Source organism: Erythrolamprus reginae, chromosome 6 (genome assembly GCF_031021105.1).
Source record: "Erythrolamprus reginae isolate rEryReg1 chromosome 6, rEryReg1.hap1, whole genome shotgun sequence".
Lineage (NCBI taxonomy): Eukaryota > Metazoa > Chordata > Lepidosauria > Squamata > Dipsadidae > Erythrolamprus > Erythrolamprus reginae.
This window is the reverse complement of record NC_091955.1, coordinates 45,417,012-45,479,949: the sequence shown is the minus strand read 5'-3', so window position 1 is coordinate 45,479,949 and position 62,938 is coordinate 45,417,012. Positions and strand designations below refer to the sequence as shown.

Genomic DNA, 62,938 nt, shown 5'->3' with positions numbered 1-62,938 from the left:
CTCAGCAGTCAGGATTCAGGCCCGGCTAAAGCACGGAAACTGCTTTGGTCACATTGATGGATGATCTCTCGCGGGCCCGGGACAGGGGTTTATCCTCTGTCCTGGTGCTTCTCGACCTCTCAGTGGCTTTCGATACCATCAACCATGGTATCCTTCTGCGCCGGCTGGAGGGTTTGGGAGTGGGAGGCACTGTTCTCCGGTGGTTCTCCTCCTACCTCTCCGGTCAATTGCAGTCGGTGTTAGTGAGGGGTCAGTGGTCGACCTCTAGGCTTCTCCCTTGTGAGATGCCTCAGGGGTCGGTCCTCTCCCCCCTGCTATTTAACATCTACATGAAACCACTGGGCGAGATCATCCAAGGGCATGGGGTGAGGTATCATCAGTACGCGGATGATACCCAGTTGTACATCTTCACTCCATGTCCAGTCAATGAAACAGTCGATGTGATGTGCCGGTGCCTGGAGGCTGTTGGGGTCTGGATGGGTGTCAACAGATTCAAACTCAACCCTGATAAGACGGAGTGGCTGTGGGTTTTGCTTCCCAGGGACAATTCCATCTGTCCATCCATCACCCTGGGGGGAAATCATTGACCCACTCAGAGAAGGTCCACAACTTGTGCGTCCTCCTCGAACCACAGCTCACATTAGAGAAACATCTTTCAGCTGTGGCGAGGGAGGCGTTTGCCCAGGTTCGCCTGGTGCATCAGTTGCGGCCCTATTTGGATTGGGAGTCACTGCTCACAGTCACTCATGCCCTCATCAATGTCATTTGGCAGGACCCAGGGGAAGAGCCTTCTCTGTGGCGGCTCTGACCCTCTGGAACCAGCTCCCTCCAGAGATCAGAATTACCCCCACCCTCCTTGCCTTTTGTAAGCTCCTTAAAACCCATCTCTGTCATCAGCATGAGTTGAGATATTCCTTTCTCCCCAGGCCTATACAATTTATGCATGGTATGTTTGTGTGTATGTTTGGTTTTTTTAATAAGGGTTTTTAGTCATTTTAAATATTAGATTTGTCATATGCTGTTTTATTATTGTTGTTAGCCGCCCCGAGTCTGTGGAGGCATACAAATCTAATAAACAAATAAAATGACTAGAAATAACTTAGATAAAATAATGAAGGCTAATATGAGAATCATAACAATAGTTCAAGAAAATTAAACAAATGAGTATTTTTTCCTGTGGGGCATTTGGTTATGACAAAACAGAAAAACATGAATGACAAATAAGATCAAAAATGGTGAAGAAGCAATATGGCTTAAAATTAAAAGATAAGAGAAAAAATAACTATCCTGGTAAATTAAGCTAATAGCAATCAATTTGGGGGGGGGGGGAATTAATTGGTAGAAATCCCAGAGGACAAAATTTTTCTTTTTTTTTCCTTTTAGAAGCAATACAAATAAAATATACCTGGAATAAAATGTCATATATATAAAGAATTTATGAATGGTTTATTAAAATGTATAATCATGTATTTAATGTATTATTGTTAATATCGGAAGGTATATGGACTTATGTATGGATTGATAAAGGAAAAATAAAAAAATATTTTGCAAAAAAAGAGAAACAAACAGAACTGTATTTAGGATGAAAGAAGGGAAATGACAGGAAGAAATGAGGAAAATAAATATGATAAAGATCTAGTTATGCATTCTCTCCTTTCTAGGGCAAGAGAGAAAATCAACCTATTATTTATTTATTATTTGATTTATTTATTGGATTCGTATGCCGCCCCTCTCCGTGGACTCGGGGTAGCTAACAACAGTGATAAAAACAGAATGTAAAAATCCAATGTAAAAAAATGTGAGAATATACAATTATGTTGATTTCTTCAGTAACCAGCCATGGAATATTCACATTTCTCAGTGGATACAGATTAAATTCTGCAGAATTTCTATTGAAATAAATCATAGGTACCTTTAGTAATATAAAGTCATGATTATGTTAGATATATGTATAGGCAGTGGGAGATCCTTCAAATATTTATACTACTATTCCCACGTTTCATCACTAGCTATACTGCCTTGCAGTGTTCCCTCTAATTTTTTTGGGGGGTGGGCGGAAAAGTATCGTGTCTGAGCGGCAGTCCCTTCGGGACTGGGCCGCACAGAAATAATAAACAAACAAACAAACAAACAAATAAAAAACCCACCCTGTTTTGCCTCAGAGAATTTCAAAATAAAATACTGTACTGTGTGTCTATAACAGTGAGCTCATAATAGGGCAACTCTATCAATATCAAAATGCCACTTAAATAGTTGAGCTAGTTTCAAACTAGATTTTGATTTTCTTTCTCTCTTCCTTACTCCCATTCTTTTTCTTTCTCTTTTCCTTCCTCTCTTTTTTCTATCTGTTTCTCTCTCTTCCTCTCTCTGTCCTTCCCTCTCACTCTTTCCCTCTCGACTTCTGGGCAGGTTTGGAAAACTCTGAGTTGATGATGATTTTTAAGTGAGCGATTGCTCACTGCTCAGCTTAGAGGGAACTATGCTGCCTTGTGCTTGTGGAGTTAAGATACTAGTTGGGGGCTACGAATTGGGTCAGTGGTAAAAGAGGTTGGAGATGTATAAATCTGACTTAGATTCTTTATAGAATAAATTCTGCTCTTTGTATCATGTTAACATTTTGTTAATGAGATCATTAAAACATTACACAAAACAATCTGTTACAGAACAGGTAGTTGTAATGCAAGCCCTTGCATGTCAATCCAAATTTATTGAACTACTGATGCTAAGTCATACAAAATTGCACCACTTTTAATTAAGGCTTTTAGTTTACATTTGGCCACCTCAAAGCAGTTGTAACATTAGGTTGTCAATTTAAATACTGTGGCTCCCTGTTGGATTTTACACGCAATCTTTACACCCGAACAATGCATACAAAGCAACAAGGCATTGTTAAATAAATCTGCAAAAAGGTAATTACTGCAACTTAGGCCTTGGGACCAATTACACATGATTAAAATTACTTCCCACATTCACATCCACAGTACTCGTCCATTTAACATCTCAACCAAAATGTTACACATGTAAAACAATTACTAACAGGCAAAAGTACTAAACCTGTATATTTGGTATTGCAAATACACTTATGCATGAGCAAGCAAGGGTATTCACAGTGAGAATCTACAGCTGCAGAAGCCCAAAAATGATTTACAAAAAATTGTTAAATCATTAAAAAATTGTTTTAAAATATACACTTCTTGTTGTAGACCCCCACTGTACACACAACTATAAACATTGTTCCCTATGTAAACAAGGAAAAGGAAACATACGATAAAAGGTTGAAAAATCTGGACATTTCCTTCCCAACAGATATTAAAGGCAATGTCTTTAGAGAGACATTATACTGAAAGGACTCATTTTAAAGACACTAGTTCACTGTCTCCACAGGTTTTTTTTATCCTAAAATTAAAAAACTATATAGCTGTTGTGTTAATCAAAGCGCTTTTGTACAATACAATGATGATCCTGTTTTCCTTTTTAAAAAAGTTACAATAAGCTACAAATACCAATGAAGCAAAGTTATCTGGAGTAGTCTATATAGGAGCTCTTTGGACTTTCTTTTATTATGCTAAAATAGTGGTGCTTTTATGATTTACATTATTGTACTCTCCAAAAGGAAGTATGGGGTTTGTTGCAGTATACAGTACAGGTTTCATACATGTACAACATTGGTAGATGAACAATGTCTCTCACTGGTAATACTGGATGTAGGCTCTGGTTTTACCAGTTGTATACACTTAGATTATGTATACGTAAAAATCTCTTGACACTGGAAAGTGATTAGAATGTGCAAACTGATGTAGCTGTCATCCATTTTATAAGGGTACCACCACAGGAAAGTCCATTTAAGATGTTGGTAGTTTTAATAAAGTTGGAATGCTGGCACTGTTGTAGTCGGCAACAGTTCTTCAGACCTGTGACAAAGTCAAACAGAGAATTAGTTGCTACATTTACCTAAATAGTTAAAGAGAACTCCTGTTCTTAAATTTTCAAAAGCATTAGTTTTATTTGTATAACATGGATTACACAAAATGAATGAACAGGAAGATAGTATGAGATAATGAGCCGAGGTGGTGCAGTGGATAGAGTGCAGTAGTGCAGGCCACTAAAGCTGATTGCTAGATCTACAGATCAACGGTTCAAATCTCATCACTGGCTCAAGGTTGACTCAGCCTTCCATCCTTCCGAGGTGGGTAAAATCAGGACCCGGATTGTGGGGGCAATATGCTGGCTCTGTTAAAAAGTGCTAACATATAAGTTGCCCTGAGTCTAAGGAGAAAGGCGGCATTAAAAATTGAATAAATAAACAAATAGTAATGAAGCTTATTTAATTAACAGAAGAGTAAAAGTGCACAGAACGTAAGCACTTCCAAGCTTAATAGGTCTGGATAAAGAACTGGAAATCAAATAAAAATATTGTTTTGGCTTGTGCTGTAACTTAAGAACAAACAACTGCTGGTTAAATTAGAAGATGTTACTATTTCAAGATAATGTAGCAAGCATGGTACAATAATATTTATTCAACTTTGAAAACTTCAGGAGATAATTATAAAACCCAGGAATTGTGAGCTGCTTTGAAATATTTAACTGCTCGGTAAAATACGATTTTAAATAAAATGCTGCTCTACTTCAATCAACAAAAATAATTTGTCAAATGAGGCACGAAGGGGGATTCTACTCCATATTACACTGCATCTTACATTATTAATATCTGTTCTAGAGTTTGTTGGGGTGTCAGAAAGACAGAGGAGAGAAAGTACAGTATTCTCCACTGCTTCTGGAAGGAGAGTCCAGGATGGGTTAACCCTCAATCTTATTGGTTGAGACTGAGTTATAAATTAACATGTTAATTAGGCACCGCCCCTTGCCTGCCCCCAAGGGTTCAGTTTTTAAAACTCAGTCATTGGAATGAGACCTATGAGTTTTTGCTTAGTTATTTAATGTGATAATTAAGTACATTAAAATGAATATTTTTACTAACATGTTTTCTTTCTCCTTTCTACTTTACTGTTTTTCAGATGCAGTTGCCAAGTAGGGGTCTCTGCCCTCAGTGGGCACCACCCCCATCGTTTGTCCCTGTGGAACCTCTTCCCTCAGAGGGTACCGTTTCGAAGGGGGACTCAGCCTCAGGTCCCTGACCTCAGCGGTCAGACCTGGCTGCAGCCGAAGGTGGGGGGGTCCGCCCCCCCCACTGGGAGGCTGTTTGGAGGAGCTGGAAGGTCGAAGCTTCCCTTCCAGGCTGCCTAAGAGCGGATCGCCGCATAACGCCGCTACCGCCATCGTTCGCCGCCAGCCGATCAGCTGTTCGGCGCTAGGAGCGGATCGCCGCCGGAACGGCCGCTGCGGCCGCCGCCATTCGAGGCAGAGCCAGGGCCAAGGAATAAGGCCCCTTGTTGCAAGAGGCGCGCGCGCGCGCGCGCGCGCTGAGGACCATATGTTCGGCGGCCTCATTAACCAGCCTCCCATATGATCGGCGGCTCCCCGGGCTACAGGGGATCGATCGGCCGCCGCGGCTGCAGGCTTTTCGGCTCGGGGACCTCAGGTTCTCTGATAGCCGCCGGGGGATGAAGGGCAACGGCGATTGCCGCCCTCACTACTCGCGCCCGCCATTTTGGATTACATCTCGGGCCGCGTAACGGTTACTGCCGCCATTTTTTTGGAGAAAATTGGCGGGAACCCCCCCCCTGCCTCCTCACTCTCCTCATAGTCCTCCTATCAGGTTGGAGGAATGGCATGAGTGGGTGGAGTCTTCGTGGGCAAAGACCGTTCGCCATTTTGTGGAAGGAGAAAAAGCCTCGGTCGGTAGTTTTTACTTCACCGCAGAGCTGTGTTTGGTCAATTGCCTTGTTTCCTGCAAAGGATTATTCTGTGAGTACCATGGAGCCAACTGTCCCCGGGCCAGAGAAGGTGGCATGCCCAGATGTAGTGGCTAAGGCCAAGGATAAGGCCAAATCTAAGCCCAAATCGCAGGGGACTTCCTCCTCAGCTCTCAGAGAAGCCGAAAGGAGGATTCAGGCACTCGAGCAGAGGTTGGAGACTGTTTTCCAGGCCCCTTCCCTGTCTACAGGACCTATCCCAGGCCATCTACCATCAGGAGCCTTAACACCACGCTCCATGCCTCAAGGGGATTTGTTGCCAGGCAGAGATTGGTCCCCAGATCGCCAGCTTACTCACCAGGCCCCAATGCCGGTAAACAGGCCAGGGTCTGCCAGCAATACAAGGCCTTCATGGGGTTTTTCGCCTCAAGCAACTGTAGGCCCAACTGCTTCATTCACCCCCACAGCTGCTGGACTCAGGAATCAGAGTGACACCTGGCAGAATTTATCTCCTGCCCTGCAGGAGATGATTACCAATGTATACTCACAAGGAGTAGCATCGGGGGTGCAACAATGCAGCCAACAGCCCCATCAACCAGGCCGGAATTTGTGGTCTGCACCGCCCCTTTCAGGTTTGGAGTTCTCAGAGGGAACATTACAGGAGGACAGCGACAAGGATTATGACTTGTCAGATGATGAGACAACTCCTGAGCCACCTTCAGTGGCTGGACTCTTTAAGCCTGCCTTGTTCAGGACTTTATTACACAAGGCAAAACTAGCGGTGGATCTCCCCGGTCCTGCAAAAGCCGCTGAAACACCAAGGTCAACTATCCTACTGACAGAACCCAAACCTGAAACAGACCATATCCCGGCACCAGATATATTTATACAAAACGCCAAAAGACCATGGCAGCAGCCAGCGGCAGCTCAAGGCCCTTCAGCGTTGGAACGCAAATTCTATACCTGTGATGAAGAGCTGGAGAATCTACTCCAATTTCCACCAATTGACCACCCAGTGGTAAACCTGGTGTCTAATGCCATGGTTCCTGCTGAGTCCGGGGATAATTTGAAACCCGAGGACAGGAAAGCGGAGATCCTGCTCCGGAAATCGCATGCCATGTCTGGATGGGGCTTTCGAGCAGCGGCCGCTGCTTCCTTCTTCAATAGGGCTTCCATAGCATGGATTGAAGAAATGATGTCAAAACTGGGACCGGAAGATGGTAGGCTGCGGCAGGACTTGAGTAAACTGCTAGCCGCAGCGGAGTTTTCGGCTGACGCTACTCTCCACGCCGCCAAATTTTCAGCGAGAGGGATGGCCACAACGCTTTCATCCAGACGCCTGTTGTGGCTAAGGAACTGGCAGGCTGACACCAAATCCAAGTGGCGCCTGGCCTCCTCCCCTTTCCGCGGCGCTGACCTCTTCGGGGAGGTGCTGGATAAAGTCCTTATTGAAGATAAGGATAAGAGGAAGGTTCTCCCCAGGTCCAACAGGCGGCAGGACAGGCGGTCTACACCGTACAACAGACGCCAGTCCTTTCGTTGGGACAACTCCTCTGGATCAGGCCACAACCAGCGGCCATACTCGCAGGGCCGATTCAACCAGCCCTCCTCCTTTCGAAATGACCGGTCAGGGTTCCAAGACAGAACCAGAGGATATCAGCAGGCTAGACGCCCATTTAGAGGCACTAGCCAGAGGGGCTTCAAACGCCCCAAATGACTTCCAAGACGGCCAACCATTAGGAGGGAAGCTCCGCCTTTACAGCTCATTCTGGCGAGCCACCTCCTCGGACAAATGGGCTATAGCCACGGTGTCGCGAGGCCTCAGATTAGAGTTCCTTCAGCCCCCGCCCAACCGTTTCATCCAGTGCCCAACACCTCGAGACCCTGCCAAGAGTCAGGAGTTGTTTCAAGAGATAACGCACCTTTTGCGTATACAGGCCATAGAGCCGGTACCGCAGAACGACTGGAGAACCGGTTTCTACTCAATGATCTTTACTGTGCCAAAATCATCGGGAGGTTGCCGTTTGATCCTGAATTTGAAGCAACTAAACCTGTACATTCTGTACAGGAAATTCAGGATGCACTCGTTGCAGACCATCCTGACGGCAATACGCCTCCAGGACTTTTTAACATCACTGGACCTGAAGGAGGCGTACCTGCATGTACCGATTTATCCTCCTCATCGACGGTTCCTACGTTTTTGTGTCGAGGGCGTACACTACCAATACAAGGCCATGCCATTCGGCCTTTCTTCAGCGCCCCGCACATTCACCAAGCTACTGGACGTCCTCACGGCGAGCCTGCGCGCACAATCGGTGCGTCTAATGGCCTATTTGGACGACATCGTGATCTTGTCCAAATCACGTGCCCAGGCTCAACAAGATCTCGCCCTGACGATGAGGACCTTGACGGAGCACGGCTTTACCATCAATGTGCCCAAGAGTCAGCTGATTCCATCTACCACGCTCCTACATCTGGGCTCCATCATCGACACGACTTCGTGCATGGTGTACCTCTCCCCGGAGAGAAGGAAGAACATAAGGGCTCTCATCTCATCCGTCCGGAGAGACAAACGGTCATCTCTGGCCTTTTTGTCCAAGGTGCTGGGGACCTTGGTCTCTTGCATCGGGATAATTCCGTGGGCCAGACACCACATTCGGAGCCTTCAATGGTTTCTACTGCCAGCCCAGAAGGTTCGGACCAGCCATTCCACCATGCGGGTTCGTCTTCCAAAGGAGGTAAAGGACTCTCTAGCGTGGTGGGTCTCCCCAGCCTTGTGCCGTGGACTATCGTTCAGCACGCACGACCTAGTCACTCTAACTACAGACGCCAGTCTCTCGGGTTGGGGAGCGCATATTGGCCAACAGTGCGCGCAAGGCCTCTGGTCCAGGGAGGACCTCAACCCGGTAAACATAAACTTTCTGGAGCTCAGGGCAGTTTTCCTGGCTCTACAGCACTTTGTTCCTTTTCTTCAAAACAAACATGTTCTGGTCCTGACGGACAACATCGCGACCAAGGCCTACCTCAACCATCAGGGGGGTACGAGGTCGCGACGTCTCATGCAGGAAGCCTCGGCCCTTTTCACCTGGGCCGAGAGGAATCTGGCATCATTATCAGCGGAGCACATCGCGGGGGTCGACAATACTCAGGCCGATTGGCTGAGCAGGACCACTCTCGACCCGACAGAATGGAAACTGGATTCGCGATTGTTCCAAAGAATCACGGAGATTTTCGGTACGCCTCTGGTGGACATGTTCGCGACACACACCAATGCGCAGCTCCCCAGATTTTACACCCGTTTCCCTTCGCCCAGGGCGGAGGGAGTAGATGCTCTCACCTCCCGCTGGCCACAGGGTCTCCTCTACGCCTACCCGCCGACGAAGATTCTACCAAAGGTGGTGGACAAGATTTTGCGGGAGAGGGCAGAGGTGATTCTGGTCGCTCCGTACTGGCCACGCAGACCGTGGTTTTCGGATCTAGTGTCTCTTTCAACATCCCCACCGTGGAGGATCCCGGACAGAGAGATATCCCTCAGCCAGGGATCGGTCAATCATCCGGAACCCCAGTGGTTTCAACTGACCGTCTGGAGATTGAGCGGAACAGGTTGAGGGGACATCATTTACCTGATGACATCATCTCAACGATACAGGCGGCTCGACGACCATCCACCTCGAGAATATACCAGGCCACCTGGTCAGCCTTCTGTAAGTTCTGCCAGGAGAACAGTACTGACACGGAGGCGGCTTCGGTGTTGCAGGTATTGGGGTTCCTCCAGGCGGGTCTGGATCGGGGATTAGCCCCCAATACCCTCCGGAGACAAGTTGCAGCCTTGTCCACAATTATTAGAACAGGGGAGCAGAGATCCTTATCTTTCCATCCTTGGGTCAAGGACTTCCTTAAGGGCGCTGCGAACACTCATCCTCCCACAATCCATCGTTTTCCATCGTGGGACCTGTCGTTAGTGTTAAATGCATTGACTGGTCCACCGTTCGAGCCATTGAGGTCCATACCACTTAGGTTCTTAACGATTAAGACAGCCTTCCTGGTGGCTGTGACCTCGGCTAGGAGGGTTTCAGACATCTCTGCGCTCTCTGTACGTTCTGATCTTTGTATATTTTATCCTGACAGGCTAGTCCTACGGTTAGATCCAGCGTTCCTGCCCAAGATTAACTCTTTATTCCACAGGAAGCAGGAGATAGTGTTGCCTGATTTTTGTGCTGGTGGGAATCATCCGTTAGAACTCAGGTGGCACAAACTGGATGTCAGGAGAGCCGTAAAAATTTATATTCGACGGACAGAGCCATTTAGGCGGTCCGAAAGGATGTTTATTTCTTTTTCACAGACTAAATCAGGGCTTGGGGTTTCCCCCAAGTCAATCAGTCGCTGGATTCGTGAGTGTATTGCTGAAGCCTACGAAACCACCACTCAGACTTTACCTCAGGGGATCACTGCTCATTCCACTCGCAGTGCAGCCACTTCAGCAGCCTGGAGGACCCAGGCTTCGGCTGAGGATATATGCCGGGCAGCAACGTGGTCTGCGCCTTCTACTTTCATCCGGCATTACAAACTGGACACGTATGCCTCAGCTGAGGCTTCCTTTGGGAGAAGAGTTTTGCAGACGGTTTGTTCTACTGTTAATCCCTGAATCTGCACTCTCCCACCCTTGGACTAGAACTGGGGCATATCCCATCCTGGACTCTCCTTCCAGAAGCAGTGGAGAAGAACCGTTGTACCTACCTGAACGGTCTTCTCGATGCTCTGGAAGGAGAGTCCAGACCCACCCAAGTAATCGTTTGATTCAAGGGATTTGGGTTGTGTTTTGTCTAATCGTTATGTTTCATAAGGGTTCAATAAAATTGTGTTGGATATTAATGACTTCGTTTTTTAAAACTGAACCCTTGGGGGCAGGCAAGGGGCGGTGCCTAATTAACATGTTAATTTATAACTCAGTCTCAACCAATAAGATTGAGGGTTAACCCATCCTGGACTCTCCTTCCAGAGCATCGAGAAGACCGTTCAGGTAGGTACAACGGTTCTTTCTGTTCCAGGGAAGTCCACTAGTCGGTTACTAGATATCACCCAATTGTGTGTTTTAGTTATTTTATAGCTGCTAAATTTTCTACTAATAATAAATTAATCTTATTTTCTGAGCATTAGTCTCTGTTCATCTTAGTGATGCCTAATAACAAAATGGTATCACTCTCATATAAGCAATCCTTACAAAGTTAAGCAAATTATTTTAGTGAAAATGCTTATGGTTCATTGAACATCAAATAGATGTATATTTTTTAAAGGATGAAATTAAAGAAACAGGCCCAGGAAAATTTCCAAAAGTATTTAAATCCAAGTGGTTTTACCATTAAAGATGTGTGTAAAATGGAAACATCAACATGAGATTCACTTCAAATTATACTTTTTAGTACTGAATTTTCACCAAGCTTTTAGTATACTAAAGATATTTTGAAGCATTCAAAACATGTAACACATTTTGAAAATTAAGTAATTATTAGGATGTACTTTATTCATTATGAGTAATAAAAAAGAATTAATTAGAAATGGATGTTTTAAATGAATCTAATTATGAAAAAAAATCTACTTGTTCGCACAACCTAGAAACCTTTAGCTTCTAAGTATCGGTATTTGGTATAACTTTGGTATACCTTTGGTATAACTTTGGTGGAGTGTTCCTTAACAGATTATTCCAGCATTAAAAGGGATATTCTGAATATTCTGAGGCCTGTTTCCAAACCAGAGTGTTTCTAGAAGGCTAATCTGTGAGAGAAAACCTTTTGAATTATGAGAATATCTTTATTTTGGAGGTCCCTTTATTCCCTGGGGGAAAACTAGTCGTGAACACAAGATTTCAATGGTCCAACATTTGGAAAATGGAACAATAATCTGATTTAGAGAATACTGAAATGAATTACAAGACAAGAATGTTTAAAATCTTGTAGCTCAAGACACTTCTTTTGTGCTAGTTTGCCAGCATAAGGAAATAGGACGGTGGCTGAGGAATTTTGGGAGTTGAAGTCCATACATCTTAAAGTTGCTTAAAGTTTAGAACAGGGATCTCACAACCTTGGCAACTTTAAGACTTGTGAACTTCAACTCCCAGAATTCCCCAGAGTAGATGGTGGCTGAGAAAGTTACCCTCTTTGTTCTTACCCAGAACCTATCCATTTTTCAAACATGGCCTTCCGAATACCACACAATGTGAGATTCTACTCAAAAGTGGTTATTCCTGTAAATTTTTGTTTTTAATTTACTTAAATGTTTATTTATACTTATAGATAATATCTGTACTGTTATTTAAACATTTATGGTTATAGATATAGTGATTCTGCGAAGGCATCCCAAAACATTTTTTATTTTTCACTGTTGTTAATTATTAGATAGAATACAAGATATGCATCTTGCTAAATCTATGTATTCGTATATATGGTTTGTGCAGGCAGCAAAAATGTTCCGATTGGATTTGGTATTTTCATCCACCTATCAAGGACATGAAATAGGCAGATGTTCATGTTTGATGAAGTTAGAGGTACCATTGCAGTGTAAGCTGTTTCGAGTAAAGCTCCTTTTGGCAATTGACTGATGGTGAATTTGTCAATGCTGCTGACATTCAAGTGATGCTGCAGTTGTTTTGGAATTGCAATGAAGGTGCCTATTATTATAGGTACTACCTTTCGTTCTTTCGTCACACTCGTTCTATTTCTGGTTTTTGAATTATCTTCTCCCATTCTTTCTCTTTATTCTGCTGTCTACAGGTATTGCCAAGTCCTCTTTCCAGTTTGTCTTCCTTATCAACAACTGAAAGTCTGGGATATTATGTGGCAGAAGCCTGTCGGTTTGAATTCCAAAGTCCCAGAGCATTTTAGCTTATCTTCTATGACTGTCTGTATTTTATGTCCCACCAGTACTTAAATAAATTGATAGACTATTTTATAATTTACCACTAGAAATAACTTTTATAGTAGGCTATGCTCCACTTGCAATCTTACCTGGCTCAGTGCTACAGTACATACATGTATTAAAGTAACTGACATGATGACTTTTTGCGTGCTTTTCCAGGCACAGGAGTTTTTCTGTTAATTTGTCGCACAAGGTCATAAAAGATCTGTAAAGAAGAATTAATTTCATTTAATATAGAAGTTAAATCCTGTTATACATATTTTGTAATGCGGGGATCATCAATCTATGGGTCATAGTCTATTTACAACCGGGCCACATTAGTGACAGGTCGGTGTGCCTGCACAAAGCCTGACTTATGCAAATAGCAGGCACTGGTGCTTGCAGTCCACTAAAGCAGGCGCTGAGTGCTGGTGCTTGTAGCTTCACTCACCCAAGCAGTGTGTGGGCATGCCTGCTGCTCACACAAATAAAGCTGTGTGTACATATGTGGATGCGTGCCTGCCTCTCACACAAAACCATCAATCAAAACCACCAATGCATCACTTGCACAACTATGAAATTCTAAATGTTGCAGAAGAAGGGAATAACCTACTATAAAACTATATAGCACTGTATTACAATGATACTTATTTGAGAAATTTATTTTCAAGATATTTAGTTATCAATTGTATGCCGTTCCAAATATTCCTCCCAGATAAAACCAACTAGGCAAAAGTGATTTCTCTCTCTCTCTCATTCATTCATTCATTCATTCATAAACGCAGGCTATATAACCCCAAGTTAAACTTCTAAAAAGGGTTTACGCTAAAAGCATGTTATTAAATAAAATCTTCTTCATCGTGCTTCATTGTTCTAGTTAACCAGAATTCCCAGTCTTCACTTAAGTACTATTAAAATTAATGATTAACATAGCACATTGAATTAACCAACATTTTGAAACAAAAATGTCTTATGTTTTAAATTAGAAAGGAATATACGGCAATTAACACTCACAAATACTTTTAATGATGAGGAGGTGGGCCTTGGACAAATAAAAATATTATAAATACTTTATTCTCTTTACCTCATTAACATTTATCTTTGATTTTGCAGAAGATTCTAAAAATGCACAATTATTCCACTGCCTTGCTAAATTTTGTCCTTGTTCTTTTCCCACAACTCGTTCGTCTTCCAAGTCGCACTTATTGCCAACTAGAATCATTGGAACCTAAAATGGCAAAACAATGTCTATGTATTAAAATGATACATGATTTACTGAATTGCTATTAGATATTTGGCATTATAAAAGCAATTAAATACATTTAAAAATAAACTATTTGAGAATTAAACAGTAAAGATTATAGTAGATATAGGTTCTTGAACTGTCAGTGATGCTCACAGTAATGACAATAGAAGTTATCTCTTATTTTTCTTTCAATAAAATTAAAAAGTGTATTGTGTTTTCAATTTTCTTGATTTTAATGTATGTCATTGGACATATTTATTAACTGTAACAATGGAAAGAATATTCGACTGTGACCTCAATTTGATTGTTATTATTTAATACCTCCTGACAAATTTGTGCTTTTACTAAAAAAAGAATATTTTGACATTTCAATTAATTTAAAGGAATTTTGACATATTTGGATCTTAATGAGGAAAAAAAATTAAGTTTCGTTATCCAAATCATGAGAAATTTGGAACAAATTCTTATTTTAAAATGGTGGGAAATCGTGGGTTGAAAGGAGGGCATAAACAAAATTCAGGAATGAATAATGCTGGATGGGGCCTGAACACAAAAGTGAGCAACTAGTACAAAAGGAGGAGGTTAAATTGGTCTATTCAGACAGAATCTGTAGCAACTGAATCTCAAAACAAGCAAACATGCGTTATACAAGTTAGTTTATGAAAACCCAAATTTACATAAACTAACTACAATTTCAGTTCTGAAATTCGTGTGGCTGAAGTAACAGCCATGAGGAATGCTATCTTACATATGAGGTATCGCAGGCTAGTCTCCCGTTATAGTTCAAAAGGTTGCAGGAAGAGTGCTTGCAGGAACTTGGATTGGACCCAGGTGGGATACCTGTGAACCACTGGAGGCTTTAAATCAGTTGCTCTCTTAATGAAACTGTGCAGCATAAGCTGATGCACCAGGGAATCTAGATACCCGCATGACAACTTCTGAATCTCTTTCTATACATGTCCTTCTTGGATATAAGACTGAATCAAATCGGGGATCAGCCAGGAGAGGCATGGCAGTAAATTATAATAGATTCAATCTCTAAAAGGAAGAAGGCGAAGTCAATCCCATAGTTTGGATTCTCAGGCAATACATCAGAGAATTTCTGATGCAATGTAATTTTAAAACATCTGTAGTATCTTTCTGCAAAGAATGTTAATTGTTATATATGTTTTAATAACACGTCATATAATTTTTGGTAATCTGCTGACACAAAAGTTGAAGAGTTTTCGCAAATTAAAACAGGTAACAATGAGCAGTTTTGAATGTCCCACGGTTTATTTATGTTACACCAATGCTGGGCAAGCTATACTGACTAGTTGTTCTCCGAGTTCAATTTAAGGTGCATTTTTAAAGCATCACATACACAAGATATCTGCCACTCCCTGAGGATGCTGACTCCAACAAGTTAGATAGAGTGAGAATGTTCAGGTCTCTTCCCTGATATGCTGTTATTAGGTGAGATCTCCAAGGAGTATATTTCCTATAGCTGCCTCAACTTTCAAACAGCCTCCCATTCAAGTACTGGAGGAGACACTACCGTTTTAATTTTCTTGAATGCCTGGAAGACCTTGTTCTTCCCCAAACATTAGGTTAGATAAAGATGAGTGAGTGAGTAGGGAGTATGGGTTATCAGTTATAATGACACAGTGTTTTATTGATCATGCTATGAGCCAACTAAGATTACTGAAGAAGACTGCTATAAGATGTTTTATAAATAATAGATAAGACATTAAATAAAAACCAAGTTCAAAAGGAACTAAGATTTGCAACAAATGCCAAACACAGTTTTAAAAGTTTTTCCCCCACCTATATAAAACAAGAAAAAAGCCAAGGAAATGATCAGTCCACTAATGGGAGAAATCAGCAAGGTGACAGGTGGGGGGGGGGGAGTACTTAATATGCTCTTTACATCCATCTTCATGCAAAAGGGAAAAAAATACATTACTTACATCATCAGTGTCTTTGACTCGAAGAATTTGTTCTCGTAAATCCTGCAAATCGTTAAATGTGGATTGTGCTGTGATGGAATAAACTAAAGCAAATCCTTGACCATTTTTCATGTAGAGGTCCCTCATTGCTGTAAATTGTTCCTGTAATACAAAGAGAAATGGAGAGGTCAAAACTGGCTAGTTTGGAAAGTCAAACTGACTTGTTAAGAGTATTCTCAATCAATCACTATTATAAACATAAGCAATTATTGTTGAAATACAGATGACCAGGTAATCCTTGTTTTATAACCATTCATTTAGTCACCGTTCAAGGTTACAACAACTGAAAAGGTAACTTAGGACCATTTTTCACACTTACAACCATTGCACCCTCCCATGATAAAAATTTGTATTTTTGGCAACTGATTCATATTTATGATGACTACAGTGTCCCAGGGTCAGTGTCTCAATACTGCAATGTAAAGCATTCCCATTCCAGAAAGCCCTAGGCCTGTAGCGTGAAAGGTGGTCGCTCCAGAAACAGTGCAAACCTGCAGTCACCTTAGGAAGCCTAGCCCTGCAGGATGAAGCATAATCACCCAGGAGTGTGGGGCAAAGCTTCAAATTAGTCTGCCCTAGAAAGTCCCAGCCTAGGTCCTTAGCATGAAGCGCAGCTGTCCCAGGAAACCCCAGCAGTATGGTACAATGCTGCAATTGCCTCAGGAAGCCCCAGTCTGCAAAGTCGCAGATATCCCAGATGACTTTCACTGTCTCTTCTTCTTTCTGCGCTGCTGACGATGTGTGATCGGCCCTGCTCTGAGTGAATCACCTGCTGGCTGCCTCAGGCCTTTTTGTAGTCCTTGTTCAAACTGCACATGACCTTTCTTTCAAGTACAGTGGAACCTCAAGATACGAACCTAATTGGTTCCAGGGGGAGGTTCGTAACACGAAAGGTTCGTAAGACGAAACATTGTTTCCCATAGGAAACAATGTAAAGTCAATTAATCTGTGCAACCAAAAAAAAAAACCCGCAAAAAAAACCGCTGCCGCCCGGCTGTGACCTTTTAAAACAGCCGCGCGGCTTCCCAGCCGGGCTGGGGGGCTTCCCAGCACCCCCCGAACCCCGAACTTTTGCCGAACTTCCGGGTTCGGGGTTGGGGGGGGGTGCTGGGAAGCCCCCCAGCGTGGCTGTGACCTTTTAAAACAGCCGCACGGCTTCCCAGCTGTCTCCGAACGCCGAATGCGGAAGTTCGGCTTTGCCGTTCGGCTTCGGGAGACAGCTGGGAAGCTGCGCGGCTGTTTTAAAAGGTCACAGCCGCGCTGGGGGGCTTCCCACCCACCCCAAACTTCCGGGTTTGGGGTGGTGGTGGGAAGCCCCCCAGCGTGGCTGTGACCTTTTAAAACAGCCGCGTGGCTTCCCAGCTGTCTCCCGAAGCCGAACGCCAAAGCCGAACTTCCGCGTTCGGAGACAGCTGGGAAGCCGCGCGGCTGTTTTAAAAGGTCACAGCCGGGCTGGGGGGCTTCCCAGCAACCTCCCAAACCGAACCCGGGGTTCAGAAAAATTTTGTCTCTTCTTACGAACTTTTTTCGAGTTACGAACCGGCGTTCGGGAGGCTGCTGGGAAGCCCCGCCGCCCGGCTGTCACCTTTTAAAACAGCCGCGCGGCTTCCCAGCTGTCTCCGAACGCCGGTTCGTAACTCGAAAAAAGTTCGTAAGAAGAGGCAAAATTTTTCTGAACCCCGGGTTCATATCATGAGTTGTTCGTAAGACGAGGGGTTCGTATCTTGAGGTACCACTGTAATTCAACTTTTGAATGCTTTTTCTTCATAGATAATTATTTCTTAAGGATTTATTATAAAATGATGAAATGACATTAATCCATTGCCTAACTAGGTAGAAACAATGCCAAATTTAACATAATTGCTATACTGTACATAGATAACACTTATGTGTACCCAGGAATATAAGAATAATATATTAAGCTATTGCCAGTGTACCAAGGATTTCTCCAATTCCTTGGGCCAGTCTGGGAAATGTGACTGATGAAAAGGATAGTAGTCAAATGCTAACACTCTATGAAATATCTGAACTCTTTTTAAATGCGTACCAAGTATAAAAATAGTAGCGCAACTGAAATTTTAAATGCCAATCCAATCATCTTTCTAAACTGAAGACATAATTTGCTATAGCTTACACTTCACATTTTCTCTTTCCTCTTGAAATTAGTCTTATTTTCTAGGAATATTATTTGTATGCTTCTAACGAAATAACAGGGATAAAAATAATTTGTGTTTTCTTAAGCTACATGATATCTAAAATCAGAAATATAGTGGTACCTCTACTTAAGAACTTAATTCGTTCCCTGATCAGGTTCTTAAGTAGAAACGTTCTTAAGTAGAAGCAATTTTTCCCATAGGAATCAATATAAAAGAAAATAATGCGTGCAAACCTATTAGGAAAGAAATAAGAGCTTGGAATTTGGGTGGGAGGAGGAGGAAGAAGAGGAGGAGGACAGTCGCTGCTGAAGGAAGGTGAGGGGAATCAAAAAAATCCAAAACTTTAAGGCTAAAAAAAAAAAGAGGGACTCTTGAGGCAGCTCCCACAGAATGGAAAACATTCTGTTTGCTCTGGGCTGCCCAGAGCGAAGAGAACATTTCTTTTCTCTGGGCGCTGGCAGAGGTTTATTCCCTCTCCAAAGCGCTGAGAGAAAGGAAAATGCTTCATTCGCTCTAGACTGCCAAAACCTCTTTAAGTGCTACCTAAAGGCTCCTCTGGCAGCCCAGAAAAGCCCGAGATGGCTGGGATTAAAGGCGTAATGGCAGGAAACTGGCCGGACCTTTGTGCCGCTCTCAAATTTCCTGGGAAATTTTTCTGGGCTTAGGTTTTTAAGTAGAAAACAGTTCTTAAATAAAGGCAAATTTTTTTTGAACACCCAGTTCTTATATAGAAAAGTTCTTAAATAGAGGCGTTCTTAAGTAGAGGTACCACCGTACTGGCAAAAACGTATTACGAAAGTCTCCCATTTTATTTCATAAAATTTTACAGTAGCTTCATTTTACATACCGTTCCTGCTGTGTCTAGGATTTCAAGCATACATTGTTGTGCGTCTACTTCAACTTGCTGTCAAAAGAACAGAAGCAAATTTTAATTGAAGCCTCAATAGTTGCTTGCCTTTATTAGATATTTTATTTATTTTATTATTTATTACTTAGATTTGTATGCCGCCCCTCTCCGAAGACTCGGGGCGGCTACAGGATATATCCACTATGTATGAAGGTTTGCTCTTGGCATGTTCAAAGAAGTTGGCAAACGTTTAAAGTGTAAAGGTTTATGTAACGTGAAAGCAAAATTACTGCTACTGTTATCAAGTCCATTAATTTGTTACAGATTGTCTTACTCTTCTCTTTTCTTATACAGTACTTTGTCCAACATTATGAATTTTTAATACAATTTCCTAGTTTTTCTTGAACTCCCATTTCTTTACACTCAGTTCTTTCAATCAAAAGCTTCTGAATTCCACATTATCAGGCCATCATGCGTATTTCTTTTAAGTATTAAATCTATTTTTCTTAATATTAAGTACTAAGTACATTTATAATTTTAAAAACTCACATACCTTTCTGTAGGAATCTTCTATCGTTGGATCATATTTTTCAACAAATATTCCTTGAACGAACTGTACAGTCTACAATAAAAGGCAGTGTGTACATAAGATACACAGATTTTATTTGAAATTTCTTTAACAATACTTCAAAGGCTGGAAAGTTCATAAATTTTTTAGGACAAATAAAGCCTCAAGTTACTGTCAGTTGTTTTAAGCAGTTGACTTAGAATACTGGGTCACTAATTTAAACTCATACTGAATTACAAGCAATGCTTCAAAGGATTCCTCAGCTTTAAATAATTTGTCCTGCTAAGGTCACCTTTATTATAATTAAATTTCTATTTAAAATTCAGACAATGCCAAAATTTACATACGTACTTACAAATTACACATACGTACAAATTATAAAATTAACATATTCAAAAAGTATGAATATCAGTATCAAAAAGATACTGAAACTGAAGCCATATTTCCAAGGAAATGTTAATATTTAAGTAAGTGAAAAGACAATTCAGAATTTCAGTTAGGTCATTTATGCTTTTACCTCACACGCATCTAAGTCAGTGAATTTCCAGTGTTGCAATTGTCTGTACATTCAATTCTACAATTATTTACTATAACATATGGTGTATATAAAAAGTGTATACCGCCTGTTAAAGCCACCATTTATTCAAAGTTGTCATAACATCAGTCAATGAATGGTCGTTGAACAAGATTATCTGTACAGTGGTTATAGAAGATCTATATGCCATGTTTTTGAGATGTAAAAAAATTAGACCAAGAATTTTTTTTTACACCTTTAATGTAATTTTTAAGTTGTATAAATTCAATTGAAAAATAAACTGAATTATTTTATGGGTTAAAATAAGAATAAAAACATACAATAACATGGTTGCATAAGTGTGCACACCCTTGTATAAGAATGTGCTATATTCAGAATTAACCAATCATATTCAAACTGATGTTAAATAGTACTCAGTACACAATTGCCATCAATTAAACTGACTGTGATCAAGTCCATATAAAGTTCGGCTACTGTAGTGATATTTAAAGCAAAAGTCATAGTCTGCAAAGTACAGTACTTACAAAACACCAAAGAATCTCATTATTGGAAGATATCAGTCAGGAGAAATGTACAATAAAATTTTCAGGGCATTGGATATATCATGGAACACAATGAAGACAGTCATCAACAAGTGCAGAAAATATGGCACAATGGTGACATTATCAAGAACTGGATGTCCCTCTAAAAACAAGAAAACTGGCCTCAGAGGTTGCCAAGAGGCCTATATCAACATTAAAGTAATTGCAGGAATTTCTGGTTATGTATTACATGTGACAACAATCACCTGTATTCTTCATGTATTTGCGCTGTGGGATAGAGTAGCAAGATGGAAGCCTTTTCTTACAAAGAAAAACATTCAAGCCTGGCTACACTTGATGAAACCTACATCAAGTCTGACAAAACAATGTGGGAAAGCGTGTTATGGTTTCCTGAGACCAAGGTTGAACTTTTTGGTCATTAAAATGCAAAAAATATGTTTGCTGCAAAGACAAGACTATGTATCACAAAAGTATACCACAGAGAAGTATGGTAGTGGCAGCATACAGTATGCACCAAAGACAAAAGCACACTTGGCCAATAAAGAATTCTATTCTATTCTATTCTATTCTAATTTGGGTCTGCTTTTCTTCAGGTGGAACTGAGGCTTCAATTCAGGAATTATGAGTGTCAAATATCAGTGAATTTTGATAAAAATCTTCAGACCTCTGCTAAAATGCTGAAGAAATTTCACTTTTCAACACAATGATCCAAAGCATGCCTCCTAAAAAAAAGTTTCCTCAGAATATCAAAGATTTTGGAATGGTTCAGCCAGAGACTGGAACTGAATTCAATTGAAAATATGTGGGGTGACCTGAAAAGAGCTGTGCACAGGAAATGCCCTTGCAATCTGACAGATTTAGAGTCCTTTTGCAAGGAAAACATTCCCAAGCCTGATAAGGCTCCTACTCCAAAAAACTGAATGCTGTCATAGAATGAAAAAGTACTACAAGAAATCATTAGTTTATGGGTGGGCACTCTTAAACAATCACATAAGTGTTTGTTTTTTATTATTTCCCCCCTAAAAGATTAGTTTGTTTTTTTAATTACTGTATACCACTTATATGTTATATTAAAAATTGGAAAAAAATCTAAAGTGACTTGGTCTGACATTTTGCATAAAGACCTTCTATAACTAATGCATAGATGCTTGTTTCTTAATGATCGTTCATTGACTAAAGTAATGACAACATTGAACAAATGGTATTTACGACAAGTCCTCAAAGTTATGGCTACTGCAGTACCCCCAGTCATGGGATCAAAATTTGGGCATTTGGTAACCCGCCATCATCTACAATTGCAGGAATAAGTTTCAACTCCCCCATCCACCTATTTCTTTCCATCTTTACTCTTTTTGTCCCCCCTGCCCACCTCCACCCTCTGCCACCTTCTTTCCACCAACTTTCACTATTAACTTCTTCCCACTGCTTTTAGGTTATGCCTAGCTTGTTCTTTATTTATTGTATTTATATGCCACTCACTCCAAAAGGACTCTTTCATGAGAAAGCTGCTGGCCATACCACTGCATAGGACAGAAGTATGAGGCCCTTGCCTAAAAATAATGTGGGTGTAGTTCCATAAGCAAGACTAACAAAGCTGCCATCACTAAGTATGCAGTTATATTTTGCCTATCAACCGTACAATTTAGCAATGGAAATTCTGGTCCCAATTAGTGTCATTAGGGAAGGACTACCTGTATATCCCTTCTAATAGACAATGTAACTCACATTGCTTTAGTCTAGGACAGTGATGGCGAACCTATGGCATGAATACCACACGGAGCCGTATCTGCTGGCACATGAGCAGTTGTCCTAGCTCAGCTCCAATGTGAATGTGAGCGCTGGCCAGTTGATTTTTGGCTCGCACAGAGGCTCTGGGAGGATGTTTTTATCTTTCCCCTGGCTCCAGGGAAGCCTTTGAAGCCAGGGAGGGCGAAACATGAGCCTACTGGGCCCACCAAAAGTTGGGAAACAGGCCATTTCCGGCCTCCAGAGGGCCTCCAAGGGGCAGAGGAAGCTGTTTTCGCCCTAACCAGGTATTGAATTATGGCTGTGGGCACTCGCACATGCATATGCACTTTCGGAACCCGAGGAAAAAAAGGACATTTTAAATTTCTGCATACACTCCTCTTCTTATGACCTCCTCTACTTATGAACACAACTGTGCCCAAAATTTACATTGCCAAGCAAGACAGTTTTTATTTTCTACAACACCAAATGGCATAATCACTGACAGTACACATTGTGAAATATAAAAAATTCCATTTTGCAACACATAATAGACTACCAGATTTCCACTGACTTCATCAATACCTTGCAATCTGAGGTCACCTTCCAAACTAATTTTAAACAATGCAACAGGTGACTTTATACTCCTAAGAGAATCCATCATCAACAGCAAAAGTTCTTTGTGCTGTTTGTTTGCTTTTTAAACAAAGTAATCTTTAAATTTACAAAGCTAATATTGGTCTATGGTAAGTTCTTTCATCATCCTCAGACTTTAAGTTTTCTTTCACTCTATAGAAGACATTTTTAAAAAAAGTTTTCTGAATTAACCACTATAGTTTCATGCTTTCTACGCATACCTCCAAGTTATTTTTTGACTTCAAGTGACTACCTGGATAGTTCTGTACTTTTCTTGGCAAGATTTTGGAAGTGGTTTGCTACTGCTTGCTTCTTATGTCTGAGTGTGTGTGTGATTGGGCCAAGGTCATTCTGTTGGCTTCATACCTAAGATGGGATTTATTCTGCATTTAGATCAGTTTAAATTCTTCCAATGATCTGATTTTTAGGAAGTATTACTAACTACCAAACGCTTGCAGGTAGCTAGATTTTTAAAATGCAAAATAAATAGATATTTCCAATAAATATATAATTTTATAGACAAATAAAACATGCATCTCACAATAGAATACAATATTCTTCTGCACAGAAATCATCTACAGTTTAATTGCCCTGAGCTCTGGATGCAACATATTAATTTCCTATGCTTATAAATCAATAAGATGGAGGTGAATACTACTTACCAATGCAGACTTCCCAACACCTCCCGAACCAAGAACTACTAGTTTATATTCGCGCATGATGTAAATCTTAAATCACTTTAAAACCTGCAATACAAAGAAATAGGTTGCAAATATACATGTATCAAAGGCAAGTCAAATGTGAGGGGAAAAACTATATTTATGTGTGCATTTACACACAGTAAATTTGTGCTATGGATTTAGATAATTACTGAAAATAGACTAATTTTCCAAAATGTTAATTATAGTAAATAAAAACTCTGAGGTCGAGTCACCTGCTATCTGTTAATCTTATAAAACAAGGGAAGGATTAGACATTTCACATTTTAAAATTGCATACAAATCTAATAAATAAATTAAATAAATAAATAAATATTGCACATTGACATTAATCCACTGACATTAATCAGTCAAAATGTATAATATACAATCCAGGAAAGTTGTTTGTTAATATTTTGCTTCAGCTACATATGGTTACTAGCAACTGGGTTAATAATAATTATTTTATTCTCAGGATATTGAGCTGTCAATAGAAATATCAGTTATGATGAAATCCTGTGATAAAATATCTTATTTCCAGCGTACTTTAAATGGCCAAAGCAATAGCCATATATACTAAGGGTTTTAAAATTTTTTTACCTCAGCTTGAATAATTTAAAAAATGCAGGTAGTCATATTGGAATTCATGTATGTCTTTTATTTTAGCATATTGTTTATTACTTTTGAAAAATCAATATATTTCAACATCTGACTGACTTCTAAAGCTCAAATATTAAAAGCTTATACTGCCATTCTAGTAGATGGCAGGAATACTGTAATAACTTCTTAAGTGAGTAACAGAACAGCATTGTATAAAATAATTGTGATAAGAATAAAAAGTGACAGAGGACTCTGATAAACTTGACTAAAATCAACTAAATGCTCACTTGTGATTCTACTATGTATTTGGCCTTACATAAATATAAAAAATTATTAGGTATAGATTATATGTTCATTACCATGCATATTTACATACACAGATTTTTTCCCCTTCCAAACCAATAGAATATTGTAAATTTAAAAATTATAAAGGAGTCTATTCATCCCACAGCAGCTCTCAAAAAATAATAGTTTGGTGGTAGTAATGGGGAGCCAACAAAATAAAGAGATGAGTTTAAAATAAATTAAACTCCAGTTGGAGGCTAGAGAATACAAATTCAAAAAGCCCCAGAGAGAGTTGGCCAATGGCTCAGAATTTTGCTATGTCCATTCTAAGCTCCCTTTTGCATTCTTCCAATCACATAATCATCTCTCTCAGAAATGAAAGCGCAGCATAGCAAAATGATACCGACAGACCGTCACCACCATGTTCCTGAAACTGGAATAGCGCTCCTGGGATAGGAATACCCTGGATTCGATCGTGTTGGTTATTGCTCCCTGGTGCTGAATACGAGTGGTGGGAATCAGATGACTCTTAGCCCTATTGATGGAGAGACTGTGTTCCAAGTCTTTGGCTACCTGAGTTTGAGAGGCTGACAGGATCAGGATGTCATTGAGGTAAAACTGAATGTGAATGAGAAGTGAGCGCACATGACCTGCCAGTGCTGCCATCAGCTTTATAAACACACGTGGCGGAGGACAATCTGAACGGTAGAGCCTGATACTGGTAGTGCTGCCCTGCATAATAAAAACAAAAGTACTGTCTATGGGCGGGGAGAACAGGCACATGGAGGTAAGCTTCTGTCAGATCCACTGGCGTGAGGAAATCACCCTTCCAGACGGTGTCAGGAATGGACTACAGGGTATGGATTTAAACTATCGTTAAACAATGTGCCGGTTCAGGGTCTTAAGATCCAGAATCACCCTCCAGCCTCCTGAGGATTTTTTGATGAGTAAAAGAAGTGAATAGAATCCTTGGCCCTGTTGCTCCTCCGGTACCGGTTGTATTGCACAAATTTTGGGCAGATGCTTTATAGCTGAATTCATGAGGAGCCTCTTGGACTTATTCCTAGATATGGGGAATGGATTGAAAATCTTTAGAGGGGAGGAGAGAATCTCTATGGAGATGTCCGCTCAAACTGACTCTCTGACCCAGGCATCCATAGTAGTTTCCTCCCATTGGTCGGCAAAAAAGAATAACCTACCACCAATGGGAAGAGCAGACACTGCTGCTGAAATACCACTGAAACGGTGATCCCTCCCCCCTTTTGGAAGAATACCTGCTTGCCCTGAGTCTGGCCTTGCCTGTGAGGGAAGACTTGTTGATGGCACTGGGGCCATAAACCACCCTCCTGCTCCCGAAAGGATGAGGGCCAATAGTAAGGAACAGGCCAAGGTTCAGATCTGCAAGAAATGGAAGGCAGGATCTTGCACCTGTCCTGGGATTCTATGAGAAGAGGCCTCTCAAAACAAGGAAGAATCTGACATGGGAGCCAAAGCCAAACATAATTTGATATGGGCATCGGCCTGCCACTACCTCAGCCAAAGCAGACATCTAGAAGCTAATGAACTACCAATAGCTTTGGCTCAAAAATGGGCCACATTGAGCGTGGTATCAGCTGAGAATCTTAAGGTTTGTTGAGATTGTGATGTGACCTAGTATCATCTGCTAGGAATCTATCTTGTAGCTGCTGCAATCAAAGCAATGAAACTCTGTTAAAAAAAGAAGGCAGACAGGGAAGCCTTCACTGCCCAAGCACTAGCCAATTGGCCCTTGACCAGCAATTGTTCGGCTCTCTTGTTCTCAGGCCTCAAGGTTTTCCAATGAATCCAGGTGGTACCCAAAGGGGAAGCCAGAGCTGGAGGATGTTAGAAAGGCCAAACTCCACCTTGTAAAAGCATTTCTCAATGCTATTTGGATTGGGGCCTGAAACTGGCATGGACCACTGCCACTGAACCAGATCAAGAAACATTTTGGGTGCTGGAATCTCCTCTATTTCAACTGCAGGTTCAGATCCCAACCGGATGGTGACTTTGGCAAGGATCAAAAAAGTTGAGGATGAAAACAATCCCCCCATTTAATGGTGATTGGGTGGAAGGCCCTCATCCTCAGACAAATCAAACATGCTAATTTTTCACCTAAAGAGATAGCCCGCTAAAATGAGGAGTGAGACAAAACATCCTCTCTAAATTGGTCCTCCCCTCCCATACTAGGAAGGATTGCTCCTGTGGCCTGGGGGAACCCCATCTTCTATAAGAACCCTGGTACAAGGCCTCAGAGATACACTGCTTAATAGTGTCAGCCATCCATTCTCTCATACCGGCCTGGACATAAGGTTCAAATTGTTCCCCAGAATGAATACCTGCAATGGTTGGAGTGAAGGTGGCCTCTGCTCTAGGACCCCCACTGCAATGCACCTGGGTATCTGTTGTATCAAGGAACTTGGATGAGGGTACAGGGACCAATTTGTCAGGCAAATCTAAGGTAGGCTGCCTCAAGATTTCAGATGGTAACGTAACATCCTGAGAGAACACAGGGGTCTGTTCCCTCTGGATGCCCCTAGTCTTGTCAGAAGAAGCCATTTGGGCCTTGGCTATTACCTTCTCAATAGCTTTGCACGTACTCTGGTCCTGATTGTCTGCCATCTCGTAAGATCTTAGGAGCAGCTTAAATGAAATTATCCAGATGTTGCCCTCTTCTTAAGAGACCCTAGTGGTGGCTCCAGAATGACTGTGGCTACTTGTAAGAGGGAGAAGACAAATCGCCTCTCAGAATGGCTAGCCTTGAAGAAGTGGTATCCGCCATCTTGGTTTACTCCAAGTGGCACAGGCAAACAAGGCCTGTAAGGCAGCAAAAATAAAAAAGGAGGGCGGAAGAGTGGAGGGAACAAAATGGCAGCCGCAATAAAAAAAGTATGCCTCTCTCACTTCCAATGCATGTAGCTGCAGAGCCGAGCTTATGTGCTACCCGAAAAACAGGTAATCAGAACGGTCTCAGTGCTCCAAACTTAATTTGGCTTCAAAACACCTACAGAGTGTTTCCAGGGAGCCTCAGATGCTGCTGAGCCGAAACTTGTGGGTAGAAGGCTGAATGAGCAGCAAATAATCACAGGTGGCTAGTTCACCCCCTTCAGCACATTAAACAATCAGTGTGGCAGAGGGGCCTCTTGTGCATGCTATCCTGCTAGGACTACCAGCTGGTAGTCTAGCCATCATTAGAGTGGTCTTCGATGGTGTTGGGCAAGCCCTTCTTGCCAGCACCAAAGCAGCAAACACACTGAGCAAAAGGAAATTTTCTCTTAAAGTTACAGGTACAAAGGAAACAGCAACATATGGGAGATCTTGAAATCCATGTCCATGTCCAACCGAGTTTAAAAAGTGGAAGTCACAAAGTGATGAGATGTGTCATTTACTTGCAGTCAGTCCTGATTGGATAATAGAAGGAGTTAACACTTGCTTGGATGCTGTCTCCATGAGCATGGAAATTGCAAAGATTCTTAGAAGCATGTAGGGGTGTGCAAATTATCCCAAGATTAAAAGCTTCCATTTTATCTCTCCTCATTGCAGAGTAATACCATCATCTAATTTCTATATTTTAAAACTATTTTGATGGCCTGCAATCATAATTTCTTTTAACCATGGAAATTTGGAAAGTATTTTTATAAATAAAACCTTGGGTAGATCCATCATACTTGTCTTTGGCTAAAGGTAGTTAAGAGGCAGAAGAATCAATAAAACACATGTTCAGAGATTAAATAGCACTACTGGCTTCCATTGAGGATTTGTAAAGAACTAGACACCCCTGAAGCAAATTCTGGCCAGCAGTCTCTCCGAAAGAGCAGAGATTGTGAGATTAAGGATTATGTTGAACATAGGAAAATGAACCGATAACCCCAGAAGTTCATATACTTTAACCACAAACAAGGCAATTTTGGAACATTTTTGTCAGTGAATAAATGAACAGGTACAATGTTTTTCACTCATTTAAAGGTGTTCTCTACCTAGTGTTAAGGATTTGTGTAGAGAAACGATAATGTTTTAAATCATATTTATGCACAAATATAGAAAATTTAAATATATATATATATATAAACTTTTAAGCACTACTATAAATATTTTGTACACTGCATTAAAACATCTCCTTAAATTCTTGTTGCTCTTTTGTTGAACTCAGAATTTTGTGGATGTTTATGCAAACACTGATACATTTACTTCTTACATTGCTTTGTTTTAAAGCATTTTAGTTCTCAATTGTATGTGTACTGCATTGTAGATAGCATTCAGAGTGAACTACCATTTATATTGACAAGAAATGAGGAAGTAAAGATCTCATGGTAGAACATTTTAAAAGTTTCAAGTTCTGCTTTAATACAGAACACTAATATTCCATTGGAATATCCTAGATCTGGTCATTTTGTTTGGAGTGCCAAAACAAGCCAAGTGTATTCTAGTAACAAGCCATAAGATTCAATAAGTAAAGTTTGTGTAAACAGAAATCTATTCAGATACATTAAGTGTTAGATAGTATAGGTGTGATTTCATAAAGACATAACTGAAAAAACCCACCCAAAATTATTCATTCCTCTTACATAGAAGATACCAATTGAGTCTATCATCATAAAGGTTGAACATGAATGACACATCAAAACTGACTATGCCACTTTGATTATAGGGGTGTGTGCATGCAGAATAACATATTTGTTTCTCATCAAGAACATATCCCAGGTGTCTACCTATATGCTCCAGTTGAAGTATATTATATTTACATATAGTATTGTTATTGCAGGACCTACGGCATTGGTGAAAACATGTATTAATCCACATTGCAGAACCACGCATAGTTCAGTTCAAGAAAAAAAATCCCAAAATCAATATTCCTGTGTGTTAGGGTTTTTTTGGTCATGTTCAATATTAAAATATAAATACAATTAGTTAGGTGAGTCGGAAGGACAGAATGTACTATGGTTTTTTCCCCTTCTTCAACTGAACTGGCAATGGAAAATTCAGATTGTTTTGATTTTTGTTCAATCAGAATGCAGCCTACTTACAAACCAACATTTTTATTTGTAGTTTTAAATTAAATATATTTTATATTTTGTCTATACTGATAAACCTGAACACAGGAGAAAGGAGAATACACTCACGGGATATTAGATTTATTAAATGAAAAATAATCTGATGCACACAAGCTTACAGACTATCCTATGAGACTGCCAAAAGACCTACTTTTAATGTATGCTTCTCTTGTTGTGAAAACCTTTTATCTAAGGCAAAAAATGTTTTGCGCCTCTATGTGGATGAGCTGTTTAGGAGAAATATCTTTATTAGAATAGGTGCTCATACAGTCAGCCATCCAAAGCTGATGAGAAATTAGAATGCAAGAATATTACAAAGCAAAGCACAGATACAAATAAAAGTAATTCTTTTGCCAACTCTAGTCCTAAATCACATTACTGAAACTTCACTTTATGTCTCATTTTTTGTGGCTCCAAAAGGAGCAATCTATTCTGGTATCATTCTAACCAGGGGTTTGTGTATTGCTCAAGGCAGCATTTATTTTAAGATGTGCCCTAGCACACTGAAGCTCCAATAAAAGAGAATATTTTCTTTTACTCAGGGTTCAAATGAGAGAAGTCCTTGATATTCTCTGAGCTTGGTTGTTTGCACTGATTATGTTACCTACTGTGAGTAATGAAATATCTACAATAACCAAGTTCACAGATCACCAAGGACCCCTCACGAGGCAAAATGCTATAAGTAGGGACTTATAATGTATACAGGTAGTCCTTGACTTATTACCCCAACTGGGACTGGAATCTCCACCATTCAGCATAGTGCTTTTTAAGCAAGATGCCCACATAACTTCACTCAACGAATGCAATCCCATTTTTCCTGTTATGGTTGTTACACAACCACATGGGTCATCAAGTGTATGGAGCAAAAAAGCTGCCTGCCAAACAAGGGTAGGCAGTTTCCCTCCATGGACAGAAGGCAACTCCTTTGGTGGAATGCATGAATGGAACTCTGATCTTGGGATCCCCATTTAAGTTTCTCCAGCCCAGTGCAAGAATTTCCCAAGCCTCTACACGCACAGAAGGGAACTCCTCTGCTGGCCAGAAAATATGAAGCATGGATCCTGAAGATCCAAGCTTCATTTTGGCAGCTCAATGAAGGATTTCAGGAGTTCCCTTCCATACAAGGAGAGGAGGGGAAATCCTTTGGCAGGCGGCAGCAGCTTGTAACCTTCCTTGACAGCTTCCGGGGAAGTTAGCAAAGAAGACTGCAAATGGCAATACAGTATCGCAATTACAGCAGCTTGGCAACCAATCATAAGTGACAGCATATTGCCAAGTCCCTAGATCACAATCACATGACTTCAGGGAAGCAATGTTTTATGATGGCTAGAAGTGCTTTACAGAGTGTAAAGGAGGGTAGGTAGCTCTCTTCCATGCACGGAAGGGAACTCCTGAGGTGAGATGTAAAGTGGTCTTTCTTAGCTATTGTAACATCAAACTGTTGTTAAAGGACTAGATGCAAGACAAAAATCACCTGTACATATATTTAAAACTACTGGAAATGTTAATTCAGATCCTTGCTAATTAGGATACAAAAAAAATTGCACTGATTATATTGCATACATATTCTGAACAAAGATTATTTTTCCTTCTTTTAAGGAGAATAGTATTTGACTGCCTCACCAAGATATTTCTGTTGTAACTACCAATAGTAATTCTCAGGGATATTGATATTCGTAATATGTTGCTGAAGCACCATAAGAAGGAAAGGGTGCCTGCTATAGCAGAATACCTGTGAAATTTAAACAAAATTTTATGCAATTATAGTTTATATAAAAATTTTATGCATGTGAATTTTATTATAAATGAATAAATGCAACTTTACATGTGTAGAAAGTATATGGATAACTACTAGACTTACTATATTTTTCATTTGTGCTCAGATGTAGGAGTTCAAAGTTGCGTAACTCTGAGTCTTAAGAACAAAAGACATAAACTGCTTTTTTCATCTATATCCTTTATCTAGAGAAGTCAGAACTCCCTCTATTTGGTTCATTGTTTCTTCACTAGTTATTTGCATAAGAACTTGTGATCATCTACCTCTAATTTAAATAATCATTTTGCTGAAGTGTGCCATGCTATGTTCATATAATATAGCTTTGTTGGATATAAAAACATGCTTTAAATAAAGTATAACAGCTATTTTTTCAGCAAAACAATTTGAAGCCAACCAAAATCTAAAAGCAAAATATGTATTTTCAAGAATTGACTTGAATGTTTTTGATGGTTAATTATTTAACCCTAATACATTTATATATAAACCCACATTTGGAAATATAAATTATAGCCAATTGCCATAAGCAAAGCTGAGCTACATCAAAAATTAACAATAACTAGATCTTTTAATGCAAATTTCACAGAAGTCATGGGAAAAGACCACAGCATTTGCTAAATGGGCTTTAACAACATAATCAGTATGAAACAAACAAACAAACAAACAAACAAACAAACAAACGTGATTTTAGGAAAAGTGGATCAGTTTAGTCTTTTTCTAAAGAAAATGTGCACACTTAGTTTTGTCTACTGCAACAAACAAGGTCTCCTCTCTAAATCAAGCATGCTGCTTCATTTAATTGCCTATTCTAGCTTGTGGTATTGATTCCCTGCTTTGGAAGAAAGCTTTTGTGTTCAATTCCCTTGATGTGAATGGCCTTTACTGACATTAGATGCTGCTGCATTCAGTTTAGGAATTTTATTTTACTTTGATTTTTTTTAAAATTATGCAAAATAATTAGATCATTTATTGCCAAGTACTACTGTGCTTCCCTACCCAACAATGAGCTAACAATCTGCCATCCCATGTATTTCCTTATTTCTAACTATATATCATAGTCCATTATAAATGACTCTGTCAACTATAAATCTTAACAGCAAAGCCTTGAATCAGTGTGTTATCTTTAGAAAGGCCTATTGAAACAGAAAAGACTACACCTTCAACATTAAATATGGAGAATACAATTCTTAAAGCAAACTAGTTGTGGGCAAATTAGGTTTCTAAAGCTAGACATTATAGCTGAACTGACTCTATAGGCAAATTCACAGCCAAAGTTAATATCATCCAATCTGAAAAGTTGAGAAAAAAATCAAGCCGCTTCATAATGAAAAAACTTGTGGTTTTTCCCAAGTCTTCCAATTAGCTCCAGGGTGCTTTACTTGTAACTTATTTTATTAAAGTAAATTAAAATAAAAATACTGTACTTTATCCTGAAAATTAAATTGAACACAATATTTATTATTTCGTTATTTGGTTTCATAATGTACAAGTTTACTTTCTCCACGATTTGATATAATTAAGTTCACTGCCCCTGGACATGCTACACAAGATATCATTTTCCCCTAAAAATGGTACATACATAGTATGATACATACTATTTATTAATTTTACATATTTAAAATTTGGGCTTAAAACGGGTGAAATTAAGCAGGTTCTGACAGATTCTGGAGAACCGGTAGCAGAAATTTTTGAGTAGTTCAGAGAACCGGCACATACCACCTTTGGCTGCCCCCAGAGTGTCCCTCTCCCCCCCCCTGCATGCACACACCCCACACTGCCCCTCGTGTATGCTCACAGGCCTTTCTGAAGCCTGGTAAGCCAAACATCAGTTTAAACATGGCAAATTTTTATGTGCCCTCTGACATGGCTCTGTATGCCACTTGTGGCATGCGTGCCACAGGTTTGCCATCACAGATATATAAGATGTATTAATAAATATTTTGAGGAGCTAGAAATTACTTTAAGAAACACCTTGATTTTAAAACGGATACATATTTGAGTCAAAATGTATGCTTTAAAACAAAAGATATCATATTTTGGGGAGTATAAGACACACCTTTTTGCTCCCTAAAAGAGGCTGAAAATTTGGGTGCCTCTTATACTCTGAATGTAGCTTTCTTTGAAGCTTTATTTTTCAACCCTAACTAGATGCTAAACGATCTTCCCACCTTTTAACAACTTGCAAACTCCAAGTCCTAAGTCTTTGCAGGGTTTTTTTTCATTGCTCTATTTGCACCTTGCTAACCAGGTGCTAACGAAGTTCCCAGCTCTTAGGGACTTGCAAGCTCTTTCACTGTTACTCTCTCCAAATAAGGTTTTTTAAAAGCCCTAACCAAGGGATAAAATAATGTGCTGAAGCTGACCAGGCTAAGGACGTTAGCTAGATGAATATCTGATAAGCAGATTCTTCTCCCTGTTTTCTTCCCCAAAAACTAAGGTGCATCTTATAATCTGAAAAATACAGTACTTGTCTTTGGTACATCCGGGACTGCTTTCTGCCGCACGAATCCCAGCGACCGATTAGGTCCTACAGAGTTGGCCTTCTCCAGGTTCCGTCGACTAAACAATGTCGTCTGGCGGGTCCCAGAGGAAGAGCCTTCTCTGTGGTGGCCTCGACCCTCTGGAACCAGCTCCCCCGAGATTAGAATTGCCCCCACCCCCCTTGCCTTTCGTAAACTCCTTAAAACCCACTGAAATAACTTCCCCAGGCCTATATTATTTATGCATGGTGTGTTGTGTGCATGTTTTAAAATTATGGGTTTTTAGTTTAAATTATTAGATTTGTATTACATTGTTTTGCAACTATTGTTGTGAGCCGCCCAGAGTCTACGGAGAGGGGCAGCATACAAATTTAATAAATAATAATAATAATAATAATAATAATAATAATAAAAATAAAAAAAGACTTAAATTGCTTTGTGTCTTTAGGACTGCAGAAGACATAGTATGTTGCAGAAAAATTTGATAAGCATTTTTCAAAATATTCAATGTGACTAGTAAATCAAAGGCATTGCTAAATGTGCACTATTAATTTTTTAATATTGATTACTAGATCAAGCAATGTTGCAATCAACAGTGTCAGGCACGAATTACAATCATACGGTGTTTCCCCTAAAATAAGATCCAGTCTTATTTTCTTTTGGGCTTGAAAATAAGCACTCGGGTTTAGTATTGGGGAGGTCTTACTTTTTTAAGTGCAGGAGGCGATAAGTGCGGTATTATTATTATTTATTAGATTTGTATTCCGCCTCTCTCCGAGGACTCGGAGCGGCTCACAACAAGAAACAGTACAAATCCAATACTTAAAACAATTTAAAACCCTTAATATAAAAACAATCATACTTATCATACATACCATACATAAAGCGGAAATGGCCCAGGGGAATCAATTTCCCCATGCCTGATGACAGAGATTGGTTTTGAGAAGTTTACGAAAGGCAAGGAGGGTGGGGGCAGTCCTAATCTCCGGGGGGAGTTGATTCCAGAGGGTCGGGGCCACCACAGAGAAGGCTCTTCCCCTGGGTCCCGCCAGACGGCATTGTTTCGTCGACGGGACCCAGAGAAGGCCAACTCTTTGGGACCTATCCGGTCGCTGAGATTCGTGCGGCAGAAGGCGGTCCCAGAGATAGGTAGCTGTCAGGAGTGGGAGCGCAACTACCGCTGGCCCCAGTCTCTCCAGAGAGGGGCGGCATACAAATCGAATAAATCTAATCTAATCACTCTCTCCATACCACTGTCTGCTTGCCTGCGACTGCACCGGGCCAAACTCTCAGCATGCTAGTCTCAATCTGCCCTTCCTGCTGGCCCAACTGCTGCCGGGACACTTTTCGGCCATGGTGAGTGCTGTGCTGGCTACCAACTGGCTCTCCATGCTGCTGATTGCTTCACAAGGGCTCTTCACTCTCCTAGCAGGGTGGGTGGAGACTGGGGCATGCTGAGAGCTTGGCTCCAATTGAGGTTGCAGCCAAACAGATAGTGGGATGGAGAAGGTGGGACCTGTGGTATCTGCCCAAACACTTTTTGAGCAGAGGGAGATGAAGCTTTGTCTGCTTGCAAAGGGGATGGTTTGAAACGGAGATATTTATTTATTTATTTTTTAGATTTGTATGCCGCCCCTCTCCATAGACTCGGGGCGGCTAACAACAATAATGAAACAACATATGACAAATCTAATATTTAAAATAATTAAAAGACCCTTATTAAAAACCGAACATACACACAAACATACCATGCATGAATTGTATAGGCCTAGGGGGAAGGAATATCTCAATTCCCCCATGCCTGACGACACAGGTGGGTTTTAAGGAGCTCACGAAAGGCGAGGAGGGTGGGGGCAATTCTGATCTCTGGGGGGAGCTGGTTCCAGAGGGCTGGGGCCATCACAGAGAAGGCTCTTCCCCTAGGTCCCGCCAAACGGCATTGTTTAGTCGACGAGACCCAGAGAAGGCCAACTCTGTGGGACCTAACTGGTCACTGGGATTCGTGCGGCAGAAGGCGGTCCCGGAGATATTCGGGTCCAATGCCATGAAGGGCTTTATAGGTCATAACCAACACTTATGATAGCAATGATAGCTTATCATTGCTATCATTAGCAATTGTGTTGCTGCCTCTTTCCAATTACCTTTAATACACTATTTATTTTAAACAAATATATACAGTTGTATTTCATTATCTTTTCATTATCTTATTATGTTTATGGCATTTATTAAATAGCAAATGCATTATAACATTGCCACTACCATATTTTTTGGACTGTAAAATGCACTGGTGTATAAGATGCACCTCAAAGAGGTAAGTAAGAAAAAAAGTTTTTGTCCTCTCCAGTCCCCAAGACCACTCTGCAGGCCTTCCAAATCCTCTACGTGCCCCATTTTTTTGCAAAAGAGGGCCAATTTTCATCTGTTTGAGGGTTTTTTTGAAAAACATGGTACAGAGGGTTTGGGAGGCCTGCAGAGTGCTTCTAGGGGAAGGCAAAACCGCCCCCGTTGTTGAGAAAAATGGACCATTTTCTGCAACTGGGTGTTTTGCCTTCCCCCAGCTCTCAAGAGCACTCTGCAGGCTCTCAAACCCTCTGCACACCTTATTTTCCTCAAAACAGGCCCATTTTCCACAAAAATGAGAAGCAGGATGGCACTTCAGGCGGCCAAAATGGTTGTATTCAGTGCATAAGACACCCTCTTTTGAGGGGGGAAGGTCCGTGTTATACTCTGAAAAATACGGCAATTATCCCTAAAGTTTTTTGTTTCCAAACATGTTTCATTCAAGAGTTCACCATATGAACACTTCAATTTCTAATTTATAATATTGATAAGCTGCCTTAACTGCAAGATTTTGGCTAGCTGAATTATAGAAATCTCAAAATCATGAAAGCATGATAAATCATAAACAGTCATATGCAAAATAGCGGCCTCCAATCTTAAAATATAATCACTGGAGATAATCAGTTCCTGTCAATCTGGAACATCATCACATCTTGATTATAGGTGGTTTTATAATCCTTAGAAATTATATAGTTTTTAGATATATACGTATTTTATTTTTCTATATTTTTAAAACTTAAATAATACATTTAAACTTGGAAATATTCCAACCTATTGCAGCACAACAAAGCAAAGCATGTAGAATAAAACACATTAAAAATTGACAACTGTTTGGAAAATATTTTTCTATGCTGCAATTACACACTGTGAAGCAAAAGGTTTTGAGTAGATATTCAATATTCTAAAAAGATAGCTAAATGTAGCCTGTTCATCAAAAGCAAAACAGATTGCATTGTTGTTAGTTTTTTCCCCTTCAAACATTAGATGATCAGCATTTCTTTTGCTTTCCATTACTTCAGCTTCAAATCTGTCTGAGCATTAGAACTGGTTTCAATAAATATGATAAAGCATGAAAAGTCACACATCTATACATCAATTAATTTTCACTAACTGCCAATACAGGTAGTCCTTGACTTATTACCACTGCTGAGCCCCAAATCTCCATTGCTGAGCTGGGCCCGTTTTACAACCTATTTGCCAGGTAAATGAATCCTGCAACTGTTAAGTGAATCTGGTTTCCCTCGTTGACTTTGCTTGTTGGAAGCCAGCTGAGAAGTTTACAAAAATTATCACATGACCTTGGGGCACTGCAACTATCATAAATACAGGCCAGTCGCCCAAAGTCCAAAATTTGATCATGTGATTATAGGAATTCTGCAACAGTTATATGTGTAAAAACTGGCCAGTAGTCTTTTTCCAGTACTGTTTTAACACTGAAAGGTTACTAAATGAATGGTTTTAAGTCAAGGACTACCTACATATATTAACAGATCAGATATAGACAACTTTTTAATGATACATAAAAAACAAATTTATGTCAACATATGCCAAGAAAAAGATGCATATTATTTCAGAAGCTTACAAACTATATTTGATAAAAGAGTACACAAAATACTTTTTCTAGGGAAAAACAAGGACATTTAGATATTAAACATTATATTACCATAATTAAAATTAGCCATGTTAATAATAAACTGTATTTTGTAATTAACTTCATTCCCTGCTCAATTCTCTTGCCCCAAGATAGTTCATATTCACAATATAATAATAAAAAATACTTTAGTCATTTAATTACATCACAACATTTTTAATATTCTACATTCATTTAAATATTTTGGAGTTTATACTTTTCAAAGTCTGTTCCCATAATACTTTAGCATTACAGTACTTAAAAATTGGTTGAGTGAAGTTGATGTTAATTCACAAGTATTTTATTTTTATCACTTTATAACCAAGCAAGGCCAATGTAGGCAGTACATCCAGAAAGATAAGTAAAGTCTATCTGCTAAACAAACCCCAACTAAATGTGTTGCAAATTGGCAGGAAATTATGAGAGTTGTAATTTAACTCATCTATAGGGTGCTACATGGAAGATGACTGATAATATCTTTGATTATATTTGTACTGGAAAAAGGGTTTCTACATTTTACATCAGCTGATTTTACAGAAAGAACTACCCTACTCAACATTTTAGCAATTAAGCAATCAAAACTACTTGTAATTCAGACACAAAAATGAATGGCATTTCCACTACAATCTACTTCTAGACTTTGTCAGATGTTAGATTCAAAAGCATCTCAAGGCCACAATATTATTCAGAGAATCACTCTGACATGAGGTTAAGCTATCATTACTTCAGCTATATCTAGATTTAATTCAAGAATATGAATTACTTAAATAATGAATTGGTTCAAGCCGATTAGAAATTATCATTCCATTAACTAAGAATTGTGGAGAACTTGAAAGTTTTACCATACTATTTCTAAAACAATATTTTAAAATAATGATTTAGAAAAATGTGGTATATCCTGACATTTAAAAAACCCCAAAACTGAATACACCATTCATTTTATTTGCATTCTGTATAATTAAAATGAATGTCTACTGATTTAGTATTTCTAGAAAGCATTGGTTTATAGAACTAAGGCATGAGCTAGCTAATCAATACGAGGAATATCATAAAGCAAAGTACCACAGGTTGTCGTCATATTTCTATCCAAACGTCTCTACTCCAGTCGATTTTTGTAATGGCGAAAATAGCAAATACAACTCTAGCCAATACAGTATTCTCTAATTATCTTTTTTCGTGCGGGCGCTGTTTCTTCCTATCTCGAAGAATCTGAATTCAACCCAGCTCTTAAAGAACAAGGATCGGTCCGAAAACAGCTCTTCATTAAATTGAGGATGTGGTTGAATGTGATCTTCACTGCTGCTGCAACCCACCCTTTAAAAGCTGAAAACGGATTCTGCCAAGAGAATGGGAAGCGGAAGAAGCTTATCGCAGCCCGAGGAGCGGCCGCCCAGCTTCCCGCTGGGGTAGAGAATGGAAACAGTGAGCTGCTTCAGCTCAGCCGGACTAGGCGGGGCTGCGGCTCCCAGCTGAGGCCGCTGCTGCCGCCGCCGCCGCCATCCAAGTCCGGCCGGCAAGAACTTTCCTCCCCCACCCCAGCGACAAGTAAGGCGCGAGTTACTTCCTCCTTCGTGCCCACGTCGCCTTCTTCGCCCAACAGTCTCAAGTAGGGGCGGCCTCGGACGAGCGACTCTAACTTTCCCCTTCCGCTCGAACTTATTTGGCGAGGCAGCCATAACCGGGAGAGGGAAGAGAGTGAGGACCGGAGCAGCGTTTGCCTTGCTTCTCCTCCATCCCCTGCAGGGAGCGGCGGGGTCGGTTCCGCCTCCGCCATATTCTCTCTCAAGAGCCTTGTCCCGCTCGCAAAGCGCTGCTGTTGCTGCTGCCGCCGCCGCCACCGCCCCCTTCCTAGCCAGCCCTCAGCCGCTTCGCAAAGCACCCGTTGCCGGCCCACTTGCATCAGACCCGCGCGGCGCCGCACATACCGCGTTCACACAGAGCCCCCACCCGTACTTCCCCCGCACGTCCCTTCTCTCGCCTCCCACCCATAACGGCCTCTACCTACCGGACGGCGTTCCAGCTCCCCGTGTCTACCGCCGCCGCCGCCTCCCTGACCAAACCCTCTCTGCCTCCCTCCCTCCCTCCCTCTAGCTGGGCGAGGCTTCCAGCCGTCGCCGTGACGCTGCACGCCCAGCTTCTCTCTGATTTCCCCGGCCCAGTCCAGTGATGCTTAAGGGGGGGGGGGGAGCGACGCGGGGGGGGGGGCGGGCGAGAATGACCTCTCGGCTCTACTGGGAACGCGCATGCGCATAGCTCAGCCTAGAAACACCGCAACCCTCCCCCGTCCTTCCTTTCTCTCCTCCCTCTTCCCCATAACCTTACGCAGGGCCCCATCCTGTCGTTCGAAGCGCCTGCCCTGTGAGACGCGGAGCTGCGAGAAGAGAAGAATAACTTCCTCCCTACCCCCAAACCGCCTACATCAGTGGTCCCCAACGTTTTTTCCACCAGGGACCAGTTTCAGCAAGGCAATTTTTCTATGGCCCAGTGGGGGCGGAAAGGGGTGTGGTTGGGGGCGGGATTAAGCATGGGGGTGCTGGTCCTTCCCACCCCTCTTTCCCGCCATCGCCCTGTGGCCGGCAGAACCTGCCTCCCAAACCCTCTTGCCCGGCGGCAGGTGAAGCGCTGGAGGGAGGGGGTCAGGCCGGCCCTCCTGCCTCCCCCCCCAGCCAAAAATGCAAAGGTGTGCCACGGTAGAAGCCAAAAGAGGCTTGAGCCTCCCAGTCCTTCCCGCCCCTCTGTCCCGTCCATCGCCCTGTGGCCGGCAGAACCTGCCTCCCGAGGCCTCTTTCCCAGCGGGAGATGAAGCATTGGAGGGAGGGGGCGGCGGCAGGAGGACTGGCAGCTGCTGACTCCACGGACCGGTGCAACATGCCCCGCGGCCCGGTACTGGTCCACGGCCCGGTGGTTGGGGACCCCTGGCCTACATAACTCCCCTCACTACCAAGCTCCTAAAGGTGTGGAGGAAGTGATGTGCGAAGAACAAACGCAGCCACGGTGTGCTGGGCGAGGCGAGGGCACGTTCGGTCGGGCAGGCGCCTTAGGCAAGGGGAAGAGCTAGAAAAACTCCCTTAATACTAAGTACGTTCAACTTGGCGGAGGCAACTTCCGAGAAATCGTGTACCAACCGGGTCAGCTTTTAATCATGGCCGCTTAAATAATCGCAATTAATATAAAGGCCGCTCCTGATAAGAGAGCCATGCTGTTCTTGAATCCCCGCCCAGTTTGGTAACCATGTCAGTTTCCGTTTTGCAGCTGAAATTACTCTGCTAAGCTCCAACGTGAGACAGCAGCCCAGTTGCAGGCAGAAATAATGGGCGAAGTCTAATTAAAGTGGATGAAAAAAAAATCTGTCTGCATGGTAGTTAAGGAACGATGTGTTTCTTAGTTCTTCAGAATCGGAGTGAATCGATATCTGACACTGATGGGGATGGCTATTAACTACTTTCCCTTCCTCTGCGAGAAGTCCTCTCTTACTGCAACAAAAATTAACTACTAGTAATATCACTGATTTAGGAATGTTACTGAAAAGTAAATCTGCTATAAGACTTATTGCCAGGTAAATGCATGCAGTGCTGCTAGTTGGAATTGTGCAATTTAACTGGACATTTCTGGGCAGCAGTGCATATGAGAAGACTAAAGATTGTCATAACTACTTTATTGTTATTAATAGAACTGAATCATGGGAAACTTTCAGTAGATTAGATCTTATATGAGATTTGCTGGAAGTTGCAGTATTATAACAGCCTTCCTAGAAAACGGAATAGGGTGGGGAAAATTGCTAGCATAGGAGAAGGCAAATTATTTGCATCTTCAATGCATGCATTTTTAGAATATATTCCTATGTTCAATATCTTAGATATATGATAGTTTTAATTATCCCTAATCAAGTATATTCTGAAGGCTTCTAGACCTGGCAAAATAATTTACAGTAATATCTTTAACTTTAAGCCATTTTATATGTATTTATATTTGCTAATAATTCTGTGTAAAATAATACACAAATGTATAATTTGCAGAGACTCTACAATAATGACAGCTGGTTCAAAATAAGATAGGTAGTATCTTTCAAACTAACAAATAGTATTGTAAGGCTTAAACCTTCATATTTTTAGTAAATTGACATGTCTCTCCTACAATGATTTCAAAATTCTAATAACCAGATAGTTGAAATCTCAACCCTTTTACACATGTCCAGTGGAATGTATTTAGATTATGTTCTTAATACCTTACATGCAAACATCTCCGTAAACAGAAAAATTGGAAGTCCCTTGAGTAAGGCTTATATTTAGAATTCCATATCTTTCTATAAGCAGTTGCAAAAAAATCTGAAGAAGTTTGGCTTTATTGTATGTTCTGTCGGGCTTTCTGGTAGACTCCTCCCAAAAATTCACAGGTACAAATTTCAGACACACACACACACACGTTTGAAAATTCAAAACAATGTTCTTTATAAGGAAAATTCATTTAACCTAAGCCCTCTTTTGGTATAGCAATTCACAGTCCTTCTTTCACAAAGTGAAACACACTTTGCTCTGGTTTAGTTTCAAAGCGGGAAAAAGCAGCACACAAAAGGTCAAAGTCAGTAAAGCAGTCACGAAACAAAGATCAGATAATCCTCCACAATGGCCAAACCCACAGGCTGCTATTTATAGCAGCCTCATTAATCACCACAGCCCCACCCAACCACAGGTGGCCTCATTTTCTTTGATAATAATCTCTCAGTTGTTGCCTATGCATCGCTCTCCGCATGCGTGGCTGTATCATTAACTCTTGTTCTGAATCCAAGGAGGAACTAGATAATTGATCTCCTTCTGAGCTGTCTGCCACACTCTCCTCCCTGTCACTCATGTCTTCTTGGTCAGAGGAGCCTTCATCATCAGATTCCACGGGGTGGGAGGCAAAACAGGCCTGCAGCATGTGGATGTCTCCCCCACATCCACAGTCCTTGGGGCAGGAGCTGGGCCAGAGCTAACCATAACAATTGTAAAGAGTAATAGTGACAATAATCCTGCTTTTACAGTACAGTACATGATAAGATCAGAGGTGAAATCAAGCAGGTTCTGAAAGGTTCTAGAGAACCATCAGCGGAAATTTTGAGTAGTTGAGAGAACTGGCAAATACCACCTTTGGCTGGCCTCAGATTGGGGTGGAATGAAGATTTTGCAGTATCTTTCCCCTGACACACCCACTAAGCCACGCCTATAGAACAGGTATAAAAAGATTTACCACTGGATAAAATACATTAATATTGCATCCAATGTGTGGAAATGATGAATTATGTCACGAACAAAAAAAAATACAGAACAAAATTTAAAACAAGTTTTATCCTCTATCCTGGTGCTCTATGACCTCTCAGCAGCTTTCGATACCATCAACCATGGTATCCTTCTGTGCCGACTGGAGGGGCTGGGAGTGGGAGGCACCATTTTACAGTGGTTCTCCTACCTTTCTGGTCGGCTGCAGTCGGTGTTAGCAGGAGGTCAGAGGTTGACTCCTAGATCCCTCATGGGGTTGCTCAGGGGTTGGTCCTCTCCCCCCTGCTGTTTAATATCTACATGAAACCGCTGGGTGAGAGCATCCAAGGGCATGAGGTGAGTTACCATTAGTATGCTGATGATACTCAGCTATACATTTCCACCCTGTGTCCACTCAGTGAAACAGTGGAAGTGATGTGCTGGTGTCTGGAGGCTGTTAGGGTCTGTATGGGTGTTAATAAACTCAGACTCAACCCCGACAAGACGGAGTGGCTGTGGGTTCTGCCTCTCAAGGACATGTCCATCTGTCCGTCCATTACTCGGGAAGCGGTAAATTCTGGTCCCCTCAGGGGGTACGCAACTTGGGCGTCCTCAATCCACAGCTAACTTTGGACCATCATCTTTCGGCTGTGGCGAGGGGGGGGCATTTATCCAGGTTCGTCTGGTACACACGTTGTGGTTCTATTTGGACAGAGAGTCTCTACTCACAGTTATTCATGCCCTTATCAACTCGAGGTTCGACTACTGCAATGCTCTCTACATGGGCTACAGGGGTCACTTCTCTATCTTGGTGCTACTTGACCTCTCAGGTGCTTTCGATATCATTGACCATGGCATCCTTCTGTGATGGCTAAGGGAGTTGGGAGTGAGAGGCACCATGATAAGGTGGTTCTATCTCTGGTCAGTCACAGCTGGTGTTGGTGGGAGTACAAAGGTTGACCCCTAAGCCCCTCCTCTGTGGGCTGCCTCTCTCTTCTTTTATTTAACATCTACATTAAACTACTGGGTGAGATCATCTGACAACACGGGGTGAAGTATTAGCAATATGCTGGTGATACTGAACTATATATTTCCACCCTGTGTCAGTTCAGAAAAGCGGTGGATGTGCCAGTGCCTGGAGGCTGTGAGGGTCTGGATGGGAGTTAACAGGCTCAAATTCTACCCTGACAGGACGAAATGGTTATGGGCACAGCCTCAGAAAGATTACATCGACTATCCAACTTTAGTTCTTGGAGGGTAAATTACCCCCCTCAAGATGTTCACAATTTGCCCTCCTAGATTGACAACTAGGATTAGATAGCTGTGACTAGGGGAAACTTTGCACAGGTTCACCTAGTGCACCAATTGCGACCATATTTGGATCAGGAAAGTCTTCTTATGGTCACTCATGCCCTTATCACCTCATGATTAGTCTATTGTAATGTGCTCTATATGGGGCTACCCCTGAAGAGCATTTGGAGACTGCAAATGGTTCAGAATTTAGCCACGTGAGCCATTGTGGCTGCACCTAGGTATACCCAACATACCAATTCTCCACGGTCTGCACTCTCAATCGTTCTCTGGGCACAATTCAAGGGGTTGGTTATTAACTTTAAAGCCCTACATGGCTTAGGGCCAGGCACTTTGTGAGATTGCCTCCTACCGTGACCAATAAGCACCCACTAAAGAGCTCTGGCTCTTTAGAACCAGCTTTTTCCTGACATCCGGATTGCCTCCCTCCCCCCCCCCCCCCGCGCGCTTCTGAAAAGCCTTAAAGACTTGGCTTTTCCAGCAGGCCTGGGTATGCATGATTGTTCTTGACTATTTTAAATTGTCTGATAGCTGTCTTTAGATATTTGTTACCAGCGTTCCCTGTAAGCTGCGTGCGTGCGCGCGTGCGCCCCCAAAATACCCCCCCGCGCACCCTTTTCCATGGGCGCGCTCTCCCCATCCCTCTGCCAGCCTGCGGGGGGGGGACGGGGGCGGGGAAGTGCCGGCAGTAGAAGGGAAGGGAGCCGCGGCCGCCCCTGCCTCCCCACGGTGCCTCCGGCCCCCTCGTGCCCCTGGCCTCTCGGCCCTGCCCCCCGCCCGCCCGCCCCCTCTCCTCTTACACCTCCTCCTGCCTTGGGGCGCGACTTCCCCCGCAGCAGTGGTGGTTGTGGCTGCAGCTTCTCGGGATGAAAGCGCTCCCAGCCAGGGGGCTGCGAGAAAGGGCTTTCTCCGTGCGCTTCGGGAATGCCTGCCCCGCCCCTCTCGCAGCCCCTTCGCTGGGAGCACTTTCGTCCCAGACTTCCAGCAAGGGGGCTGCAGTAGAGGCAGGGCAGGCGTTCCTGAAGCGCTCGGAGAAAGCGCTCTCGCAGCCCCCTCGCCGTCGGTACCTCCGTTCCGGAGCTCTGCCTCACAGATGATCACCCTGCCGCCGCCCCACGGCTACTGCCCAATGCCGCTGCTGAGAGAAAGAGAGAAAGGGGGGGGGGAGAGACATAGCAAGAGAGAGAAGAGAAAGAAAGCAATAGAGAGAGAGAAAACGAGAGAAAGAGAGAGATGAAAGGGGGAGAGAGAGAGATAGCAAGAGATAGATAGAAAGAAAGAGTAAGAGAGAAAGAAAGCAATAGAGAGAGAGAAAAAACGAGAGAGAGAAAGAGAGAGAGAGAGCAAGAGGGGGCGAGAGAGAAAGAAAAATGACTCTTGATTTAAAGCATATGGTAAAAAGCACCCAAATAATAACAGAAAAAAACCCCAGCCGTTTGTGTGTGTGTGTGTGTGAACTCTTAAACCATTTCTAATAGCTCACCTGTTATTGGAAATGGTTCAAGAGTTCACACACACACACACACACACAAGGGGGAAGAGACAGGGATGGAAAAAGAGGAGAAGATAGTAATAAAATAGATTTTGATTTTGTTTTATTATTAATTTCTTTTAATAAAAAAAGAAGGGAATTTTTTTCCTATCTATCTATCTATCTATCTATCTATCTATCTATCTATCTATCTATCTATCTATCTATCTATCTATCTATCTATCTATTCTTCTATGCCGCCCAGTCCCAAAGGGACTGTTGCTCAGACACTATACTTTTCCACCCACACCGAAAAAAATTAGAGGGAACATTACTTGTTACTGTTTTTAGGAAGTTTTCTGGTATATCTTTTCTATCTGTATTTGGCTGTGAGCTGCCCAGAGTCCTGTTGGAGTTGGGCACCATATAAGTATGGATGGATGGATGGATGGATGGATGGATGGATGGATGGATGGATGGATGGATGGATGGATGGATAGATAGATAGATAGATAGATAGATAGATAGATAGATAGATAGATAGATAGATAGATAGATAGATAGATCTCCAATCCTGATTCCTGAACACTAGGAACACTGGGAATGATAAAAGAACTAAAAAAAACCCCAGTCTATAGTATGGAGTAGATTTTTTTAATGCTTATTTTTTAATGCATAATAACAGAGTAACATTATATAACAGATGGTGTGATGGGGGAAATTGCATGTGTTGAGAATATGTACAGCCTAGCTTTAAAGACTTTAGATAGCTATTAGAAATAGCTTAAACTGTCTTGTGAAATTTTAAATTCTTTGTTGTACTTGCTGCAAGAGACTAATGTGATTATTAGTTTTCCACTTTGCATTGGAATTAAAAGGCTCTTTAGAAATATCACATAAGGTTATACAATATAAATATGTAAAATTGGTTCCATCCACATTAAATTAATTTGTGGGTATACTCTAATAGTTAGAACATGCCCGTTGTTTGCCTCAAATATTTGATTTTTCTGAATGATAAAAAAATATTAATATAGTAGATGAGTTTTGTTAGGGTTGAGCAAAGATCTGGAGTCAAAAGATTGGATTGTGATTAAGGGAAAACTTATCATAGATACATCACCTGTTGAAACCAGGTGAAAAGCAGCTCCAGCTTTTCAGAGGATTGTAGCTGCTTTCTGCAGCTGGCATGCAATTCTGGACACTATAGATTTGACATATTCTTAACAGATGTTCGCATATACCCACATGTGCTCCAAATCACATTTTGCCCTAGAATCTGGATCACACTAGTTTTAATGTTTACCATTTCTTATTGCTGACAATGACTATCAGTTGTTTATTTCAGGTATTTACTTAATTTTATGATATCAGAATATGTAAATATCAACATATGCTATAGATTTTATGAACAAAATTTATTTATTCATTACTGTATCCATGAACTGCAACACTATTTTTTTCCCTAGTCTCTGTCATATCTCCCTTAGGTATTAGTAATGAGAATTCAAGTCTAAAGGAAAGGTGTACTTGTAAATCAAATATGAAAAGAATTTTCTTTTAAATGCTCTGGGAGATTCTTGGATTCAAAGAAGAAAGGAGTGGGTTTTTTTGAAGTCATAATACATTTTTCAAGTAGTGAAGAAGAATTGAAATAAGGAAGAGTTAAAAGTTTGAATTTTTATATTCATTTTGAATAATATTGAAACTGCATGAAATTAAGCCCTGGACAAATGTCACACAGCCTTATGGTTGCAAAAATATATTCTCGGTCCAATATTAAACAGATGAGCCGTTGTACTCACCTGAACGGTCTTCTCAATGCGCTGCGTGGAGAGTCCAACATGGGTTATACTCTAGTCTTATTGGTAGGGACTGAGTTTAAGATTTAAATATTTAAATTGGCTACACCCCCCAACCGACCCCTAGGGTCCAGTTTTAAACGAAGGCGTAGACAGGTGTAGTATAAATATATATAAAACTTTATTAACATAAAAACAATAACTGCGACCCTGAGCCGATAGGCCGGGTGGGTTTGGACTCTCCACGCAGCGCATTGAGAAGACCGTTCAGGTGAGTACAACGGCTCTTCTCCAATGCGCTGCTTAGGAGAGTCCAACATGGGATATACCCAAGCTACTGAGACAGGGAGGGAACAGGTCCGGCCAGGGGAGCAGTGGAGTTGTCAACACTCTGGAGGACCCGCCTGCCAAAGTCTGCTTCTGCCGCTGCAAAGAGGTCCAGCCGGTAGTGTCTAATAAACGTTGTTGGGGATGCCCACGTAGCTGCTCTGCAGATGTCCTCGACCGACGCTTGAGTGTTCCAAGCGGCGGAAGTAGCCGCGCTCCTTGTGGAGTGGGCTGTAATCCCCTGTGGCACTTGCAGGGATTGGGACTTATATGCTTCAGTTATGCAGGAGCGTATCCAACGTCCGATGGTTTGGGAAGACACCTTCTGACCCAAGGAAGCCGGCAGGAAGGAGATAAACATCGCCTCGGATTTCCTAAGATGTTGGGTCCTGTGAATGTATATTTCGAGGGCTCGTCTGACATCTAAATTGTGCCAACGGCGCTCGTTGGGGTCAGTGGCTTCCGCATAGAAATCCGGCAGAATGACTTCCTGAGCCCGGTGAAAAGGTGTGTTCACCTTTGGTAAAAATGCTGGATCTAACCTCAGCACCACCCTGTTTTGGTGGAACACACATAGGTCCTGTCTCACCGATAGGGCCGACAATTCCGATACCCTTCTGGCTGACGTCACTGCGATCAAGAAGGCTGTCTTTATTGAAAGATAGCGCAGTGGAACTGATTTTATTGGCTCGAATGGAGGGCCTGTTAGTGCCTGTAGCACTAGCGTGAGGTCCCAGGTAGGGTATCTGTGTACCACTTGAGGTCTCAGGTTCCCTGCACCACGGAGGAAGTCCCGGATGCAAGGGTGGTGGTACAGAGATCTCCACTTGTCCAAGTGGATTACCGTGGAGAGGGCCGCTACGTGCCGACGGAGGGTATTAGGTGCAAGTCCTTTATCCAGTCCTGCCTGAAGAAAGGATAAAATCTGTTCCAACGATTCCTTAAGCGGATCCAAGTTCTTCGATTTACAGAAATTGAAATATGTTGTCCATGTTGCACCGTAAATTCTGGTGGTTGAGGCTCGACGGGCTGCCTGTATTGTCGAGATTACATCTTCAGGTAGCGAGAGAGATCTTAGTCGACACCCCTCAAGCGCCAAGCGGTGAGATGCCACCACTGAGGATCCGGGTGGTGGACCGACCCTTGGGAGAGTGCTATCCGATTGTCCGGGATCCTCCATGGTCTGGAGACCGACAGATTCTGCAGGTCGGAGAACCAGGGGCGCCGCGGCCAGTGTGGTGCTATTAATATTAACTCCGCTCTCTCCTCCAGGAGCTTGGAGACAACTTTTGGAATGAGAGGGGTTGGTGGGAAGGCATAGAGGAGGCCCCTCGGCCAGGGGGATCTCAGGGCGTTGATTCCCTCTGCGTCCGTGGACGGGAAGCGTGAAAAGAATCGAGGGAGCTGTGTATTGTCCCTGGTGGCAAAGAGGTCGACCTGTGGTGTTCCGAACCGGAGGCAGATGTCGAGGAAAATGCTCGGATCCAAACGCCATTCTGCCGGGTCCAGTGTTGCCCGGCTCAGCCAGTCCGCCTGTGTATTCGAGGTTCCTGCTATGTGTTCCGCCCTCAAAGACTGCAGGTGTCTTTCCGCCCAGGATATCAGTGATTCTGCTTCCTTCATGAGGCAACTGGATTTGGTGCCTCCCTGATGGTTTATGTGCGCTCGTGTGGCCACGTTGTCCGTGAGGATGAGTACCGGACGGCCCGCAATTCGGGGAAGGAATTGTTGGAGTGCCAGTGAAACTGCCCTCAGCTCTAGGAAATTGATGCTGTTGTTGCTGAGGTCTTCTGGTGTCCAGCAGCCCTGGGCTATTTGTTGGGCAATGTGTGCGCCCCAGCCGGAGAGGCTCGCATCTGTTGTTACCGTGATGCCCATCTGCTCCTTGAAACAGGTGCCCTGTTGTATGGCTGATGTTGTCCACCACCGAAGGGATCGACGAACCTTGGAGGGAAGTAATACCAGTCTGTTGGAATGACTGGTTCTTTCCTTCTGAAAGGGCAGAAGGAACCACTGCAGCTGACGGGCGTGGAGTCTTGCCCATGGTACTACATCGATACAGGACACAAATATCTCCAGGAGTCGGGATAGTAGGGATAGCTGTACCTTGTGGTTGTGTCGTATTGATTCCACCGTCTCCAGCAGAGAGGACTGGCGGTCCGGAGATAGGAAGACCTTGCAGCTGGTCGTATCTATGATGGTGCCCAGGTGTTGGAGGGATCTCGTGGGTATTAGATGGCTCTTGGGGACATTTATTGAAAACCCATGAGCCTGCAAGGATTGAATGGTGTGCCTGAGGTCTACCTCTGCTTGGCTGGGGGACCTGGAGAGGATGATGATGTCGTCTAGATATGCCTGTAGTCTTATCGACTGGAGGCGTAACTTTGCCATTACGACATCTAACAGCTTGGTGAAGGCCCTTGGTGCGGAAGATAGTCCGAAGGGCATGGCTCGATATTGGTAATGCCGCCCCTCCAGGTAGAAACGTAGGTACCTCCTGTGAGCTGGATGTATGGGTACATGCAGGTAAGCCTCCTGTAGATCTATGGAGGTCAGGAGATCGTGTTGCCGGATGCAGGCTAGGATGGACTTGAGCGACTGCATCTTGAACCTGCGGTATCTTATGTACACATTTAGCTGTTTGAGGTTCAGTATTAGCCTGTGACCCCCTGAGGCCTTGGGAACTAGGAAGATAAGTGAATAGAACCCTTGACCTTCCTGGTCTAGGGGCACCGGTTCGATGGCTGCAATGTCCAACAGATGTTGCACTTCTTGTCTCAGAAGGTTTTGTTCCGTTTTGCTGGTGGGAGTCGGGCATCTGAAGAACCGGTTTGGTGGAAAGGCAGTAAATTCTAGATTTAGTCCTGAACGAATGGTATTTAGAGCCCAGCGGTCGGAGGATGTTAACTCCCATTGTGTGAGAAAACGTTGTAGTCTGCCTCCGACGGGAATGTCTGCTGGGTAGTCACTTGGACTTCCTGAAGTTCCTGTATGACTGGCCTCGAAAGGGGCGTTTAGGCTGGGTATACTGGCGGTATCCTCCCGTGCTTCTGTCAGCAAAGGGCTGTCTGTCCTGCTGGTAGGATCCCTGGCCGTAGGGTCTCTGGGTTTGTGGAAAGGTAGATACTGCGGCAGAGTCCTGGCGAAAGGTTTGTCTACGAAAATAAGGGGCCGACCTTCTGTCGGCTCGCCTATAAGTCTTTGGTAAGACTTTTCGCTTATCCTTGTCTTCGACCAACACTGCATCCAAGGAATCGCCAAACAACTTTGACCCACTGAAGGGGGCTGCTGCCAGGCGCCACTTAGAGCGGGAGTCTGCTTGCCAGCTTTTGAGCCAGAGAAGACGGCGTGATGCCATAGTGGCTGCCATTGATCGAGACGCGAATTTAGCAGAGTTTAGGGTTGCGTCTGCCGAAAATTCGGCTGCGGCAAGGAGTTTTGTTAGATCTTGCCGAAGTCTGGCATCCTCTGGGCCCAACCTGGATTGCATCTCCTTGAGCCAGATGATTGACGTGCGGTTAAAGAAGGAAGCCGCATGCGCAGCCCGCAAGGCCCAGGCAGCTGACTGGTGTGATTTGCGGATGAGAGCCTCTGCTTTGCGGTCATCAGGCTTAAGTCCTTCCATATCTGCGGGGACTATGGCATTGGACACTAGGCTGGCGACCGGCTGGTCCACAGGTGGAAACAGTAGTAGTTCCTCAATATCCGGCCCGAAGCCGTAAAACTTCTTTTCGGTAGAAGAAGGGCCTGGGGCAGCCGTCGGGTGTTCCCACGGGCGCTTGATATTGTCTATGAAGATGGAAGACGAGGGAATGAAGTCAAGTTCCCTTTCTGGTTCCGAAAACAGACCGGCTGTTGGATCCAAGCCCACTGAAGCCTCTGCGGGTTTTGTGGTGGATCCCAGTTTGACTGTCATTTTAGCCTTGTGCAACAGTGTTTTGAACAGGGCCGGTTTGAAAAGGCCTGTGAACACTGGATGGTCTGTGGATGTCTCTTCATCCTCTGAAAATTCATCCTCCAGCTCACTACCTTCCTCATGCGATGGGGCCTGAGCCCCCAGAGAGTCCTGGTAAGGGTAGTGGATGTTGGCTGTGGACCAAGCCTCTGGGGGTTGGTTCGTAGTCTGCGTGGGAGGACGTTGTTGGATGCCAGTGGCAATGCCTTGTGAGTAGGCATTGGCTATCATGTCCTGCACTGATGGAGAAAGATGGTGCCAAGTGTCTGGGCCAGACCGCAGACCTGCTGCTGTGGGTGAGAAGGAAGCTGATGTTCCTGGCCTTGGCATTAGATGAGGTGAGGCCTGGAGACCACCTTCCCGTTCTGGGATAGCTGGGGGAAGAGGGGGGACCGGCGTGGACCCCAACTCACCCCGCTCTGGAGACCAGTCCTTGTTGGTGGTGGCTCCTGGAGGTTCTGGCATGTCTGAAGCAGAGGCCAGGAAATGGGCCGGTGCAGGCAGTTGAGGGGTTGTGGAGCCCCAAGGTTGCTGGGTTTGTGCACAGGATGAAGCCCAAGTTTGCTTCTGTGCCTGTTCCATCATTTTCTCCAGCGCTTTAATCCTTTTTTCAGCCTCCTTTAAGGAGCTTGAAGGCTGGGATGATTTGGACTTTGGCTTAGAAGAGGCAGCCTTGTCCTTTGGTCTAACAACCGCTGGGGGGGCTGAGAGTTCCTCCGCCCCCTGCTGGTGATCTTTGCCTTCAGCCATCCTGATAGGCAGCAAGTGGCAGGCAAGTCTGTCAGGTTAGCAATAGCCTGACCAAGGCACAAACGCCAGCCGATGTCTCCAGCCGCTCTTTGAATTTCGCGCCGCTCAGTAGCAAATGGCAAAAAAACGCCGAGAATTGCTTTTTAAAGTGGCTGCTGTCCGCGCCTGCGCTCCCGAAGGCTTTCGCGCCAAAGGAGCTCGGCAATTTCCGACTTCCTGGTTGTCGGCTTTCGCGCGTGCGCGCTTGCGACTCCGAGCTAGTTGGGCAGAAGATGATGGCCACCGGAGTGCTCCTTCCTCTGTTCGCAATGGCGACAGGACAGCGAGCTCAGCCTTGCGAGTTTTCCCCCTGGCCAACTGAAGGGGCCGATATCCCGAGCTTTTCAACGGCGGAGAGAAGACCCTCGCAACCGTAATGTTTGTAGCTCGTAGTTTGGCAATGCCCGCCGGGGGCAAGAGCCTGGAGGGGGGGGGGACGCTCCTCGGTTCCTGAAACTTTGCCCCGGGGGGTTAGGCTTCATTCAGAGGGAGGAATGGGAGCGTCCTGGGTAGTATCCGCTGGGGAAAGGGACCCATTGCTTATCCTTGGCGGTTCTTGCCGGCGGACCGGTTAACCAGCCGATAGAAGAGTGGAGATTCACTTACCTCAATGTAGTTCGTGAAGGAGAGTCCAACATGTAGAATTCCAATCAGTCGGAGAGAAAATTATTACGTCCCTACTCTACGACTGAGTTTAAAAAACTGGACCCTAGGGGTCGGTTGGGGGGTGTAGCCAATTTAAATATTTAAATCTTAAACTCAGTCCCTACCAATAAGACTAGAGTATAACCCATGTTGGACTCTCCTAAGCAGCGCATTGGAGAACTAATAATTCACAGTAAAATAATTATAGCCTTTGAAAATTGCAGAAATAGACAACTGGCAGTAAAGTTTTTTTCTAGAAAGAATCTTCTTAATTCAATTATGAATTGATTATTTTATTTATTGGAATTTATCTTATACATTTGAAAGATTGAAATACTGTACATTGTTAATGAGTAAGGTGCTCAAAAATACATTTTGAAAGGACATTTCCTGAATACTGCTGTTTTAAAATAAAGTTCTGCTTTAAAAAAAATCATCCAGCTGAATGTTTTCATGCTCTACTATGATATGTCATGCCATGCTATTTAGAGTCCCCTAACACACAAAAAAAGGGGGGAGATATTGGTTTGGAACTGCAGAGTGGAGGAGGGGTGGGAAAACGGTACTGCACACAAGCAGCCTTCCTCTTGCATAAGCATGGATATAAGCCAAGGATATTCAAGTTTTTGGTTCTCAAATATAGAAAAAAAAATCATTTAAAGATGCACTTCTCTGCTTTGTATCCTTTTTTGGATATCATTACAGTTCATTTGCTTTCACTGTTGAGCAGGAAATAAATAGTGCCAGTATGTGTAATATCTGGTTTTTAAGACACATTTCAACAGAATCTGGACAGATCCAATTTTCCTCATACCTAAGATCGTGAATGGAACTGATAACTTTGGTATTCATGTGGTTTAGAAAGGTGTGCAGATTTTTTGGGGGGATAGAGTAAGATTTCAATTGGCCTTGAAATAATACATTGGTGGTTACTCTTCAAAAACTAATTGAGAAGACAGAATACACATTTAGTGAAATCCATGGTGTTTAATTTATAGTAAATATAGTTAATATATTTTTCTGCTAGTTATGTACGTATTCTTTTTTAACAGTATGTTGTTACCATTATGCATTCATGGAGGTCTTCTATAACTCTACAAAAGTCTTGCAAAATTGAGTAACTACATGAGGCTCTTGACCTCAGGTTTTTATGTAGTCCTGATTTAGAATGGAAAATCTTTCCCAGATGAATTCCTCCAGAAGTTTGGGAGTACAGTCAATTTTCATAATCTCTACCTGTTAATCTTGCTATCCAGAGCTGATTTAAAATACATAAAGGATAAAAAGTTGTCTGTGTTTGCTTGAGAACAATGTTGTAATTTCATTCCTACAGAAATTGTGATTGTTTAATTCAATTTAAAGCCTAGTCTATTATTACAATCAAACACACTCTTTGTTTTGTATTTATGCCTGATCATAAAATAACAGATGTTGCTTATATGTCAGTCTTGTAAATAATGTTGGGAAACAAAAGAACTTTTGAGTTTAAAACTACACCACTGTAAGAAAAGAGCAGATATAAAGCATACTAGTATATTTAACACTCTTTATACTCTATATAAATGACCTTTGCGATCACATTACAAGTGACTGTGTTTTGTTTGCCAATGATGTAAATTTCTTCAACACTACCTACCGGTACAACACTGCTACCCTCCAAAAAGACTTTGACTTTGAGTCAGAATGGTCAAACATCTGGCAACTCCAAATCTCAACCAACAAATGCTCTGTCCTACACATTAGCAAAAAGAATCAGAACACCAAATACAAGCTAAATGGACAAGACCTTGCAGACAACCCTCACTCTGTTAAAGACCTTGGAATACTCATATCAAATGATCTAAGTGCCAAAGCCCATTGGAATAACATCACCAAAAAGGCTTCAAGAGTTGTTAACCTAATCTTATGTAGCTTCTTCTCTGGTAATATTACACTACTAACCAATGTTCCCTCTAATTTTTTTTTGGGTGTGAGCGAAAAAGTATAATGTCTGAGTAGCACATTTTCATGCCTGGCGTGGATTGGTTAGAAACCCGGTTGTTAAGCGAATCTGGCTTCTCCTCCCTCCCATTGTCGCAAAAGGGGGTCATGTGACCTCAAGACACAGCAACGATCATAAATATGAAACGGCGGCCAATCACACAATCATGGGGCTGCTGCAAAGGTCGTAAGTGTGAAAAAGGGCATAAGTCACTTTTTTCAGGGCTGTGCTGTTGCGACTTTGAACGGTCAGTAAATGAACCATTGTAAGTCACGGACAACCTGTCTTCTCCACTAGATGTTTTTTGTGGAGCTTCAAAATGAACTCTTGATCTGCTTCTAAAAGAGTGCACTGGTCAGACAGATAATCCCCAACTTCTGTTCTGACCCCAATGGAGGCTAACATTTCTATCTCCTGAGTTCTGCCTCACTTTATCACCTTTCTTGCCACAGTTATTAAGTGAATCCCTGCAGTTGCTTGTCAGAAGATCCCAAAAGATGTTCACATAACCATGGTCACCATCATAACTAACTTGTCAAGTGTCCAAAGTTTGATCCAATAACCCTTTTATTTTCTAACGAAGTCCTTCCTTCCTAGAAGGAAGAATAGAAAGAATAAAATAGAAAAGGGGATTAAAAAGGGATACAAAAAAATAAAAAAGGAAAGGGTTTGGTTCAATGTTTTGCTCAGATTAAAGAAATTGGAGTTTGAGAAGGGTTGATTAAGCTTGGAATATTGTTTTGTTTGCTCTTTTCTTAACTTTAATTATTTTTTCTATTTAGATATATGAATTTAGGAATTGCTGATTTGTTTTAATAAAGTTAGAAATATTGATTATAATAAGATATGTAGTAGGTGATACTGATTTGAATTAATGCATAAATGGAATTGAATTTAGAATTGTTGAGATTAATGATGTTAATGATTTTTAATTGATTGAAAATAGAGAATATTAAGATTCCCCCCCCCTTTTTTTCTTTTTTCAAATTGATTGAAATTTAAGAGTACGGCAATAATTAAGTAAGAAATGTAGATAAGTATTAATTGGCTAAATGTTAGATGGGCTGAAATAATTTTTAAATTTTGGAATAGGTAAATGTACTATTTAGAGGTGGGAAGAAGTCTGAAATTCGTATATGTTTATGTTTTGCTTTTAATTTTCTTTTGTTAACATCTGACTGGCTGTACAAGGTTTTCTTGGTTTATAGAAAAATGTATAAAGAAAGAAGGAAGCACTTTGGCATAATGGTTAATAAGTTAGAAATATAATTGGTGTACTTTTTGAAGAAACATTAAGGAGGGAATTTAATTAAAAGAAAATGTATATAACTGGATGACAAAATTAGAAAAAATATTTTGCAACTTTTTTGATGATTGATATTAGTTACTAACAAAATACTGCATTTTATTCATGGAAAATTAGATGATACACTGTATTGTTTGAATGTACATTGAGAGAAAAAAAAAAAATTACACCCCCCCAAAAGTCTTTCCTTCCTCTGTCCCTCCGTTCATTTCATTCTTCCTCCTTCCTTCCTTGTTCCCTCCATTTCCGCTTCCTTCCTTCCCTCCTTCCCTCCCTCCCTCCCTCCTTTCTTCCTTCTTTCCTTCCTTCCTTCCTTCCTTCCTCACCACTTCTCTCTTTCCCTCCCTCTTTTTTCCCTTTTCTTTCTTTCTCTCCACTTCTCTCTCTCTCTTTCTCCTCTTTTTCCTCTCTCTCATTCTTTCCCTCCAGGCCTCTCTCATTTTTGTGTATTTCTCCCTCTCCCCCCTTCTCTCTCTCACTTGTTTCTCCTCCCTTTTTGCTCTCATTTCTCTCACTTTCATTTCTGTATTTTTCTCTCTTTCCTCTCCCTTTTTCTTTCTCTTGTCGTAATCCAGAAGCAAGGGCTGTAGGGTTGGGGTGGGGGCTGATGGAACCGAGCCCCCTTGTGCTGATCAAGACCGCCCCACGGGCTTTCTGCAGTGTCTGGATACACAGAGCGCCGAGGGATGCCTGCTTTTCCTCAGCTGCCTCCCTGTGCCTCGTATCACTTGCCTGTATCACACACCCATTTCGGATGCCTGTGGTGACTAGCCTCCCCCATCCAACCTGGGGGTGGTGCCGGCAGGGACCCTGCGAGAAATGCTCGGTGCTGGGCAAGTGATATGGGACACGCAGCGGCAGCTGAGGAAAAGCAGGCATGCATCCCTCGGTGCTCTGTGTATCCAGACGCTGGAGAAAGCCAGGGCGGCCTTGATCGGCACGAGGGGGCTTGGCTCCATTAGCCCCCACCCAAATTTTCTGTCTTTCGGGGTGCCTTTGGGAGGTTGTACGTGAGGTAGGCGCGCATGATGGCAGCTGCATGAGGGCAGCACGCGATGACAGCTCCAGACAGAGCCGGAGAAGCCTGGTGGCGCTCAGAGCCCACAGGGGTTTCTCTCCGGCTGACAGCTTGGGAGGGGCAGATCAGCTGTCGGGTGGGGAGAAATGGCGCCGGCTCCACCGCATGGGGTTTGAAAACCCTACACGGCATTTGGTTTTTGCATGAGCGCCTGCGTGCCCGCACACTTTAGAGGGAACACTGCCACTAACCCAGAGCATACAAAACATTCGCCAGACCAATCCTTGAATACAGCTCATCTGTCTGGAACACATACCGCATGTCGGACATAAATACATTGGAAAGTGTCCAGAGATACTTTATGAGAGGAACCCTCCACTCCTCTACTTACGCAACCAGACTTGAAATTCTGGGCTTAGAAAGCTTACAACTATGTTGCCTTCGGCACAACCAAAGCATAGCTCATAAAATTATCTGCTACAATATCCTTCCTGTCACAATTGCTTCAGCTTCAATCACAATTCATGAGCACACAACAGATACAAGATCAAAGTGAATTGCTCCAAACTTGACTATAGAAAATGCAACTTTAGCAACAGAATGGTTAATGCCTGGCACTCACTACCTGACTCTTGTTTCATCACGAACCCCCCCCCCCAAATTTTACCCTTAAACTGTCCATTAGTGACCTCATCCAATTCCTAAAAGGTCAGTAAGGGGCGTGCATAAGTGCACCAGTGTACCTACCATCCCTGTCCTAATGTTCCCTCTTATTAGTACCCATCTTAAGGATATAAACAATGTTATACTGTATCTATATATATTACCAATATGTACTTTATTAACTAACTAACTAAAATAACTAAATAACTAAATAAAATGAATGATAAATATACTGCTAAAAAAAAAAAGGGAACACTCAAATAACACTGATAGAGCGGTGTATAAAATGAGACAGAAGGAGGCGAAACAGATAATACATGCTGCTAAAGCCTCAAAAGAGGAAGAAATTGCCAAATCTGTAAAGAAGGGGGATAAAACCTTCTTCAGATATATTAGTGATAGGAAGAAGAAAAACTGCAGCATCACGAAGCTTAGTACCGGGAATAATACATGCATTGATGGGAATAAGGAGATCGCTGACCATTTCAATAGCTACTTCTGTTCAGTTTTCTCAAAAGACACCTTACAAAATAATACTGTAGGGGGATATAGCATTGCTTCCAGCTGTACGGATTCAGCTCCAGTGAACTTAGAAGCCGATGTCTTAGAAGAACTTGAACGATTAAAGATAAATAAGGCATCCACCCCAGAGTTCTTAAAGAACTCAGATCTGTCATTGCTACCCCCCTGACTGATTTGTTTAACCAATCCCTGTTAACAGGAGATGTTCCTGAGGATTGGAGAATGGCCAGTGTTGTGCCTATCCACAAGAAGGGCAGTAGAGAAGAAGCTGGTAACTACAGGCCAGTTAGCTTGACATCAGTTGAAGTTAAAATGATGGAGACTCTACTCAAAAAGAGGATAAATCAGCACCTAAAAAACAATAACTTATTGGACCCAAATCAGCATGGCTTTACTGAAGGCAAATCATGTCAGACTAATCTCATTGATTTCTTTGACTATGTCACAAAGGTGTTGGAGCAAGGTGGTGCCGTGGATATTGCCTATCTGGACTTCAGCAAAGCCCTTGATACGGTTCCACATAAAGAGCTGATAGATAAATTAGTGAAGATTGAACTTAATCCCTGGATAGTTCAGTGGATTTCAAGCTGGCTGAAGCATAGACATCAGAGAGTTATTGTTAATGGCGAGTATTCTGAGCAGAGACAGGTTACAAGCGGTGTGCCACAAGGGTCTGTTCTGGGTCCTATTCTTTTTAATATGTTTGTGAGTGACATAGGGGAAGGTTTGATAGGGAAGGTTTGCCTATTTGCCGATGACTCTAAAGTGTGCAATAGGGTTGATATTCCTGGAGGGGTCTGTAATATGGTAAATGATTTAGCTTTACTAGATAAATGGTCAAAGCAATGGAAACTGCAGTTTAATGTTTCCAAATGTAAAATAATGCACTTGGGGAAAAGGAATCCTCAATCTGAGTATTGCATTGGCAGTTCTGTGTTAGCAAAAACTTCAGAAGAAAAGGATTTAGGGGTAGTGATTTCTGACAGTCTCAAAATGGGTGAGCAGTGTGGTCGGGCAGTAGGAAAAGCAAGTAGGATGCTTGGCTGCATAGCTAGAGGTATAACAAGCAGGAAGAGGGAGATTGTGATCCCCTTATATAGAGCGCTGGTGAGACCACATTTGGAATACTGTGTTTAGTTCTGGAGACCTCACCTACAAAAAGATATTGACAAAATTGAATGGGTCGAAAGACGGGCTACAAGAATGGTGGAAGGTCTTAAGCATAAAACGTATCAGGAAAGACTTAATGAACTCAATCTGTATAGTCTGGAGGACAGAAGGAAAAGGGGGGACATGATCGAAACATTTAAATATGTTAAAGGGTTAAATAAGGTTCAGGAGGGAAGTGTTTTTAATAGGAAAGTGAACACAAGAACAAGGGGACACAATCTGAAGTTAGTTGGGGGAAAGATCAAAAGCAACCTGAGGAAATATTATTTCACTGAAAGAGTAGTAGATCCTTGGAACAAACTTCCAGCAGACGTGGTTGGTAAATCCACAGTAACTGAATTTAAACATGCCTGGGATAAACATATATCCATTGTAAGATAAAACACAGGAAATAGTATAAGGGCAGACTAGATGGACCATGAGGTCTTTTTCTGCTGTCAGTCTTCTATGTTTCTATGTAACACATCCTAGATCTGAATGAATGAAATATTCTCATTGAATACTTTGCTCTGTACAAAGTTGAATGTGCATAACAGCATGTGAAATTGATTGTCAATCAGTGTTGCTTCCTAAGTGGACAGTTTGATTTCACAGAAGTTTGATTTACTTGGAGTTACATTGTGTTGTTTAAGTGTTCCTTTTATTTTTTTTGAGCAATGTAGAAACATTTTACACAATGTACCTTATCAATTCCAATTCGGTGAGCTCAATCTGGGGGATTTTCCCCCTCCATAAAAATATATTTAGCATGTAATGTACAGTATATGGGTGTGTACAGTACTGGATAGAGGCCACACTGAAATAAAAATCTGGTATAGAACAAAAGACTATAGAGTGTAATGACTGAAAATTAAATCAAATCTGATTTATTAAATTAATTGATCCCTTATCTGCATGTAACAATTCTTATTGAAAGTATTCGCACCCAAATACTGTACCCATATTTACATTCCTCCTTCTGGCCAACACAGTTAAAGAGAAGCTGGAAGAAAATAGGAGATGTGACAAAGAGGTGCTACACTGGAAAGTGAAGAGAAATAAGGAAACAAAACTGGATAGGGATGACATGAGAAGGACAAAGATAAAGACAGAAATCTGGGAGCATTTTTTCAGTCTAACACTGAACATAGAATAAAAGTTCCTGCAAAGTTCCCATAACTTCAATTCTATCATTTCATCTCCATTATTAAAAAATAAATCCATTATAGTTGACCCTTTAGTTCCCTACTCAAAAAGTTGTCAGCTAGGCTCATTGGGAACCCGTTTCATCTCTCTTGCTGCAGAGTTTGCTTCCCAGTTGATATTGAGGTAATCAAAGTCCTCCACTATTGTTCTGATACATTTCCTGTACACCTTAGCTAAATGATTAGCAAAACATTTTTTTATTTCCTCTGCATAGCTAGGTGGCCTATAATATACACCTATGGCAATTTCACTCTTTTTTCTTTTTGTAGTAACCCATATGCATTCAAGGCTTTCATTCTTGGTTTTATGCATCTCTGTAGAGGTGTAGGATTTCTTACATACAATGCAACTTCATCTCCTTTTAGGCCTGTTTATAGCCTATACATAATTTATAGCCTTCCAGCAGTACATTCTAATCATGAATTTCATTCTACAAAGCTTTAGTAATGGCAACAATATTGAACTCACCCTTGTGTACTATGAATTCAAATTCACCCTGTTTGTTCCTTACCTGAACAGTAGAGGCATCAGTATAAAGGCATCAGGGTTCTTTATGGCTGATCCAGCTTTTGCTTCCAATGTCTTCTGTTTAATATCTGAATTCTCCTTCTTTCTCACTACTCCCTACTTCATTGGTTGGTTGGTTATCTTTGGGCTGATGCTTGGGATTAGGTCTTAAAAGATGCTAAAGTTTGGTCACCCACCTCTTCTGGTTTTAGTCTGGAGCCCTTTGGATAAGACAAGTCAGTCATTTTCTAAACACTTTCTTCCCAGTTCTTGTGAGCTGAGGCCATCTCCTGCCAGAAGTCTTTCATAAAGGTAATGTAGACCATGGTCTAGGAATCCGAAATTTTCTCAACCTCATCATCCTTTAAGCCACTGATTTATTTCTAAACTTCTCCATTTCCTCGTTGGTTGTTGACCAATTGGAAATACAGATGAAAATACTACCTACTACTATTTTAATAAGGTTCTCAGTCACATCTTTGATTTTTGCTCCTGGGAGACAAGATATTTCATGAATCAATTGTCCAGTTTACAAAATGCTAATTTCATTCCCCTGATAAGTACCGGTAAGTCTCCTATTGCCACCATTTTTTTCTTGGGGAAGCCTACGATATTTTTCTTCCTGTCAATGATGTCCCTTCTCCAAATGTCTGAATACTTTCTTCCAGGGAGATAATATAAAGTCAATTGCTCAGTTCCAATGGGGCTTTACTATACTAGATAGCAGGAACATTATTCTTGGTTGTTGTTTATTTCCATGAGTGGCAGGTTGCCATCAGTCTGTATCTTAAAGTTCATCTAAAGCAGGGCTGTCAAACTGTCGGCCTCCAGGCCAGAAGCATCACATGCAGGCCACACCCGCTCCAACTTCATGAATGGGAAAAACGTTGCAAAATGCCATGTGATGCCACAAGTTTGACACCTTTGATCTAAAAGTTCATTTGCAGGGGGAGGTAGTGTTTGTTCCTTGCTGTGTTCAGTTTGGATATAGCCTCTGCTTGAATGTGATGGTTGAGTCTCACACTAATCAGTCTTGCCTCTAGACCAGGAGTTGGCAAAGTTGGCTCTCCTATAACCTGTGAACTTCAACTCCCAGAATTCCTGAGCTAGCATGATTGACTCAGGAATCCTGGGGGTTGAAGTCCATAAGTCATAGAAGAGCCAACTTTGCCTACCCCTGCTCTAGACAATTTAAACATTTTTAATTTTTTAAATTTTGTTCTTGCACT

General features: G+C 42.1%; 1 protein-coding gene across 3 annotated transcripts; it reads right to left on the bottom strand.

The window, feature by feature from the left end:
- Positions 1 to 2,669: 2,669 nt before the first annotated feature.
- Positions 2,670 to 40,181, bottom strand: RAP1B (RAP1B, member of RAS oncogene family). Of its 3 annotated transcripts, XM_070755671.1 has the most exons (9): positions 39,829 to 40,067; positions 31,223 to 31,331; positions 23,610 to 23,693; positions 19,495 to 19,563; positions 18,942 to 18,998; positions 15,900 to 16,040; positions 13,789 to 13,932; positions 12,815 to 12,930; positions 2,670 to 3,911 (listed from the first exon to the last, which is right to left on the bottom strand). In XM_070755671.1, exons 3-8 carry the CDS (start codon positions 23,664 to 23,666, stop codon positions 12,844 to 12,846), a joined length of 555 nt encoding a protein of 184 aa, XP_070611772.1. In that variant the 5' UTR covers positions 23,667 to 23,693; positions 31,223 to 31,331; positions 39,829 to 40,067; the 3' UTR covers positions 2,670 to 3,911; positions 12,815 to 12,843. The 3 variants fall into 3 exon arrangements, with proteins under 3 accessions (XP_070611772.1, XP_070611768.1, XP_070611773.1); XM_070755667.1 differs by lacking the exon at positions 31,223 to 31,331 and having other exon boundaries at positions 39,829 to 40,181; XM_070755672.1 differs by lacking the exons at positions 31,223 to 31,331; positions 39,829 to 40,067 and adding an exon at positions 38,886 to 39,138.
- Between the last annotated feature and the right edge of the window lie 22,757 nt (positions 40,182 to 62,938).

Bases quoted from the DNA above. Each gene is read 5' to 3' on its own strand.
- RAP1B (XM_070755667.1), bottom strand. From the start codon at position 23,666: ATGCGCGAATATAAACTAGTAGTTCTTGGTTCGGGAGGTGTTGGGAAG. The intron at 16,041-18,941 runs GTATGTAAAATG...TTTGTATTACAG, and splicing joins TCCTAGACACAGCAGGAACG to GAACAATTTACAGCAATGAG. The intron at 12,931-13,788 runs GTAAAGAGAATA...TCTTCTTTACAG, and splicing joins CAAAGATAAATGTTAATGAG to ATCTTTTATGACCTTGTGCG.